Here is a 70,335-nt window from a genome sequence, read left to right as displayed (position 1 = left end):
AGGTCTGCAATCTTGAAATAGGTACCAATATGTTCCATTCACATCTTTTGCTTTTAAACTTCTTTAACAACGAGATACTTCAATTCCATATGTTTAATTACCACATTTGGAATACTTGACGTTTTCTAGATTACAAAAATAAATTTAAGGTAATAACGTTTAGGTTTAAATTTGGTTCAACAAATTGTCGAGTTTAAACTTAATCAGTTAATTAATCCTCTCTCACACAAGTTAATATACATCTATTAGTTATCGCATTACAATGTTTACAAAATAGTGCCAATTTATGTGCAGGCTGTGAATTAATAAATTAGGTTTGGAGAGTATATCACTACTAAATTGTGCTCCTAAAGCTTAAAACTGTTTATACTTATAGGGTGCGTTCACTTTGATGGATGGGAAAAAGAGGGATAACAAAATTTATGCCTTTAAATGTCTCTTTTTTTTTCCACATTTTACACAAAAGAAAAATTTACAATTTTTTCTTCCTTATTTTTACTTTAACGAGGAGTAAGCATAAATTTTTGTTATCCCTCTTTTTCTCATCCATCAAAGTGAACGCACCCATATACTATTAAGCAGCTTTTTAAAAATATTACTCCAAATGTGCTCTTGCATCACGGAAAACTAATTAAAAAGCCCACAAAATCGATACTACTACTAATAATACCTTTAAAAATTCTGTAAATTCCAAATTGTTGTTCCAACACAAACTAAATTTGAACAAAGGTACAAGACACTGAAACTACTGAAAGGCGAAATTGTGAATATTTCAATTTTGTGTTGCAGCCAAACGATATTCTATCTCCTATTACATTATCTAAGTACATTTTATGATGTCAAAAAGTAAAACGTGTATAAGAATTTGGAAGTGGAACACAACATAGAATTTACGAAGGGAAAGAACAACTCCAACAGGTAATAACAACAATCATTTAATGAATGAATTGAACGACACTGTCATTTATACCTGAATAAAATGTTAATCTTATACAGCTTAATCCATCCACCAAAACGAAACATGGCAATCCACCATAAAGCTACAGATACAAATTCATAAAGCAGACGGGTAAAATCAATGGTGACAGTTGAGTAACAGCTCAACCAAACTGCTGAGAGAAATAACTGCTTTTAGCATCTGACCTAAGTACGTTCGAGTCTTGTAAGAATATCAGGGTTTACAAGTGTCTAATAGGAAAATCGAAACATAGAGGCGTCATTCCTGTTGAAATTACCCTATAAATCGATGTCATTCAGCTATGAACCATTTCCCTTTCAAATGTACCTGAATGGATGTTTCAAGATTCTCACACAAATTGAAGAGGTCACTTGTAGCGGGGAATTATATCCTTATCCATCTGCATGCATGCAAACGGGAGCTGCTTTAGTGAACGAAATTGAAGTGATTGAGTTATTTTGTGATATTTAAATATTAATCTTAGCCTACATTTTTAGCTAGTTCTGCGGCCTTCGCATCATCAAAACCAAATCCAGCCAGTATCTTATAACCTGCTGACTCTTTTTGTGACCAAATTCCAAGAAGTATATGTGCTGTTGTTATTTCACCACTTTCACCTGCATTGCAACTAATTTTAGTTAAAAAAAATGCACCATGGCCAATGTATGTGGCAAAAGCAAAAGTTAACTATAAGTACTATATTTCTGATGTTATAGTGTTTGCCTGTAACCAAAAATTTATAATCATTGCACAGAAGAGATTAGGGTTTTTACAAAGAAAGAGTGAGGGTAAGGATGGAAGCAGCATATCTTTAACATTAATATTATCAGGATAATGAATCCTTAAAACAAGCCAATCCCAATTATACAGACATGTGTTTAATTGAATGCAGAAAACAGAAGAGGAGTAGGGGAGAAGAGAGAACAACAGTGTGAAAGAGTTGCATACAAGTTGCTAGATCTTCAAAGCAACATACACAAATCAACAGTATTATCTTTCAACTAATAGCTACAAGTCTACACCAGGCTTCTATGACATCTAGACCAACCCCTATTTAATTCCATGTGTTACCTGAGGGTTCATTTCCAGAAATTAGTTACACTAAAATAAGCTATCATAAATTTGAGTCAAGATTGTTGAATCAGCAGCTCTGGATCAAGAGAGTTGGGTGCTTACCACATTATTTTATTATGAAAACAAGAAAGATCTAAGCTAGTTGGGTATGCATTCTAACAGAATAAACCTCTAATAAGTCTATCTCGTAGAGGTAGAGGTATTTAAATTAGACTAGTGATCAATTTCTACATTTTGTTGTAAATCTAACTGAAAGTAGGACAACCTCCATCGTTCAAATAGTGCCTTTTGAGCCATGCAGCGCCCCGTATTACAGGCTTCCACTAATATTTACTGAGATAACCTCCAAATTCTTCATCAAATTTTGCAGATCTCAGAAGAATTTGGATATCTGGTCCATTTGCTCTTTTTGGAAGTGTGAGCAGTCAATTTACCACCGAGATTTACAACCCTTTTACTCAGAAACTTTCAAAGATCATTAGATTTCTTTTGTTTTCTTATGTTATCCTCTTCTTGTGTTGTGGGAGGATTTCTTTTCTTGCCAGAAAACTGTATGCACTAAGATACTCTTGCAGTTCTATGCATACAATTTTTGCAATTTCTTCTTCTGAAGAAAAAACAGTTCCTTTTCTTTCTCTTTTTGGGTTCCTAGGAAGACAAAAACCAAGAATCCTGTAGCCATGGCTTCTCAAAGCACAACAAAATACAAAATTATATATTTCCTTTTTTAAAGAGGAGAAAATAAATATGAATAAATTGTGAGACAAGAATGCACAGCAGAGAAATAATAGTATAGATTGATTGTAACAATGTTATAATTAAAAAGAAAGTATGAACAGGACAGCATTACGAAAGAAGATTATATTCAATTGTAGTATATGTATCACATTTTGACAAGCACATATAGTTCACTACACGTTCAGGGGCCGTTTGGTAGGTTAGATTAGACTGGATTGTCTTTTTATCTTGTGTCTTCCGGCTGTTTGGTAGCCAAGTTTAATTGCCAATGGGGCCCGTAGTTGAGGCAAAGGTCCGCCGCAAATCGCTGTTCACGCGCGGTAGTGTGACCCGCAAAATTGGGGCAGTTTATACCAATCTTGATGCTAAAGTGCTCTAATGATAAATTGGGATTTCAATTTTACCCTTTCAAATTCAAAAACACCATTTTCTTCTGTCCTTTCTTTGCCGAATCTTCAACGTAGCGGCTCCGCGGGAAAGAAGCAACCCAGATGCAGCAAGTCAATGATCCGCCGCCACCGCCCGCCATGGAGGAGGCGGAGCCGCCGGAGTGCCCGGTATGTCTGCAACCTTACGATGCTGTGACGACCATCCTGCGCGTCCTGAGCTGCGGCCACATTGCGGCCTGCCTGAAGCTCCGAAGCCTGCCTTAAGCTGGAGATGGAGCTTGACAGAGGTGAATTCACGTCGAAGCAGCAGATGCTGGATGACAAGAAATTCCCGAAAATGCATCTTGATCTGCAGCGCCTCTTGCAGGTGATCGTGCACAGGGAGCAAGTGTTCCCTCGGGTGAAGGAGAAGTGCTCGTCAAAGGACTGGTTCACGTACGAGGACATCATTGCGTTGGAGGAGCTGATTGCGCTCATGAGGAGTCTCAAGGAGAACGTGAGGTTCATAGCCAACCGCATCTCAGCGTTGCAGACGGGGCTCGACAGCTGGCAATCGGAGCAGATAAACAGGAAGCTCTACTACCTGTCCTTCCTGTCCATCATATTCCTGCCTCTCTCAATAGTAACTGGAGTGTTTGGGATGAACGTGGGCAGGGTGCCATGGACGGGGGAAGATGATCCCGAGTTGAAGGATGGATTCCACAACATATATATCTACTATCTTTCTTTCTTTTGTCCTTTGTGAATTTGGTTAAGGGTAAACATGTAAATTCATTAGTTATTCCAATCCCTAGCAGTTGCTACCAAACGGGCGAAATTTCTTATCTCTCCAACTAACCTAGCTATCAAACACACATCTATACTACCTACCAAGCCTTACCTGCAATGGGCCCTCTTGTTTTAATCTAACAAGCCTTATCTTGCCTTGGCTACCAATCACACCCTCAATGTTGATTATTATGCTAGGAACCATTCTGATTGATTAAATAAGGACTCGGATGAACTAGTGGTTAATGGTTATTGTTGTTAACGGTACTTGAAGTTAGAGGATGCTCAGTTGACAATTTGGTATTGCTCATGTTCCATCTAATTAACGATCAAAGTGAGCTTGCACCACAAACCCTTTCCCAGGCTTCAAACATATTCACTAATAGAAGGCCAAATAATCAAATACTCCATCACAACACTATGTTACAAAGAAACAAAGCTATGGGCCAAATAACTGATAACAATAAATGATTATGCAAGCCACCACGTAGGGTCTTTTCCACTTAAACACATTAAGGTGTTGATTGGTAGATAGGTTTAAGATGAGAGAACCGGAGTTAAATCATAGATGCTTGGTAAATCTCACAAGTATTTTGAATCCTCACTGTTAGGGAATGCTCCATTTGTTATTCCCCTCAAAAAGACAAGCAACCTCCAAATTTTTAACATGTTAGGAAACACAAGTATTTAATAGTAGATTAATTTAGAAAGATAAGAGAAGCTATATATTAATATCTTCTACTCAAGTTTCTGAGGAAAAAGTAGCTCTACATAAATGTGGTGAAAAACAATATAACAATGAAATTGAGAAATAGATATTGGACTGAAATGATGAGATAAGGATATGAAATAAATCCACTATTCAAAGTTAAACTTAAAAATGATAAAGTGCGTGAAAAAAATAGGTAGTACCTGACTTTAGCTTCTCTTCAACTGCCCAGTCAAGAGCCTTCCGAGCTGGTTCAGTCAACGGAGGATGCTCAGGACTGAAAAAATACATGTCTGATTTCCCTATCAAGCTCACAATCTCATCTCGCACCTTAAAAAGTGTAATACCATTCTCCCTCAAAAATTTTGCTGCCAAACTGGTTCCTACAGGATCAACAATTCAGATTCATGATCTATAATCAGCAGATATGCTATTTCGGCTCCAAACTGAAAAGGTCTTTGTTGAGTGAGCCATTTTAAGGATTCAAACAGTTACCAACTTTATAAACAAAATAAGATTATTTTCTATAGCTGCATTACTGAGAAAATTACCTAGGAGCAAACCATATTGTATCAATGAAATCCATATTTGAGTACAAATATAGGCTCTAAAGAACTGGACAAGAGCGGCAATAGGTTTATTTCATTTCATCCTACACATTAGCAGACCAACCTTCAACCAAAATGCCCATGAGTAAAGCCTCCGTTCCAGTATTCGGATATTTGAGCTTTCGCGCCTCCAATTCCCCCATAGCAAATGATTTAATCGACCTTGCTGACCATCTGCAATCACCATTGTTGGAGCACAGCAGCAGAATCACAAGAATGCCCACAGCAACATTAAAGTATATTTCGCACAAATTTATTGTTGCAACAAGAAAAGGGAATGAAAGAAAAAGAAACATAACATAACAAAAATCTTACTTGGCCTTCTTATCAGAACCAAGCCCCTCTGTCTTTCTGCAAAACCGAAAGTAACACATCAAATTTATTAAAGCACGAATTGATTTTCATACAATAAACTGAATATTACGTGTTGGGCAGACTGAGGGAGATGGTGGCGACAGCGTAACTACGTCGTTTCGAAGCAACAAGCCTGAGATTTGACAGCTGAGTCGAGAGCTTGGCGCCCAAAAAAGCATTGGGTGTATTGAAATTCAACAACTGTTCAAAGGGTTTTGTGCGAGATTGAGCTACAGCTGAAGAAATGGGCGTAATCGAGAACACTGACAGCCCTTGAGTGGCCATTAATTAACTTGGCGATTTTTCTTCAGAATTTTGGTACTGGAAATTTCTTCTGGGCTCGTAAAATTTCTCTCAGATTACGATATTGTTTCTTTCTTTCTTCTTGTTAAAATTTAAATATGGATAGAAATCTACAGTTAGAAAGGTTGCTCCTCGCCAAGAATGATATTGAGTGGAGCGGGTCGCCAAGAAAGGTTTCGGACCGGATCAGGTCCGTTTTCTAATGGGCCGTTTGCATCCATGTTATGGGCCCCATAGGACGCCGCCGTTCGTAGCCTCTCGTTCATTTTTTCCTAATGTACTTTTATTTATAATTCTCGTTTTACTCAATATAACCCTTTTCTATAATAATAGCAATAATTTATAAAGTGTTAATAGGGAAAAATGCCCCTTCTTATAAAAACTTTTAAAATTGCCCACTTTCATAAAATGAAAGTGGGCAATTTTACAAGTTTTTATAAGGATGTGGGCATTTTTACAAATGTCCCCTTTTCAAGAAGTTGGTGTTGTTCATCCCTTGTTGCTGGAAATTGCCAACCATGCGACCGACTGTTGCCGCCATTGTATTTGTTGACAAGGTGACATAGGCCACCAATTTGTGTAGCGGTTGCACTACGACAGCGGTGGTCGGGATGGAGTCGTGGGCATAGAAGTTGTAGTTGTTTTAGTTTTCAGGGAGAAAAATTGGATTGTTTGGTTGTGGTGGTGGGATGATAGAAGCTTTGTTGAAGAATTGGTTGTCTCTTGCATGAGTGTGGAGTGAGGATGAGATGTGATGTGTGCATGATTGGTGGAGGAAGCCATTTTAGGAGATAGTGTAGTGATTCTTTGAAAATTCAACTACGCCAACTCATCTTTTTCTCTGATTCATCGCTTGAATCCCACGAATTCTGTTGTTTGCTGTCACAATTGTATGGCCACCTTTACTATTTCTGGCAGTTTTAGTAGAATTGTAATTTTTGCTACAGAACTCTGGTTGAGCAGATTCTGGTGTTCATGGAAAGCTCTTTAGACACGGATGTTAATAAACGAATAATTTATAGTAATAAAATATGAGAGAGAAAAATAACTTTGTATGTGGATACATTTGTCCAACCGGTATGACTTATGAGAGAGAAATAAAGAAGAGATAATTATGTGTGGAGTACAATGACATTTAGTGTAAATAATGAGTTATATGATAATATTTGTTATGTATTGAATTTCCATTTTAGCAAATGACTAGACGTCCAAATAAAGAAACATGATCTATTAAATTGAGATAGAAAGGATCGTTTTATTTTGTAGAAAATGAAGAGAAAACAAGAAGAAATTTAAAGAGAAATTTTTGTTATCTCTCAAATTTCTTGTAATAAATTTATCAATCAAAGATAACACAACATTATAGGAAAATGTTTTACCAATCAAATTATTTTTGTGTCGTTTATAATTAATCATAAATAAAAGTTTATCAGTTACAAGTAGATGATTTTATTGGTTAGTTAAGTAGCTATTAATTATTAGTTGGTTCACAATTTAATCACAATTATGTTATACTATTCATTTAAGTGCTAGAAAGCTTGTTCCATAACAAAAAGGAAAGGTTAGGATTAGATCATACTTATTGTTAACGCCAGGTGTCATTCATCATTAGTCCAATAATTCATCATGACATGAGTCCAATTGCCAGATTTTAGTTCGTGCCGACGTGCTGTTGCATTAAAATTAAAAAATAATCAACTTATTTTGCCTCTAAATTCACTTCAGCAAAGAGGGCGGATCCAATCCCTAAAATCTATATCAATTGTCAACGAATCAACCTTTCAAGATCCAAAATCTCTTACCATTAATGTGTATCAATTGATCTTTTACACGCCCCAAATCGTGCCTCCACTTTCCACAGCTCCAAGTTCCGTCATCGGCTGGAAATATACAGTAGCTAACTTAATTCTGTATTTTGTGCAGAAGTTGCAAGAATATTGAGGCTGCAATTCGATTTTACGTGACATTTTGTTTATTCTTGGTTTGTGAGGTGAGAAATGTGTTGGAGATGTATTTTTCAAAAAAATTCTATCATTTTACGAAGATTTTGATGGAATGGTGGTCAATGCTATGTGAGTTTGGGTGATGGGTTCAGAATTTTGTTTTTTTGACTGAGTTGTAGTATGATATTTTTGTCAAATCTTGATTTTTCTTGTTGATGTGGCTATGTTTGTGCTCAATGCCGGTTATGTGACTCGCTGATCGGTTATTCTAAATTTTGCTTTCGCGTTTTGCAGCTGATGTGATTGGCTTCAATCTGTCAAGAAGTTTTGGAGGATGATTTGCTGTAGCTTACATGTTTTCATGTGCTCTATCTAATTGAAATTTGACCTGCATTTGCAAATTGTTGTAACATCAGATTTTTGAGTAGCTACTGGAAGTCTGGAACGCAAGGTCGATGCTTGGATATTCTAGAATTGTGTTTGCTTGAAGAAGACAGAAATGAAATCTGTTTCGTTTAAAGAATGGCAAAAAACTTCATATCCGAAGGCCCTTCTATCAATTATTGCTTCAGTTGGAGGGCTTGCCTTATTCTTACTGCTTGCATCAACTCTGTTGGTCTCACAACCCATTGGCTCTACGATCCGTGGGTATTTCTATGGTGTTAATGGCCCGAGAAAGCTTGATTCAGAATCCTCCCTCAATCTTTCGGCTGCTGAGTCCGATCACATTGTCCAGCCATTTGTTGAAGGAGACAAATCAAATGTAACTGCTTTTGCAGATCATCAGAGTGAAGTTAATGATGGTTCCAAACTTGATGAATCTGGTGAAGGTGATAGCAAGGGAACTTTGATTGAAAGAGCTAAGAATGAAACATCTGAGTCAGGACAAGTAGAATCTGAGAATTTGGAGGATAAGCGTGACAGTATGAATACATTGTTGCCTGATAAATCATTTGAGGGAAGTGCATCAGTCGCCTCAGGTGATAAACCAACAGTATTAACAGAGAGTGTGGACTCTTCTGCTGCTGTCACCAACTTAAGCCAACCTAATGTTGCTGAAGCAGGTACTGCTCTCCTTCTGAAATGTTTCAACATCTCTCTGACTTCTTATACTCTTTCTGTTCATTTTGTCTTCTCATCTGTCCCCTTGCCTTCTTAATCCTAAGTTGGATTTAATCACTTTGTTCCTTTAGGGGGCGTTTACTTTTCAACATTGATAAGATAGATGATTTGAGTATTTTTATCCCCATTACTAGGATTTCTCCAATCCTACCTTTTCAATGAGATATGAATCAAGCAAAATCAGCTCAAATGATATGAGTTATCAAGGTCTTTGAGATATCCTAAAGTTCCAATCAATCTTAGTAAACATGGGAATACCCTATACTATTTTTGTCTATCTAGGCTAATCCTCAAAAGTAAACACCCTCTTACAGTATGGTGAATCTGGTGATAAGTTTTGCTTCTGGGATTTTAGATGCCTTTTTCTCATTTTTGAATTGCGTGTCGGATAGCTTTTATCATGTTGATAGTTCCTCAAACAATTCAGTTCCTTGATGTCATTGAATATTGTGATGTATCGTTTAGAGGTGAAACACACGTGAGTTTAATTACTCTGAACATTGATATTCAGACATTGATCTTCCTACTCATAAGTTGGATGTTGCTGCTGTATTTCTGGATCTCTTTTTGTTGCTAATATTTCAATTACCATTGCTTTGTATTGGCAAAGGGGACCTGTTTTTACTGTCCAAATTTAGGAATCTATTTGATCTTTAAAGCAAGTTAATTAATATGACATATGGAATTATAACAGCATATAGAGGTATGAGTTTGTGCTAGATTGGACACCAGTAATGTAAATTAGATAATATGCTGGCACCATCATATTCATAGTGCTATAGTAAAAACTCATTATGTATGTTAAGCTGAACTAATCCCATTTCAGCAGTTGGTTCTTCTCCTGGCGATACTTATGTTGCAGAGTGTGATCTTTATCATGGGAAATGGATTCATGACGCAGCTGGACCATTATATAGAAATGACTCCTGTCCCATAATCACTCAAATGCAGAACTGCCAGGGAAATGGAAGACCAGATAAAGATTATGAGAACTGGAGATGGAAACCATCCCAGTGTGACCTTCCTAGGTTTGATGCAAGGAAGTTCCTTGAGCTAATGAGAGGAAAAACATTAGCTTTTATTGGTGATTCAGTTGCAAGAAATCAGATGGAGTCAATGCTGTGTATCCTGTGGCAGGTGAAAGGAACACTTTCTTGCATTTAATTTGCTCGTATATTCAGATTATTATTACTTTGTTCCTTTATTAGTTTTACCCTTTCCTATTCAATTATATTTCTATGAGACTAGAATGGTGAATTATTTTGCTGGTTCATGGGGATCACATTTTCTGATCCTTTTAGTGTTTGTATGGAGGAAATGTTGTGCATTTAATGAATTTTGTCGATATTATATGTACATTTTCATCATAATATCATAAATATCTCCTAATTTTACAATAAAATGACAAATTCCTTCCTGAAGTTTATGAAAGAGAGAACAGCATGAAATTGTGAAGATTATTAGTGCAAACATGAACCACTTGACCAAAAATACCAACTCAAGATTTATTTACCATTAATATAAACACACAAGTAGATACGAGTACTGAAGAAACTGTTGTAAGTTTTGGCTAGGTTGACATAAAATTGTTATGAGAGGATAACCAGAACTGAAGGAGTAATAGGACAAACTTATACTAAGACCACGTATTTAACATGCACATTTGTACTCATGAAAAAATTATAACATAGAATTGTGAAAGAATCAAGTTGACATATTTTTTCAAGTAAGTTGTATGTTACCCTATGCCCTGATCAAAGCAACTATACCGCTAAAGGTTCAAAGGTGTCTAGGATGGTGAGGTGTAAATTGATTGTGACACTCCTATTATTACTTCCTACAGTCCTCCCCTTCAATTTTTATCTAGCTCTTTGATCTTTTTTCTAGCTAGCTGTTGTTGAGGGCTTGAGTGTTTGGAAATTTTATTCAGTTACCTAGATTGCCATATAAAGACTATATTTTTGTTTCTGTATTTCATTCAGATACCTATATTGCCGTATCAAGGATGTTCCAATTTTTTTCTTCTACTTAGATAAAGCAGTTCCTAGTACATTCGTTACTAATATTCTTCATCCATGATACACAAAACCACCCAAACATTTCAAAGAAACCAAAATCAATTTTTCATCGTATATTCATACGCAGATGGGCTGATTTCTGATTTAGAGGTAATGATATGGGCAATTTATCTGTTATATTCATGAAAGCATCAGACTTAGTATGATCTATTTGCATAAACAGTGACCCGTGATTGATTTGCTAACTCCTTGCTATGTCAATCATCCTTGCCTTTTAGCATCATATATTGAATTAACCTGCTGTTTTTGTGCTCTCACAGGTTGAGGCCCCTAAAAACAGAGGTAATAAGAAAATGCAACGGTATTATTTCAGATCTACGTCTACAATGATTGTTCGCATATGGTCCTCATGGCTTGTTCATCAGACATCAGAACCATTTGATTATGCTCCTGCTGGTGTGACTAAGCTCCATCTTGATGCGCCTGATGAGGGCTTCATGGAATATATCACAGAGTTTGATGTGATTGTCCTCTCATCTGGCCATTGGTTTGCGAAGCAGTCAGTATACATATTGAACAATGAGATTGTAGGGGGGCAATTATGGTGGCCAGATAAGTCCCGACCAAAGAAAATTGACAATATTGAGGCTTTTGGAATATCTGTGGAAACAATTCTTACTACCATGGGCACACACCCAAATTACACTGGTATAACCATTGTCCGCAGCTTTTCTCCAGATCATTATGAGGGTGGAGCATGGAACACTGGAGGATCGTGTACTGGGAAAGAAAGGCCCCTGGAAGGTAAATTTGTTGAAAATGGTTTTACCAATATAATGCATGAGAAACAAGTCAACGGATTCAATCGTGCAGTGGAGAAAAAGACAAACAAATCGAAAATAAAATTGATGGACATAACAGAAGTCTTTTCATATCGCCATGATGGGCATCCAGGTCCATATCGAAGCCCAGATCCAAATAAGATAACTAAGCGAGGGCCAGATGGTAAGCCCCCACCACAGGATTGCTTGCACTGGTGCATGCCAGGTCCAGTAGATACGTGGAACGAGCTGGTATTTGAAATTATAAGACGAGAATCCTTTGACGGACAGTAATTTTTTCTTGAATTAACTCATCTTTGATTCTGTTATATTATTTTTTACACGGCAGAAGTGTTTTTGTCCCTTAGGCCATAGAATACTACTTTATATTAGAAAATTTTCTGTAACTTAATGGATGAAATTAGCCCTATCACGTTCATCTTTGTACTCTTCTTATCGAGGAATATTAACTTAACAGACCCTTTCTGTAATTGTAAGTTATCTTTTGCTTCTTTTTTTCTCTGTTCTTATAACTCATGCAATATTTAGTAGATATGGTGTGACCTATTTCCTCTATGCAAGGGAAAGACGTGGATAGAATTTTAGATGGGTGTTACGTCTAGGAGCTTATGTTTGGGAGCTATAATCCTGTGACACAGTGAAGCGTTCAAAACCCCGATGAGCAGGGAAATCTTGTCTGATGGGATCGGGTATGTCTTCTCTAACAAGTATATTCTACGTGATTTCATTCTCCTGTTTGTGAAGGTTTATGAGTTGCTGATATTATGGTTGTCTGCAGAAAGTGGCGTGATTGAGAAAAATATTTGTTATATGCTTCATTTGAAATATAAATTGATTACTCTTGTTGATTTTGTTGAGCCTTTTATGCTTTGGCAGTTATGGATTTTCAGTTCTTGATGTGGTTGATGTGTTTATGACCATAAACTTGAACCAACAGCTTCTTCTTTCCTTCAGCAGTTTCTGAGCAGCTGCTGTTGTGTTGATCACTTTTTGTTCAATTGATTTTTAAAATAGAGTTGTTTAATATTTGGACTCTTGTAAAGAAAGACTTGTGGATGGATTGACAGTAGATATTTTGATGGTTGTTTGAACTTAACTGCTATGAATTAAAAACGCAGCATTCTTTCGTTTTGATATAATTCTTCTGGGACTTATTTGAATTCCGTAATATAAAACCTTTATAAATAAATAGTCTTGAATCTAAGAATTTTATTAATTCAGTGAGATAATATATCAATAAATAATTTATTAATTTATAAAGTGTTTTTTTAAGAAATTACTAGTAGTATAATTTTAGATCAAGTTATAATGTGTAAAAATAAACTGTAGATAATGTTTAAAGGTGTGAAAATTTAACAATTTTTTTTTGATAAATTTACAATATTAAATAAAGAAATTAAAAGGTCGCTCCATAGGGACTTGAACCCAAGACCTTTGACCTTAGACATTAACCCCTTACCGCTTGCATTATTAATTCGACTACAATGAAATCACGACTACTTCAATCACGAGGCAGCTGTCTCTACTCTCTAGGTACCTCAACACATCGGTCGGGTATCTATATTTTTAGCGGAAAAATGAAATTTTATTGCAGAATACATTATTTAAAACTTAAAACTAAAATTAAAGTTTCTCTAATGAGAATTGATCTTCAGTACAATAATTGTGAAGTGATTATTTATTTTTCTTATATATATATATATATATATATATATATATATATATATTGATAAATTAACAGTATTAAATAAATTATTATTTATTTTTTTATACTTTTTTTTTATAAATTAACAATATTAAATAAAGAAATTTAAAGACCGCACTATAGAGAACTCGAACCCAAACATTTGGCCTTAGGCATTAAATATTTACCGCTTGACCACGACATGCACACATTTTTTTCTTATACTTTTTTATATAAAGTATGATTATCTAAGAAATGTGTAAAAATTTTCATAAAATTTTAAGCCAAGTCGTCAACATCCAAGAGTTTAGTTCATTAACTTTAATTTGGGTACTTTCTACATGTTTTTATGAATGTGGCATTTTTACATATGCAGTATCAAATGTGGGCATTTTACCCATTAACACATGTTTCAATATATTTATATTAAATAGATTCGTGTATATTTAATCAAACAAATTCATGTATCTATAAATTCATTGTAAATAATATTTTCATACATCTACAAATTCAATGTAGCGAATTAATACATTCATGATCTATTAAATGCAATTAGAAAAGTTAGAGATAAATCCAGGGCCTGTATCTCACAGGGCCCTAAGCAAAAATTAAAAAATAGGCCTTTATAATTTTTTTTTATATCGACGAAACAACAATAATATATTAACATAAACTTTCTCAACCAATTATTCAAAAGAGAAGAAAAGATAAGTTACTAAGAATTCAACATTAACGGTATGATCTAAGTGAAGAAAAGAACTTTCATAAGACAAAGCTATGTAAATAAATACTTTATAATATGGTTCACCATAGCAGCAGTATTGAATGCAATCTGTCCTCACAATATCTAACCAAAACACAATTTCTTGTATATCTAGCAAGGATAAAAAGGACAGAAATATTAGGATTTTATAAAAAATAAATAATTATGAAATATTGATAGAACATACAATAAAAATTAGTTCAAAATAGAGATAAGTTTCTTACTTTATCTAAATACAACACGTATTATAGTTTTAGAGGCAAATATATTTATCAAGTTTGTAATCTGACTGATCAACCAAATTTCTTTCAATTGATAACATAGCCAAACCATTCAACCTGTCTTGCGACATAGTTGATCGTAGATTCACTTTTTGATTCATTTTTTTTAGGAATGTCTTTTCAGTTACTGCATATATTTTTGGAATACTATTTGTTAAACAAAAATAATTTATATATATATATATATATATATATATAGGGTTAGGTTCAATGAAAAAGACCTAAATGTAAGAAAGAAGAGAGAAGTAATCTCATCCGTTGATCTTATCTAATCTAACGGACATGATTTATTCACGCCATGTTCAACGGATTTTTTCGTTGAACATTCGTGAACATATACAATATTTTTGGGGGTTCTGGGTTTCGACCCCCCATATGTTCAACGAAAAAATCCGTTGTACATGACGTGAATAAATCATATCCGTTAGATTAGATAAGATCAACGGATTAGATTATTTCTCTCTTCTTTCTTACATTTAGGCCTTCTTCATTGAACTTTAGCCTATATATATATATATATATATATATATATATATATATATATATATATATATAGGGTTGGGCTAGGGTGAAAACACCCCTTAGTGTTTAAAATAGAAATGAATATTAACCATAGATCTAATTAATCTTGCGGTCCAGATTATATTGTGAATATTTGATCGGTTCAAGATATAAGATACTGTGATTCATACATGAAATGACCGATAAGGATATTTTTGTCCAAAAAAAATCCGGCTGATTATCTTCATCAACCTCCCTCCGAAAATAGCGCCCCATTTAATTGGAAATTAAATTACCGTATTATTTTTCTGCGAACTCAAAGGATATGATTTGATCTCACAAATCTTTGAACAATTAATAAAATTTTATTTCTAAGTGTATGAATTGGAAGTTGGAGGGTTTTAATTTGGAGATCTCTCGTTTCAGCATTTGCGGCGGGGATACAAGTTTCTTGGGTTTGCGCAGAAAGGGGGGGATTCATACTAAGGTTCTAGGATTTTTTTTTACTACTCTCTCCTTTCTTCATTGCCTGTGGCGAGGGCAAATCATACTAAGATTCATACGATTTTCTTGGCTTTGCGCAGGGAGACGACAATTCGTATAGAAGTATCGAAGATCTAAAAAACCCCAGGATCTTACATATTTAATGGCGATTACCAAATCAAAGAGAGCTGGTATGTATATGTTGATGGTTTGGTTCATTTTTTATGAGCATTTTTTTTCCGATGCGACCTGGATATGAACACTTGAATGTGTTTTGATGTGAAATCAAAGTAAACAATTTTTTGTTTTAATGTGAATTCTAGTGTGCTTTGCGTCGGGGATTGGAGCAAACCTATAAACCCTCCCCCTCTTGTCTATGTATGAATCACGCTTATGTGTTGGTTGAACCATATGTGAATTCTAGTTGGATGAATTTTTTTATTAAATGGGTAAATTATTTGATGTATGAACCACATTGTGCGAGTATGATTCATTCTGTATTGTCGTATGAATCGTGGCCCTCTTTTGTTTTGTTTCATCCTGTTTTAAAAAGAGGATTCATTATGTACAATTTTTGTGACTAGACTACTGTATGAATCAGTGAGTATAATGGATGAATAGAATGACAGTGTATTATGAACTGGCATATTAGTAATGTTTTTATGGTGTCATTCTTGTTAATTTACTGTTCCTATTTGCCAATTTGTAGGCAAGAGACCGGCTAAGGACAAGGGCAAGGGTATTGCCGTTGATGATGGAATCGAAGATGGCGGTTGGATAAATTCTGCAGTCGACGGTAAGGGGTGGAATTTTTTGGGTAACACACATATATCTTGAAATAACAATTCTTGTTCATTTGATGGTTAGGTGTGTATGAACAATTTTTTTTTAAATAGTTGAAGCTGAATAGAATATAAATTTATTAGTAATGTTTGGAGTGGGTGATTAAGTATGAGCTAGCTAATTTCTACGTATTGTTGCCCTACTTAATATGAACCGAAGATGAAACTTTAGAATATAGTTAAAGAACGTGTAATTTCAGCTCACTAGATAATACTACTGATGTGTTCTAATTAATTTTCTGATTATTATTTCAGAGTTTGTAGCTAGGAACAGGCGCGAAGGTATTGTCATTCGGGAGCCGAGTGAAGCAGACATGTAGAAGAAGGTGGATGTATCTATTTTTAAAATATGCGACTATTAAGCATATAAAGTTATACATTGTATGAAATTCGATATATTACTTTATGCAATACGTTCGAAGCATAGGAACGATCCATTGCTCAGAGAGTTGATGCGTGCTTATTTAACAGGATGTGTTTTTAAAAAAAAAATATTAAGGCGACTATTAGAGTTCGTATTAAAAGGAGTGTAAATAGTTTACTATGATTTATGAATAACGGTTCATAGATCAGAAAATTGAGTATTAAGTGGGCTTCTAAATAGTTTGCTATGATTTGTAATTGTTTTGAAGTACATTAAATGGCGTGTGTATAATCTGAAATTGTTTTTATGTATATATGTGGTTAGTTGTGATTCGCTTTTAACTTTTCTAAATATTTTTTAATGAATTAGGTTTACCGAACAAGCGCAAGAACGTGGATGTGGCAAAACAAATTTTCGTGTCTCCTGTTGCGTTGGTGAAGAAATCAAGATACGAGAATTGCCAAGAAACATGTGTGAACTACAACCAAGTTGATGTGAAACGGACAGAGAAATACCCGTCTATGTTCACAAGGACAACACCTTGTATCTTAGCAAAAGCAATCAAAGAGTTCAATACTCTCCAGCAGCAAGCAGTGATGGATTTGGGATTCGATCATCTCCTTGATCTTCCGATTATGGATCTACCAGGGAAGCTTAACTATTGGGTGATTGATAATTCTAGCATTCTAAATTATGGAGATGGTTGTTTCGCCGAGCAAGACTCCTATGTGCAGAGATCGCATGTCGATCAGGAGATGCCACAAACTGTATCAGAAAACTGTGCAGAGATCGAATGTCGAATTTTGATTTGCGAACTTGTTTTCGTTAGATCCTCATGCGACTTCGGTTTAAAACCTTCTCTTGTACAAATAAAGTATTGATACAATATTGTTCATGTTTGCCTCTTTTAACAGACCCCCTGCAAGTTCCAAAGCCCGCAGCATATCCATAATTCTCATAGAAATCATATGCTTCGTCCAATGTTTGGAACACTTGACCTACATAGGGTTTCTTAATGTCTTCACAAACTGGTAAGTGGCAATGAGAATCAGCAGTTGCATCATTATGAATTTCATCCTCTGTAAAATGCAGAGAATACAGATTAGGAGAAAATGACATGTATATGCATTGAACAATTCTGGACTTGCAGTGGGCACGAATCAGTAGGTCATGTATATGAACCATGTGTATTATCTATACGAATTAGATTTTAAAGATTCAGGATTCATATCGGGCATGGATACGGATACCATATGAATCAAAGTACAATTTTTAAACCACAGGGCAATGCCTGAAACGTGAGACAATACATATTCTCATTGTTTAAACCCAAAAAACTTATGAATTAGTAAAGGTTTCTCTTATGAATCACATAATCAAATTATAGGCAAATTATATCTTGCACGAATTCATGTAAACTGTTAAATTCATGCATTTTAGATCGTCATGAACAAAAGCATTGGCATGCATGAATCGAATGTCTGAATCGTTGCAATTCGAACTAAAGTGTTATATAGTTCATAAAATCAATGTATTGTATAATCGCATCTCTTATATATCGAGCAGCACAAAAATTATTTTTTGATAATAACATGGATAGCTTCAAACTGTTAAGAGTGACGTACCAAGCGACTCCATGTAAATCTTCAAGCAACGAAAAGAACAAATGGACTTCAGCTTTATTGCGTCTTAGAGAGATAAAAATTATGTGCGCAGAAAATTTCATAAGACCTTAAGAGATAATATACAGGCTTAATTTAGGGATTAATTTAGTGAGAGAAGATATGCTTTAGATATGGAAATCATAGGGAAATAAAAAACGTATCAAAGTAACTGATTAGAAAAAGTTAAATGACATGATTAACCTCTTTTACTTAGAGCGTGTATAATTACGCTGAATTGAGCATAATTGATGCATTAAATCTGACCGTGAGATCTATTCAAATCAAAGGTTGAGATGTGTTCCTATTTTAAACAAAAAATCATGTTTTTATTTTAGCCCAACTCTATATATATATATATATATATATATATATATATATATAGGCAAATGTTCAATTGAGAAGGCCTATATGTAATTGAGAAAAGAGAAGAAATCTCATCCCTTGGATTTCCTTGATCTTGTGGCTGTTAACGTTGCTGTACTTTTTGCCTTCTTTTCAAAGTTAAGGTTAGATTAGTAATTGCATTATATTAGTAACCGTATGTTACCTTTTTTTAAGTTGATTGATATCATTTTATTTTTGGTAGATCTCTTTGAGATTCATATCTATCATACTTTCTTTTCCTCTTTTGTGTTAGTAAATCTTTTTTTTATGTAATATTAGTAAATCTTGAACGTTTTTTTTTTATTTCTCTTTCATACTTTTTTTCATGCTCAAATAATTCATATTAAGTTCTTTTATACTTTTTTTTTAATCCTCAACTAATTTATATTCAGATATGTATTTTTATTTTACGATTAATATATTCTTTTAATTCGTTATTTCTTTTTTTTTTCATACGGATTTACTTTTTGTGTCACGGTAACACACTCAATATTTTGTATGAACAAATAGTTATATCCTTTGAAATTTAATGAACAAATCTCATTTTCTAGATGAACATAACTCAATTTTTTCAATGAATAGTTTATTAATTGTGATGAACATATTTTACTGATTTGATGAATATATTTTTCTAATTTGAACGTAATTTGTTGAACAAATAGTTATATCATTTGAACTTTTCTAGATTTTTCCGGATTGATGAAATTATATTTTTATTTAAGTATAATGAATTTTTAATAAGTTTTGTATGAACAAATAGTTATATCCTTTGAACTTTAATGAACAAATCTCATTTTCTAGACGAACATTACTCAATTTTTTCAATGAATAGTTTATTAATTGTGATGAACATATTTTATTGATTTGATGAACATATTTTACTAATTTGAACGTAATTTGTTGAACAAATAGTTATATCATTTGAACTTTAATTGCTAGAGTTTCCTTAATTGATGAAATTATATTTTCGTTTAGTATAATGAATTTTTAATACGTTTTGTATGTATAAATAGTTATATCCTTTGAGCTTTAATGAATAAATCTCATTTTCTAGATGAACATAACTCAATTTTTTCAATGAATAGTTTATTAATTATGATTTTTTAATATGTTCACTAGAATTATATAATGATCATTATCGGATTTTTATTGAACGTGTATCACAAAGTAACGAACAACTCCCTTTGTTCGTTATATTTTTTAAAGAATTATATAATGATCGTTATTTGATTTTTATTGAACTGTATCACAAAATTTAACGAACTTAATTAATGAACATATTATAAATGTGGTTAATTGGTGTCTTCATTTGTCCTCGAACCTGAACCCTAGAGTTTGAATGTAAGTTTCAATTTTTGTTGATGGGTTCGAAGACCTATGTGCATCAAATGAGCAATTAATGAGATATTCTCGGTAAATCAGTTCCAATTCATTGGGATTTCCCATATTAATTAATTCAGCAACTTACAATATTACCCTTATGTTAATTTTCATTTAATAATTGATGATGTAATTCATTAATTAAATGTGGACGAATTAATCATCAGCGCAGTTTATTTTTGTAGATCTAAGGGTCAATATTACTTCTTAATTCTTACTCTAAGGGGGCTTTTCTATTGAAGCTAACCCTATATATATATATATATATATATATATATATATATATATATATATATATATATATATATATATGGTTGCATTATACAGAAACACAATATTAGATGGAGAATGGAGTCGCAATCTGGTTCGTCAGATCAATCTTGATCAAAGGCTGAGATTAGAAGTTAATATAATTAAAATTGGTAAGATTCATAATATCCCTTAATTTACTCTCTTCTCTCTCCTCTCTCCTCTCACGTCACCCCTCACCTCTCTCCTCTCTCTCTCTCGTCCCCTCTCTCCTCTCCTCTCTCTCTCTCTTAAAATCAAAATACATAATTAAGTTCATGACAAGTTCAACACATGTTCAGAAGTTCAACAAATTCAGAAGTTCAAGACAAGTTCAACAACACAAGTTCAGAAGTTCAACAAATTCAGAAGTTCAGAAGTTCAAGACAAGTTCAACACAAGTTCGAACCCCTAAAGTGACGTTCTGTGTGTGTGTGTGTGTGTTCTGTGTGAGAGACGAGAGAGAGAGAGGGAAAAAGGGAAGGGATAGAGAGAGAAATGAGATAGGAGAGAGGAGAGAGGAGAGAGGGAAAAAGTGACGGAAGAGAGAGAGAGGAGAGAGGAGAGAGGGATGTGAGTAATTTAAGGGATACTAATATTAGCTTTTAATCTCAGCCCTTGATTAAAATCGATCTAACGAACGAGATTATGACTCTAGACTTTGCAAATATTTATGTTCTTGTTGAACTCTTCCCTATATATATATATATATATATATATATATATACTATATATATGTATAAATATCTATAAATTGGGCCCCCAAAAATTTGGGGCCCTATGCGGCAGCATGTTGAGCATGCCCTCAGGTACGGGCCTGGATAAATCCACCTAATATAAGTTTCAAGAAAAATCATATAATAAATTCATATTTTAACAAATTGTCATAATATTCATAATTATACTACCCATATTCCATTACTAGTGACATGTATTTGGCCTATCACTTTCAACCAATTCATACAACTAAAGTTATCACAGCTCAAATAAACGACAACAATTAACCCTTGAATAAGTATTGTGCCTATTGCTTTCAACCAATTCATACATCTTCCTTAATTTTTGTGCTAAACCCTTCAGATGCCTCCACATTTTAAGATTTTTACTCATATCATCGCACACGTATCACTGTATTCACATCCTCCTACATTCACCTCCAACAATATCTCTTCAAATTCAGATTTTTGCTGACCTAATTCTGAATCCATTTTTTATCTACTTTCAATTCACTTAATATTTATTCACATTTAATTTAAAATTCACATTTATTCTTTATAATTCAATACTCTCTCCGTTCCTCAAATACCTTCCTTTATTTCTATTTTAGTCTGTCCCTAAAACATATTCCTAACCTATTTTTATAAGTATATAATTTCACTAAGCATTACCCTTACAATTTTCAGTTTTTGTGGGATCCATTCTCCACTCATGAAATACACAATTCCTCAAAAAAAAAAGAAATACACAATTAACTTTTATTAAAATTCGTGTCACCCTTCTTTAAGAAGATGTTTGAGGAACAAAGGGAGTATAAATTAATTATTTTATTGTTGATAATTACCTACTTCATTTCAAATGCATTAAGGCTCAGTCGAAGAAAGTTCAATACATCAGGGACTAAAGTATAAATATGAAGTCACGGGAGGAGTTAGTTGCCAAGATGGAGTTAGTTAATTCAGATATGATCTTGGCCGTGTGTTTTGATCTACGGTTGAAGATAGATCTTGAGCTGGATTAGATATAAAGGTCCTTTTGCAGCTTCAGTTCTTCTTCTTTCTTCTTTCTTCTTCTTCAGTTTTTGGTATATTTTCTCAGTTTGTGAATCTCTAAGTTTGATTAGAGCTCTGTGTATTTCGAAATACACAGAGCTCTAATCAAACTTAGGGATTCACAAACTGAGAAAATACACCAAAGTTAGTTCATCTTAATAAAAGTTGATTTTCCCTTGGCCCGTGGATGTAGATCCGAAAGGATCGAACCACGTAACTGTTGTCTTCATGTTTTATCTTTGCATTCATATCTCAATCTTCTTGATGTGTGTTGAGTTCTTGGTGTTGCTTGCGAAATTGCGAAATCTGTGCAACATTTATAAATATTAATATAACAGTAGTAGCAAATAAGAAATTAAAGCAAAATGTACAACACAGAAGCAATTTAAATTTAAGAAATCAAATACAACAAATTGGCAACCGAAACAATAATACTCCAAAAGAAAAAGAATGGATATAAACAAAAAATGAAAAAAGAAAAAAAATCACTTTCTCCCATTTATGCGTGCGTCAGAGGTGTGAACAATACCTCTCCTCCCATTTTGTATGTACTATCATGGATTAATCATAATATACTATTAATTGAAAAATGCAATTAAATGTTAAAAAAAAAACATAAAAAGTGAGATAGAGAACCCCAAATGTTCAAGATTAGTCGATCGATCATTGGATCTCTATATTATATATCAAAAAAAAAAAAAGTTTGAATTCCACTAATTCTTTTAGATTAAGCCTCTCACATATGATTTTTCAAGTGTGATTTATTTATTCTATGTATGATTCGCAAATTATTACACACAAATAAGATTTATTTATTACATAACTCACAAAACAGAACAGAAAAAGGAAAAAGAAAAAAAAAAAAGAATCGTAAAACTTGTATTGCCGTCTAACATTTAATCAAAAGACATCTAACAAAGATAGAGCAGATGATTTCGATTAAATCTTGTGTGTAAAACTACAAAATTAGAGAAGCCACACTCAATATTGAGTCCAAGTTTCCCTTAAAAAAGAATAAGAAAATATCGAATCCAAGTTGAGGACGTGGTCCCCTCACTGAAGAATTAAATTATTAACAATTCAAATTCAACTGGCATAAACAAGAACCATCCCCCTTGACTTCACATTTCTATATGACAAAAAATTTCATTAATTCCACAATATAACATGAGCATCATCACTTAGGCTTCAAAAAAATGGTGCCCCGCACGTAACTCCGCGTTCCTCAATATCACAAAATAAATAAGAAAATCAGCAACTCGCAAAGTATATATACACAGCAGCTTCACCCATATTTATAACAAATAAAAAAAACCAATTAAGCATGGCGAGCGTCAACCCCTACGGCAAGCTGAACGAGGCCGAGCAAGAAAGGCTGGTGGCGCGTATGAAAACGCGCAGACGCATCACCATCATCGCCGTATCCAGCATAGTCCTCGTGGCGGTCGTGGTGGCCGCCGCCGTCGGAGCCACTCAAACCCGAGACAACAACAAATCCGGCAGCGGCAGCGGCGTCTCCTCCTCCCTCAAGGCCTCCTGCGCCGCCACGCTGTACCCGGACTCCTGCTACACCAGCCTCGCCCCTCTCGTGAAATCGCGCAACGTCGGCCCTCAAGATCTCTGCAAGCTCTCCCTCCAAGTATCCATCGACGAGCTCTCCAAGGCCTCCAACCATTTCCTCCAGGACGTGGTGAAGAAGCTCAACATCACCGACGGAAGGGCGCTCGCGGCGATCGACAGCTGCCGCGAGCTCTGCTTTCTGGCGCTGGATCATCTCAACGACTCCATCTCCGTCGGCGGCGCCACGGTGTTCGAGGCCGTCCACGACCTCAGGACGTGGCTGAGCTCGGCGGGGACGTATCAGCAGACGTGCATAGACGGGCTGAGCGAGGCCGACGCGGCGCTCAGTAGCCTCGCGGAGGACCATTTCAGGAACTCGACGGAGTACACCAGCAACAGCCTGGCGTTCGTCAGCGCCATCGAGGAGTCCGTGGGCGCGCTGGGCAGCGTCGGGAGGCGGCGCTTGATGAGCTCCTCCCAGTGGCTGTCGTTTGGGGAGCGGAGGCTGCTGCAGACGGCGAGCGCCAAGATAAAGGCGGACGCGGTGGTGGCCAAGGACGGGAGCGGGAAGTACAAGACCATAGCGGCGGCGCTGAAGAAGGTGCCGGAGAAGAGTGAGAAGAGGTTTGTTATATACGTGAAGAAGGGGATTTATGTTGAGAATGTGAAGATTGAGAAGAAGATGTGGAATGTGATGATGGTTGGCGATGGCAAGGATGCCACTGTCGTCTCAGGCAGCCTCAACTTTGTTGATGGAACTCCCACATTTCAAACCGCCACATTTGGTAATCAACATCTCTTTGTTCTACATATCTATACCTATTTTAACATATGAATTCATATAGAATAACAACTTTAGTGAGAAATAAAAATAATGAAAAACTTAATATAAACTTACTAATTATATATACTCCCTCCGTCCCAAACGAAATGTCATATTTCCTTTTTTGGCAATACACACTCTCTCTATACTTAATATTTAAATAATTTCCACCAACCCACTTTATCTACTTTATACACATTTCTTAATCTTCGTGCCGAAAAGAAATAGGACATTTCGTTTGGGACGGATGGAGTATTTGTAATGCACAATTAAATAGGCGTATTTCAGTTAATGTGGTGCATTTTTACCCCACATCAAGATTTGAATGACTATTCGTGCATTACAAACAATTCATTCGTATATTTATATTAGTTATTCTCATTTCACACGATCAATTTAAATAAATATTAACCATTTTATTTGAATATTTGACGTTCAACATTTATTCTCATTTTTCACCATATTTAGTCATTCTCACTGGATGTATATGTACATATAGCTGTGGCCGGGCAAGGATTCATTGCTCGAGACATGGGGTTCGTAAACACGGCCGGGGCAATCAAGCACCAAGCCGTAGCCCTAATGTCGACAGCCGATCGCTCCGTCTTCTACCGTTGCAAAATGGATGGTTATCAAGACACACTGTACCCGCACTCGAACCGCCAATTCTACCGCGAGTGCGACATCTACGGCACCGTAGACTTCATATTTGGAAACTCTGCAGTTGTGATCCAAAACTGCAGCATTATGCCGAAGAAGCCCATGCAAGGCCAACAAAACACCATCACTGCCCAAGGCAAGATCGATCCCAACCAAAACACCGGCATATCCATCCAAAACTGCGACATTAGGCCGGCGGCCAACCTCAGCGGGGTGAGCAACTTCTTAGGGCGGCCGTGGAAGAATTACTCCACGACCGTCTACTTACAAAATAAGATGGATGGGTTCATCCACCCAACGGGGTGGCTACCTTGGGTTGGCACGACGGCGCCGGACACCATCTTCTACGGCGAGTACCAAAACTGGGGGGCCGGAGCCGCCACCAAGAATAGGGTTAAGTGGAAGGGTTTGAAGCTCAATCTTGATGCCAAGCACGTTAAGACCTTTACGCTTGACAAATTCATCAATCGGGATAAATGGATTTCACCAACAGGTGTTACCTACAAGTCTGGACTCTGAATTCATCATGGATATTATTTTTCATTTTAATTGCTCACTATATATATTGTTACAAATGGATTTCTTTTCTTCAATTTTCTTCATAATTCTTGATTGATTTTATCCCTCCATCGCTTCTTTTATTCATTGTACGTATGTGTTTCTATCAACCTGAATAGAAACCAAAGTGGGAATTCCATTATATATATGTCTCGGTGCTCATATGTTTCTATATATTGTCATTTAATTAATTTGCTTTTCACGGCTCATTTTAATTTGAATAATATATGATGAATTATTTGGTTCAATGCATTAAAAATTCTTTGAGACTTCATTTTAGTTTTATTAGTATTTCCCTACATTTCTAGTTAAACTTTGTGTGTGTGTGTGTGGGGGGGGGGGGGGGGGGGTTGACACGAGAGTAAAAACGTAGAAGACAAATGCTCTTCAATGAAACATAAAATTTATTGAAAACTTAATACTATCAAACTCTAACGAATAAAAAAAAAATCAAAAAATGCTATTGAAATACCTAAAAACAAACCCTAACTTGGAAAGGAGGCTGCGTTTACTTTGATGCAGAGACGGATCCACGTTTCCAAATACGGGGGCACGTGCCCCCACAACTTTAATTGTTTTAGTTAATTATATATGTGCCCCAAACCCAATCTTACCAATCCTAAATTAATCGTGTGCCCCCTTAACATTTTTTTTATATTAATATTGTCAAATTCAAACCCCCAAACCCCAAAATTAATGCAAACTCTGAAAAGTGAAGAATTTAGCAATGCTCTGTCTCCCCTCCTTCCATCATCATCATCGTCAGCAAATTAAGTTTGATTGATTCTATCTCAAGTTTCAATAGGTATCATAAAATAATTCATTTTGTAAATTTGTAATATCAATTAATTTGATTGTTTTTTTTAGAATTCTATCTATTTCAATTTTAATTTATAAAATTACAAATTTTGATTTAGGTTTATATAGAAATATTTTATAAAAGAGCATTAGAAATTCGTAGATTTTAATTGTAATAGACGTGAATGATTATGTAGTAATTTTTTTGAACATATTTTGAACTCAATACCTCTCATAAAGGAGAGTCTTTGGGTATCTCAACTTCGTCACTTGAACTAGACCCCATTAATCTTTTAAATGTGTTTTTTATATATAACTATTTTGTGCCCCCGTAACAAAAAAATTCTGGATCCGTCCCTGCTTTGATGGATAAATTTATCCATGGAAAATGATGGATAACACAAATTTATGCCTTTAAATGTCTCATTCCTTTTTCCAATATTTGACACAAAAGAGATGCTCACAATTTTTCCTTCCTTATTTTCACTTCAAATATGGATAATATTATCCCTCCATTTTTGGTATGATAAAATTATCCATCATTGACGTGAAAATAAGGAAGTAAAAACGGTGAGCATCTCTTTTGTGTCAAATGTTGGAAAATGAATGAGACATTTAAAGACATAAATTTTTATTATCCATCCTTTTTCATTGATAAATTTATCCATCAAAGTAAACGCAGAATATTAATTAACTAAAACAGCGGTCGAAACAGATATAGTAGTATGAAACAAATCAACAATAGAATTTGGACCTAAAAGCTTATAAGTTAGAATTCTTCTTTTGTCTCGCCGTTTATTTTTATTAACGTAACCAATTGAACAAAAAATGGATCACGATGGAAGTAAAATCTTGGTATATGGTTATGTAATTATGTTTCAGAAAACATGAACTTGACTAACAAATTCAATTTTTATAATAGTCAATAAATAAACGATCGAACTACTGTATTTTGTTTGTAAGGATTATAGAAATTCGGATTCCAATTTCCAACCACGGTTTTTTGGAAGCGAAAACGAGAAATGACATTTTTAATTAGATCTTAATCGATATATGATCGATTTGGAATAGTTTGGTCAAATAATAAATATTATTGTATACTGTAATTCTCATTTATATATATTATCTATCTTACTTAGAAGATGGGATACAAAAAACATACATATATAAATAATAGATACGCGACCCTTACTTTATTAAAAGCTTTAATTTTATAATGCAGAATTTTTTTAATATAGGCAAAGCCATATAGTAAAAAGAAATTATATTCATATAGATAAAAATGTGAAAATAATAACAATTTTGACCAAAATACCTTTGTAGTATGTAACAATGTAAAATATATTATTACACACTTTTTTGATTTACATCGCGAAAAGTGCATGGCATACTTTTTCATAATTACACATTGTTATGAGATTTTCGCAAAATTGTGAAAATCGTGTAACATTACACACTTTTTCGCAAAAGTGAAATATTTGCTTTGTAGCAGCAATTCTCATTGGAATGTCGAGAATCGAGTGAGAGAATGAAACCCTAAAGATTAGGGGTGAGCATTCGGATTTCGGATCGGATTTTTACCTAATCCGATCCGATCCGAAAATCCAAAGTTTCCCTAAAATTCAATTTGATCCAAAAATTCGAATCCAAAAATTTTCGGATATAATCTGATCCGAACCGAAAAATCCGAAATATTAAAAGAAATCCGAAATGTGAATTTTTTTCGAAAATCGAATAAATCCGAACAATCTGAAAAGCATCTCAACCTAGACAATTAGATAATTACAATCGAATTAAGATCCTAATTAACAAATCATTAATTATCATAAATCAATATGAGCGTATAGGGTTAGAATTTAGAAATATTTAACTATTTAAAAACTAATAATTATATATATTTATATATAAAATTACAAACTTATTTATATTATAAATATAATTCGGATTTCAATTTTTTTTCAGATTTTAAAAGTGTCAATTCGATCCGATCCGAAAATCCAAAAATCCGAAAAATCCGAATCAAATTTTAAATTTCAATTTGATTCGCATCGGATATTCGGATATTTTGCTCACCCACAGATTGAGGATTTCATATTGGAAGAGAGAAATTGTGCGAGGTGAAAGTAAGATGAGGTGGAGATCGAGGATAGCAGCATCAGACGACATCGACAACACAAAATGGGGAGGTGGCAACGACATGTAAATAGGAATGGAGGAATCGAGAAAGAGAGAAAAAACCAATGGAGATCGATGACAACAACGACATCAGTGGTGGCAAAGGACAACGGCAACGACGCAAAAATTGGGAGGGGAAGAATCGAGAGAGAGAGGGGCAATGGAGATCGAGGAAGCGGCGTTAATGGTAGCAAAGGACGACAACACAAAAATGGGAAAGGGAAGAATAGAAAGAAAGAGAGAGAGAGAGAGAGAGAGAGAGAGAGAGAGAGAGAGAGAGAGAGAGATGCGAGGAGAGAAAAAGGGCGAACAAACCTTAAGCGGTGACGACATATAGTCGACAATGGATGATGGCGGTGGTTAGGGTTTAGGGGAGAAGGGGCACGACTTTGGGAGGGTTAACTTTTGGTAGTGTTTCTCTGAAAAAAAAAATTAAAAGTAATTAAGGGTATATATATTTATACGTTTACACAAAAAAGACTAGTATTTTCAGTTTTTTATCTTCATGAATAAGGCAGTACCCGAAGGTACCCTACCCGCAAAATGCGGGTACCAGCGGGACAAAATCATCCGAAACCCCCACCCTCACCTGTCTCGCCTACATGCTACGGGTACCCGAATACCCGCAGCGGGTATGAGGGTACCCTCATTTCCTGCAAGTTCTTGATTGTTTTTAATTTTGCGATTTTTTTGTCCCGCTGAAGGGTATTTTGTCCCGTCGAAGGGTATTCTTGTCCCACAATGTGCGTGTACCCTCTTTACCCGCGAATATTTTCAACAAAAGTCCCGTTTAATTCCCGAATCCCGACTGTCTCTTTGTAGTGAGTAGTGAATTGACTAGGGCTTAGGGAGTTATTTTCATATTTCCTAAAAATTAATTAATAATTATAAAAATTATTTATTTAATTAAAAATTACATGTGGGTACCCCGAGGGTACCCGATACCTGCAATTTTTGGGAAAATAATACCCGCACTCGACCATCTTCCTTGATTTTACGGTTATCGGGTACCCGATACCCGCGCGGCGCAGGTATCGGGCGGGTGAGGGTATACCTGATACCCGCAACCCGAATTTACACCCCTATTCATGAATATTATTTCTTTTACTTAGTGTGAATGAATAGATTGACCCATTAACTATTTTATTTAATTATGGTTTCTTAAAAACACTGAGGGGATGTTTATTTTGCATGATTGAGTATTTTTATTTTTAAGAGTAAAATTTCTCTATCTGACACCTTCAATAGAAAATAAATCAAGCAAAACTAGTTTAAATGATAGAAATAATCAAAAACATTGGAATATTCTAAATAGACAAATAACTCATCCTTATAAGTAAACGCCTCTAAGAGCATCCACAATGGGCTTACTTGATAGCCTACTTGATAGTGGGGGACCACATTGAGTAAGTAGTGCTGCATTGGGGTTACTTGATAGCCTACTTGATTTTTTTAGTTTTAATTTTTATGCTTTTCATTTAAATTAATTTTACTCAAATTTAAATAACACATTTTTCTAATAATTAAAAACTCCATTAAATTAAAAATCCTAAAAATTACAGCCAATTTTTTTTCAAAATTCGAAATTTTCATTTTTTTTTAATTCAGGCGCGTGCAAAGCACTCGCCAATTTTCTCTCTCGCTCGTGTATACTCGAAGACTCGAGCAAGCCTCGAGTAAGCCCTCCTCGCAACGCCTTACTTGAGTGCAACGCTCTACTCGAGTAAGCGCTCGAGTAGGAGCGTTGCGGGTGCTCTAAGAAACTATTTGAAACTTGATGTGGTTTTGACATCTAAATCTTTGCCTAAATTTGTTATTTTTAGCCCACTTAATTTAGTCATATTTTGACAATTAACTCCAGTTTTAGGAAAATCATAAATTTGGTCAAAACTAAGCGACTTAATCAAATTTTAATTAATACTAATACAAAATCTAAACAATTAATCTAGTTAATTCCTATTTTGTTTAGAATTTAACATTTACCTAAAGTACTCTTTCGTTCAATTTTCATCGAATTTATAAATTGACCAAATACTAAAAACATAACTAGATTAATACTCCTAAATAATTATCAAATTTGCTTTGAGGTTTTATTTGACAACAAACGTTCGTTGGACAACGGCGAGCCCGATTGTCGGATCACACGCAGGTTCAACACGTGTCGCATGATGAACCCACCTGTCACTTACCATTGGTCACAGACGATAATTCAATGCCCGATAGGGAGTAGTATTTAATTCACATCAATTGTTTTGTCTTTCCTTAATTTCGAAATTTGAAAACTTTGTGCTCTGTCCTCGCCCCCTCAGCATGATTTAAAATCCCTCTTATCATTTCCTCACACATTCAACGGTCGAATTTTTCAAAGACACCCAATTCTACATTTTCTCTCTCTAAAACTCTTCACTCCCAGAATTTGAAACTCCTCTCCATCTTCTCAAGATAAAGTCCTAGAATCTTCACCAGTGTTGCTGAATTGTTGCGATAGAAAAAAATCTCAATCGATTTTGGGCTAATTTTTTAGGTACGCTCTCAGATCTAACTTAAACTTCTTTACATCTCCTTTTTATGCTTCTGTTGCTTGCTTAACTAAAATTTGGTGGTGGAATTTGTTGTTCTTTGGATGAACTTAGTTTCTGAGGTGTTATGATGAACTGAGCTGGTCAGTTCATTTCGGAAAACTGTTGCTTGGTTAATTATATGCTACTCCACTTTGTTATCACTCGTAATGAACGTCGATATTGGAGGCATGAGAATCCTAGATTGATAGCTCAATCGTTTCATAAACATTGGCATAAAATAAGTATTTGATTTGAAATTTGGTAGCAGGAGAAGTTTGTTTATAGTTTGTCAGAACCGCTGTGTATCCTTAACTGAATTATTCTCTTTCCTTTTGCTATGTGTTAGCTGCGTTGGAGTTAACTACTCAAATGGAATAGTGAAGTAGAATAATTTCATTTTGCTAGTGTTTTATTGGTTGGCTACTATCTGCAGGTGTTGTTCGATTAAAATGTCAGCAGGTGAAAACAAGATGCTTACACTAATGGAAACAACATGCGGTACTCTTCTAAATGAATTGCAGGTAGATAAACTTATGGTACTAACTGATTACAGTTTTTGTCCACTTCTTTTTCCCTCTATTCTTTGCCCTATTATTTTCTTGTTCGCAGAAATGAATTGTTATTGACGTTCATATGCCATCTTCCTTATAACTGTCAGATAATATGGGACGAGGTTGGGGAATCTGATGCTGAAAAAGACAGAATGTTGCTTGAGCTCGAACGAGAATGTTTAGAGGTGTACAGGAGAAAAGTAGATCAGGCAAACAAGTGTAGGGCTCAACTGAGGCAAGCAATTGCTGATGCTGAGGCCGAGCTTGCTGCCATCTGCTCTTCAATAGGTGAGCCTCCAGTACACATAAGACAGGTAAGCTATAGACGTGTTTGTTTTCTATTACTATATAAATAGTGCTGTGTTTCTTATTTAATGTGCCAACTCAAACTTGATCATGCATACAAGTATAATCAGTGTTCACTGGTGATAATTGTTTAATCCATATGAAAGTTTTAAGAACTGGAAGTCCTTTATTGGCTCAAAAGCTTATTACATTTGCAGCAACTATGTTGTGATAGGGAGGACTTATAATGCTGAAAACTCATAAGACCAATGGGGGCCAAATATGATTTCAATTTGACCTTAATGGATGATCTTTCTTCATGTAGTCTGATCAAAGCACTGGAAGCTTGAAGGCTGAGCTCAGAGCAATCCTTCCACAGATAGAAGAGATGAGAAAGAGGAAATCTGACAGGAAAAGCCAGTTTATAGAGGTGAATGGTGAGATACAGAGTATTAAGAATGAAATATATGGTGGAGGTTATGCTTCGAAGGATGCGGCAGTGAATGAAACTGATTTGTCTTTGAGAAAGCTTGAAGAATTGCACATTGAACTGCAGGCTCTCCAAAATGAAAAGGTAGACTTGTAAAACTATCATATATTTTGAATGATTTTTTCACGTTTCTTTGACATTCTCCCCGGATGCAATGAGAATGTCTGAAGCAGGTTCTAGAACACCTAAATCTTATTTACTCTAGCTACTCAGTGCTTGGTTTGGATTTCTCAGATATGAAAATCATATATTTATATTTATCTTCTCATGGTTCTGTGACACCCTGGTTTGCTTGCAGTGTGAACGTCTGAAGCATGTTCATGAGCACCTGAATTATTTGTACTTGGGCTGCTCAGTCCTTGGTTTGGATTTTAAGCAAACGGTCAGTGAGATTCATCCAAATCTAGGGGAACCTGAAGGTTCAAAAGACATCAGTAATGGTACCATTGACCAATTGAGGATCGCTATACAAAGAATGCAGGAGGTTAAAGTACAGAGAATGCAGCAGGTATAGCCTGATCTACTAGGATTTTCTTTAGTACCATTCCCCTTTAAGTTAGAGCGAGTTGTTAACTGCAAAATGCTATTCAGTTACAAGATCTAGCATCTTCATTACTGGAGCTTTGGAACTTGATGGATACACCAATAGAAGAGCAACAGGTTTTTCAGAAAGTTACCTGTAACATAGCTGCTTCAGAAGATGAAATAACAGAGCCTGGCATGCTTTCTGCCGACTTTATTAATTATGTGAGTCAATGATTTTTGTTTTAGAGATATGTCCGTTTAGATTATGTGTTAAATCTTGCTTGAGTTTGAAAGTTTGAATATTCAAACATGCAAACTGGTTCTAAAATGCACAAAACATTTATCTGTCAGGTCAAGGCTGAAGTTTCTCGGTTGGAGGAGCTGAAAGTAAGCAAAATGAAGGAGCTCGTCTTCAAAAAGAAGGGAGAGCTTGAAGATATTTGTAGGAAAACACATTTAATTCCAGAATCAGATAGTCCAGTTGATTTGGCTATAGAAGCTGTTGAATCTGGTAACTATATGTCTTAAACTATCAATAATTTCTTTCAATTCTTCATTCTCATTTTCTGTTTGTTTTTTTTCCTGATTGATGACAGGAGCCGTTGATGCCTCTTGTGTGCTTGAACAAATTGAGCTTCAGATATCTAAAGTCAGAGAAGAGGCTCTAAACAGAAAAGACATACTTGAAAAGGTTGAGAAGTGGATGGCTGCATGCGATGAGGAGAGCTGGCTTGAGGAGTATAATAGGGTTAGACTCGTACACAATTTCTTATTGATTACTTCTTGAGTTCTATTGAGCAGTTTCTTAGAATGGCTCCCGTTTTTTTGTAGGATGACAATCGCTATAGTGCTGTGAGAGGTGCCCATCTAATTCTGAAACGTGCCGAAAAAGCTCGGGTTCTGGTCAACAAACTTCCTGGTATGGTCTGAAATTTGTTGGGAGTCTAATTACTTTGAAATATATATGCATATATCAAACTTTGACATTTCTTTGTTCGTTGGAATAGCAATGGTGGAGACATTGGCTTCAAAGACTACCGCATGGGAAAAAGAGAACGGAGTCCATTTTACCTACGATGGCGTAAGTGCTAGCATATCAATATGTAGTTCATTTGTTTTTTTAAGCTTTGAGATTAAGCAAGTGTGATCTTGATTCTTGTCTGCTATTTCTAGGTTCGCCTGCTTTCTATGCTTGAAGACTACATGACTTTGCGGCAAGAGAAAGAATTAGAGCGCAAAAGGCAGAGGGTATAGACCTTTTCAATCTTTAATAAGTCAAATTATGATTGTTCTCTTTCTCTAGCTCTTGTTACATCTCTGTATATGTACTATTTATTATAATATCAGGACCAGAAGAAACTTCAGGGCCAGTTACTTACTGAGCAGGAGGCTCTTTATGGTTCCAAACCAAGTCCTATGAAGAACCAGAGTGCAAAGAAAGGCCCTAGATTGTCCTGTGGTGGTGCTGCAACTGGTAGAAGACTGTCTCTTGGTGGAAATATGCTACAGACACCTAAGCCTGATATGCCTCCTCCAGCCAAGGCTACTCCTGTTACTCGCAATGCCAAAAAGAGTGAACGTATAACTCACGACTCTCTTAAGGATGATGGATTTCAAACTCTCTCTTCTGGTAATTTTTTTCAATTTCCTGGATATATATGTTTATTTGAAGTTTCCTAATTCTTCTTATACCTTGTTAAGTGCTTCTAATTTCTTATCGAGTTTCTTGTGAATTGATTTCAGGGAGGAGAGGTTTGGACTTGGCTGGGCTCCCTGTAAACAAGCACTCTCTCAACTTGCTAAATGGTCGAGAAACAGAGTCACCCATGACGCGAAAGCCTTTCTCTCCCCTTTCTTCCACGGATTCATCAAGGTCGAACGCCACAAATATTTTGGGTGACCTGAACTGGAAACATAATGAAATGTTGCCAAAGATGCTCACAAGTAACAATAGCACACCATTCAGCACTCCTCAGAAGATGATTTCGGCGGCCGAGGTAGAGAACAGAATTCCTCAAGGGATGGCAACCCCAGTACCATCGACACCTTCAACATTGCCTATCCCAATGCATCTGGCGATAACGCCAATGCAGAAGCCCGTAACATCCGCAGCATTGCAGATGGCCATCACACCGGCCAAGTCGGTCGACGAGGAGATAGAGTACTCGTTCGAGGAGAAGAGAGCGGGATTCGTGCTGCCTAGATCACATCTAGTGAACTTGATGCAAGTATAGTAAGCTTGAGTTTTGGCCAAGTACCACCTACACCTACCATTCTGTATTCATTTATATCTTGCCATGATAAAATTCAATTCTACTGTCTTGTACATAGTCCACGAACAAGTAGACATGGACTAGAGGATCTTGAATCGTTCATAGCGAGAACTTTCCAAACTTTGATGGAAAATGGTTTATTGAATCCAAGTAGATTCATTATGCCTTTTCCATTTCATTCAAGCTGTAAGAATCATTCCTGATTGCCTTTGTCTGGTTTCTTTAGTAATGTTTTTGTCTTGATGCTTTCCTAGAATATTTAATTCACAATATCTCTTGAGGTTTGTGACAGATTTACATTTGACTAAGCAGTTGACTCAGATCGCAAATGAGATTCTTTTAGGAAATAGAAATCAGTATTAGTCAATTAGATTGGATGTCTTTTTTTCTTTTTCTTTTTTTTTCCCCTCCTTTCAGATGCTAATTAATCTTGTAAGACAACGATATTCTCTTGATTTATTTTTGAGATAGTTACAGATATGATTATAATTTGTTCATGAAGGAAACTTGCTTCTAAAAATAGTAATCGGTGTTAACTAAGCTTGGGAGATAACGTGCTCCACTTGATTTGTTTTTCAGATGAATTCACGTGTTTACAATATTGTCATGCTCGATATAGGAAACTTGCTTCCAGAAAAAGAAAAGAAAAATCAAAGTAAACAAGCAAGTTTGGCATAAATTCTAAAATCAGAGAGCACTTGATTTTGTTACAAGTATTATGATTGTGTATTGAGTTGGGTAAAAAAATATAGATTTTCAGATGAAATTTTAGGTGTAATCGAGAAAGTCAAAACGGATGATGTGTGGCAACTTCCCGAAAATGAATTCTGAACAACTTCTATTAATTTATCTCCCTTTCTTTTGTTATCACATTTTTTATTAGTTGAGAAGTGGATTTTGGTGAAAAACACGAAACAGGAGGCTGGGAAGTTATTTGGCGTATTAAAGCAGAAACATACAGTGGCATTAACAGTAAATTATCCCTAAATTCAAGGGTAGGTATTTCCTAATAAATTGGTCGACTTTTATTTACCTAAAAAGACAAAGAACAGGTCAGAGTTGAAAAGTTGGAATGGCTCCAACGTTAACTTTACAGCTTTAAATAATTAAACCCCATTTTTAAATTCAAAATATTTATCATTTTCCCAAAAATTACCTTTATTTTATATTCAAATTCATTAACTTTGTTATTTTTTAAATGCCACTTATTAAATTTCCAAGACGGACCTGAAACCATTTTCTCAACCATAATTAATACTTTGAATTTTGCAATTTAAATATTGCTTGCTACCTAATTAATTTTCAATATAGTAAAATTGATTCCTTTTTATTTCTTAATTTTCTCCTACTTTATTTTCTTCATCTACTTTTTCTTGCAAAAACCCTAATTTTTTCAGTGTCAATTTTTTCTTTTTTCCTGACATCAAAATTTTATTTTCCATTTCATCTCTGTAACTCTGTTTTTGCTCTGCAATGGCTTGGGTTATGCATTCATAATCTTAGAAAAGTCACAGTAAAACAGATTCTTCTTGCAGCAGAGCTCTGCTGTACTGTGTTGATCTCTGAATTAAAGATAACCTAATTGTTGTTTCTAGAGTTGCAGAGTACCTCAGCAGATTTTACGCATGCGTCATGTTTTGGTTTGTACAATTCTTCAAGTCTCTGCCTCTTGAAAGAATCTCGTGTTTGAATGTGATTTTTTCTGTTGGTCGAAGTGTTTGAGCTGCTAAAGATTTTACCTTTATTAATCTAGTGATTAGGGTTTAAGCATTTTGGAATTGTTTTTCAAGGGTTTAAGTTTGGTTAGTATATGAATGGAGGAAAAAGAAGGCATAAATGGTTCAGGGGTCACTGTAAGAGGTGATGAAGCCCCTCAGAGCTACAGGGTGGAGCCAAGAGTTGAAAATTCAGGCAACTTTGGTGGATCAGCCACTCCGCCGGCGCCGGCTCCGCCGCCAAGTGCGGCGGCATCCACGGCGGATGGTAAGAAGAAGAGGGGAAGGCCAAGAAAGTACGCGGCAGATGGCTCTATTGTGGCATTGTCGCCTATGCCGATATCGGCCTCGATTCCGCTCACCGGAGATTATCCGGCTTGGAAGCAGAGCGGAGGCCGGCCAGCTGACTCTTTCAAGAAGAAGCATAAGCTGGATTTTGCAAATGCAGGTAGCATTGCTTACCTTTTTATTGGTGACTGATATTGTTGGTTGTTACAAGTGTGAGTAGTTAGATCTAGTGGTGTTTGCTTTTTCCACATTTTTTTTGGGAGGTTAAAGTTGAATAGCATATTTAAAGAATCCAAATTTTGAATTGGGACCCCTTTGAGGATGTGGATTGTGGCAGTTTTGGTTGATGCTCTGAGCAAAATGCAATGGAATATTGTTGAGAATCATCCTTGTTTACCGGTGTTGTCTTTTTATATCTGATGTGACAAGACAGAGGATCTGTCTTTTACTCAATAATTGCTGTGTGCGCAAATGGAAAGAAATAATAAATGATAATGATGAGGAGATGATGTAACATGTGTGAATCTTACCTGAGATTCAGGTAATCCATATATGCTGTCTTAGAAGAGGTGGGATTATTGCAAGCGAGGAAAGAAGCCTAACTACGAAACAAATCTCAATATGATCCATTCCTTATTGTATGCAATGGTGTCGTGCTTGTGTATTTTCTAAGTTGGGACCTACTGCAAATTGAGCTAATAATGAAGAAGGGTGCAATGTTCTTACTCCTTTGGGACTTCCCTTGATTGCTGATATCACTGCAAACTACTCTGATGCATGATCAACTGGGAATTCTGTTGGATTTCAAAAATTGGGCTCATCGGCTAGTGAGGATTTGAACCATATTAATCACCCATAAAATTTTTGTACACTTTACTTAAGTAAATTCTTTGATTTATTGTAGGGAGTACTATGACATACCCAGTTGGTGGAAGTTTTACTCCTCACATGATAACTGTTAACTCTGGCGAGGTACTTCTAATTGTTCCCATGTTTATTATTTTATTTTATTTTATTTTATTTTTCTTTTGAATGTTTGCAGTACTAATTGTTGATGTTGAACATATAACTCCTGCTAAATTGATGAAATTCTGTAACTTAGGGTTCCATATAGCATTCATGTTAATCAGTTAATGGCATTGTCCTTTCTGGTGCACAGAAGTAGCTAACTGAGTTATAAGAACTGTAGAAAAGGGGTACACCGACAACTAAATTTAGCTTGATAAATTAGCTGAAAATTCTAAGGAATATACTGATATATATTTTTGCTCACATGTAATATATGTATCTTATCTCTAACTAATTCAGAGCACATGTCCTCTTTTGGTCTGTGTCTGTTCCCAACTTTCCATATATGTTGTGACTATTATTCTTCATCAAACATAAACTTATGTTTTTTACTATTTTAGTTTAACAGTGGCCATCTAAAGGTTTTTGGACAGCTGACATATCCTCTTTGGTCTATGGCACTATAAATGTTGGATCCCGTCCGCTGTTTCATCATTTAAATTCAGTACTATTTAGAACATCTTATAAAGGATTGAGTGTTTCTATATACTCCCAATGAGCATAACTACAAATATTGGAGTATGTCGAGTTATACTCATCCCTGTATTAGATGTTTTAAGAGTTGATATCCTTTATCAAACGTCTTTTCTGTGACTGCCCTGTGCCTATGAAGAAAACTTTAAACATTTATATTATGCTATTACTATTTTGTTAAATAGAGTTGAGTAACTGAATCATATAAGATACTCCCTCCGTCCACTAATTGTTGTCCTAGGGGAAGTGTTATTTACACTTCCCCTAGGACAACAATTAGTGGACGGAGGGAGTACAACTTAATGTTGGATGCTCAGACTGACTGCAAGTTATGCCATTCTGTCTTTGATACATTGCCTAGTTGAAAGAATCTAACCTTTTGTTTTTTCTATCGTGTCAGGATATCATGATGAAGATAATATCCTTTTCTCAACAAGTATCCCGAGCAATTTGCCTTCTGGCTGCCAATGGTGCTATCTCAAATGTCACCCTACGTCAACCAAATTCTTCTGGTGGTACTTTAACTTATGAGGTGAGAGGGTTTTACCTTCCTTATTAGATAGATAGGTAGATAAAGATACAGGGTTTTCATCTGATTCAGCTTCAAAAGTATAGGTGACGTGATGCAGTTTGAAGGATGGCCTTTTTAAATAATCCATTTGGTGTTTTGATATCATTTCCATGAATGTGTGGAAGGGTATATATATAAGAGGGGCTCAACCCTTTGCCTTTGACCATGGTTTTGGGTTAAGTTAGGACTCCCTAACTTATTTGCCTAATATTTGGTTGTATACTTCTGAGTTGTGAGGATCCCTAAATTATACTTTTGTGCTTTCTCTACAGGGTCGTTTTGAAATTCTCTCTCTGACGGGATCATTTATGCCTAGTGATAACGGAGTGACAAAAAGCAGATCAGGTGGGATGAGCGTCTCTCTGGCGGGCCCTGATGGCCGCGTATTGGGTGGAGGTCTAGCCGGCATGCTCGTCGCAGCAGGCCCTGTTCAGGTAAATGAAATTTCGTGAACATGCAACACTGTCTAGCTATAATTCGTTGTGCAAACACGTGCTTTTGCTTACTATTTGAATTAAAGTCAAGAACTGGCATTGTTTTCTGAAACTCTTTAAGTTCCAACAGATTGTGATTGGCAGCTTTCTTCCCGGTGGATCCCAACCAGAGCAAAAACCTAAGAAACCGAAATACGAGCAAACAATATCCTTCGGTGCCATCCCCGCTAACCCTGTTCCTGAAGCACCCTACGGCGGTCCAAAGCCGAATCTGACAACGTCCGTGTCCTTCCACGGTGACAATTTGGCATCAGTGAACTCCATACATGGTTCCAAGATGGCAGACCCTAGTCATAACGTTTCTTTTCCCGGAGACGATTCTAGAGAGCAAAGCCATGACTTGACATGCTGATCGCGTATGCGTTTTACTGTATTTGTATCTTAGGTTTTTAATGTGGTGTAGAAGTTTTAGGCTCACCTCTTCTGACCCCTGTTACAAAGTGGATTCAAGTAGAGCATGATTTGTCCGTTAAATTTTTCATAGGAACTAGGATTAGAAGGTTCTGTGGGTAGGGATTGATTGCCTTTGTTGTCTGTGGTGTGTAACTTGGTTGTATTATTGTTATTATTAAACTGGAATCATTACTTCTAGTTGAAGTTTCAAGACTTGAATTCTCCTTCTCACGTTTGTTCCAAGAGATTTTAACTCTCCCTTTTTCATATGGGAGATACTAAATGCATTATTATGTCTACGATAAAATGTTTAGCTTTATGATAAGCATGCGCGATAAGCTTTAATTGCTGAAATTGTTAAGAATTGGAACATTTGATTGTGTGGCAAGGAAAGTAGAAATTTGTGTGTGTGGTCCTCGAAAACTTTTTCTTTTAGGTCCTACCTTCATCATTTTGCTGCACATGCTTAGAATACCAAATTTTCGAATAATCATCGTATAAAAATATGAGTCCATATGCTTTAGTATGCACGCGCAACTAAATTTTGTATTCTCTGATGATGCTAAGTTAAATGACTATGAAATTAATCCTTTTCATTATGAATAAGAGCATAAAGTTGATTGACTCCTCTGTGAAATTAATCCTTTTCATTATAAATAAGAACATATCCATCGTTGCTCCAGCGGTGGGTTGAAGCCCCGCCGCTAGAGCCGCCTGTTGGCGAACCCACAAAGCTCGAGGCGAGTTCTAAATTTAGCGACGGGCACAAAGGCGATTTTGCAAGGCGGGCACGCGCCATCTATATATTATACTAAAGCAAAGTAGTCTGCATGAAAAATCCCTCCAAAACATTACTTTTCCCGCTCAAAATTAGGTACTTCCATGCAAATATTTTTTTTCTTTATTATTTCAATTACTTTCCGCATACACATTGAGTACATGTTCAGTTATTCCATAAAACTTTTCCCAAATCCGATGCAGAAATTTTTCAACTACCCAAATTAATGTTTTAACACTTTTGATCTTTTCAATTTTTTTCTTTCTCCACATACCATATTCTCTCTCTCCTACTCCGCGATAAATCAGAAATTAAAAGAAAATGTTGGTGTTAAATTTTCCTTCCCTCTTTCTTTGCTTTTTTGGTGTTATGTAATGTGGGTTTGGTTTTATTTCTAGGAAGATGTTTGAAGCAAATAAATTCCCACTTTTTCATAAATCAGGTAAAAAAAGCATCATAAATAACTTCCCATTCTATCTGTTTGCTTTTTTGGTGTTGTGTGATGTGGGTGCTGCTATGAAGATTTTTTATGCGAATAAATCAATTTCTCTTTAAATTGTATTATCTCTCTCTAGAAACACCCATCTGCAAATCGACGGAAGAGAGATAGAAATGAAAATAGACTTAGTTGCATTTCTTTATTTTAGAGAGAAAGAGCAGTAAATTGATGATAGGATGAGAGAGGTGATGAAGGATCGATAGTGTTTCTTAATGTTACTTTGTTCTTGTGGAAGTTTGCCGACTTTTATGCTAATTGAAATTTGTCTATATATTCATTGGGTAAATCTAGATAGAAGTAACTTCTTTTTTTCTCCCTTCTTATGTGATTAAGAATATTTAATTGCGATTTCTTGGGGAAATCTGGATAGAATTAATGTTTTTTGTTCTCCCTTCTTACGTGACACTATATTAAAATTGATAGTTTTAATATTTATTATTATTACTCACAATACATTTAAATATTTAACTATATTTAAATTTTAAATTAATTTACTAATTTCCATAAACCAAAAATATAGAACTAAAAGAAAAAATATGTTGCCCGTGCGAAAGCACGGGGCAACACTAGTGAGTTACATTAAAGCAGTCTATAAAGTGAAGTGAGTTTTCGGATTATCTTCCTCCCCCGAAATCGCTTTGCCCTAATTTCTCTATCCATTTCCTCGAAAACTAAGCATGGCAGCCGAAGCTCAAATTGGAGCCGGGTACGTTGAAGCGTATTGTCAAACCCATAGGGAATATTTAGCTATTGTGGAGGCCAAAGCCAATACAACTGCAGAATTAACCCAATTGAAGGCGGCGACATCTGACGCCGACATCAGAATGACAGATTTGGAAATGCGAAGAAAAGAGTGCGATAAAAGGAAGCGTGACCTTCAGAAGAAGATTGCGAGAACTGGAGTCGCGCTTGTAAGGAATGCGAACGATATTCCGATTCTTCTTCAGGGCCGGTCCTGAGAAAAATGAGGCCCTGAGCGAAATTATAAAAATGGGCCCTCAATATATTGAAAAATAAAATTTTCCATTACTTATAAAAAATGACTTTATCTAGCATTTTTAGTTGTATGTTATCTAAAATCTCTTAATCTATTTTTCTATACATAACTAGTATTACTCCCGTGCGATGCACGGTAAAAAAATTTATATTTTTTAGAATATTATATTTAGAAAATAAAATTCTATAAGTTACTTATATTATTATATAAAGTAGCTCTAATAAAGATAATAGCATTAAAATGAAGATAAAACCATCTTATAATTGGAGGATATAAAATGAATGATCAAGATCTTGACAAAACCTTTTTAACTAACGATTATTATTATTATCTATTTAAAAAATTTCCACCCAAATATCTAGATATTTTTCTTTCAAATTTTCTATTAGTTTTGAAAGGATTTTTGGAACTTTTAATTACTTTTTACTTATTTGCATTTCATAATATATATTTTTTTGAGGCGTTAATTGACTGTAAATTCACAAACTATTAGTTAATTTTGCTATTTTTTTCAACTATATAAAGTTAGGGTTAATTGCATCAAAATACCTGACATTTTCCCAAAATTTGGTTTTTTGACAAACTTTTTAATTGTAGCAAAAAATTTAGCTACGTTTCAATTTATTGCAATGTCCGTCCCGCGTATATTTTCGGCAAATTCATTCATTTTCGGCTAATTTATTTTAGCTACGTTTCAATTTATTGCAATGGATTTGAGACGACAATGTTTCATTACCCGACACGACATGCCACCTAAGCTTTACGGAGGTCCACCTGAGCATGGATTTGGCCGGAAATATACGCGGAACGGACATTGCAATAAATTGAAACGTAGCTAAAAATTTTGTCAAAAAACCAAATTTTGGAAAAAGGTCAGGTATTTTGATGCGATTAACCCATAAAGTTATAATATAAATACATAAACTTTAGCTCATTCTGAAATTTGCCTTGAATTTTAATTTCGTTCATACATGACAAAATTAAAGATGATATAATATATACACATTATATTAAAATAACTTATACAAAATTTCTACTGAAATATACACAGTACTAATAGCATATATATATATTATTTAATGAATATATAGTTTAATTTTAAAATTTCTATTTTGATAAAATTAACAAATACAACCTAGCAAAGATGAAATTTAAAATTTGTCATGATCAAGAATCATGACATTTTAAAATTTGTTTATTTTATTCTATTTTTTTTATATTTTTACTATATAGTATTATGTTTATATTTAAATTTTTTATTATAACAATTTCATGCAGTTACTAAGATTAAACTTATATTTTTTCATTTTAGAACTCTTTAGCTTAAAATATAAATTTGTAGATAAATAATTATATATATATATATAACTTCAAAATAGAATTTCTAATATGATTTACATTTATTAAATTTTTAGTACGTTTTTGTATTATTATTATTATTATTATTATTATTATTATTATTATTATTATTATTATTATTATTATTATTATTATTATTATTATTATTATTATTATCTAGAGTAGATTGATAAAAAAATAGAAAGAAAAATTTATTTTTAAAAATAGTAAGGTGATTTTTGGTAGGAAAACTAACTTACTATTTTTGAAAGTGATTGAGCTTTTATATATGTATATAGATATTGTCAAATCATTCAATCTCTCTATGATCTCAAATACGTTTTCAACAATTTTAAATTTAAGAAGCTCATTTTAGAACAATAAGTCAGTAACTGACATTGTCAACATAATTTTATATTTCGATTTGAACTTTGAAGTTTTAATATAATATAAATTTGATAATAAGTTATATTGCCTAATATTTTTTTAGTATATATAAAGTCTATAATTAATGAGATATATTTAAAATTTTGGGGCCTCAAAATTATGTTACAAAATTATCATCAAATTAATTAGAAATTGATTTTAAATTGAACTTTGATTTTTTGACAATAAATTATGTTATCTAATATTTTTTAGTATACATAAAGCCTATAATTAATAAGATATATTAAAAAAATTGGGCCCTCAATTTTTTGGGGCCCTGGGCCGTCGCCCATGCCCGCCCGCCCTCAGGGCCGGCCCTGTTCTTCTTGCTCTAAGAAATATTGGTGGCCTGCAAATTGTTCTTCAGGGTGAAACGCCGGAAATTAGGCAACAGATGGAGAACGATGGTCTTGCGCCAGTGTGAAGGTATTTCTTTGTCTTTTCTTGTATGTATATGACATTTAATTTTGTCCTTCAAGATTCTGTTTTCATCAATTTACCTGAGGCCCTGAACTATTTTGGGTCATACGGTTGAATTTGATCATAGTTTGAGGAGTTTGTAAATTTGTGTGCATTCTTAATTGTATTATTGGTGAATCATTTGCTATTATTTGGTAGTTTAAAAATTTAACATTAGTTTGGTTTGCGAGGAATTCTGTTTTTATACTCATATAATTCTTTGTTGAATTTTTAGGAGGACAAGAATGTGGCTCACCTTGATGCATATGGCTTTATTGATAGTGCAGGTTATCCAATGATCGTGGACTGTCTCTGCAGTTTTAATAGATAGGAGGAGTATGATTTTTTTTTTTTTTTTTTGATTGTGACTCTGTAGTTTTTGATTGTGACTCTGTATGATTCTCGTCCATGTGAATACAATCCCAAATTGATTTAAGCTAATCCGTCATTAAGCATCTTCTGACGATGCATTCTTACTAGTAATAATCATCCATATTTATGTATCATGAAATTAGTCATTCTGTTTTTTTAAAGATGTCTCAAAAATTCGGTTCGATTTATCAATTGGAATTTATTGAAATCATTCGCAGTAGGGGATGTTTCACAATTAAAAATACATTTTAGTTCTATATAAATGCACAATGATTTTTAGATAACTAGAACGATTTTATACAATGTAATTTTTTATCGCGAATGTTTCATCTTCAATGAATCTAGTCTTGTCTAACCTCAAATAAGATAAAGAGAAATGCTATGAAGTGATCGTATTTAACTATTTTTTAAATTATTATTGCGATTTAATTTAAACCGTGATATTATTATATTATACTACTATAATTTTATTTTTAATACTATTAATTAAAAAAAATCTTTTTATGAATTTATAAAATTATGATTAGTTGCACCCCACTGGATCGCCACTGTTAAAACATTACTTTAGTGGAATAATTTTATTTAATGTTTGTGAAAATAATGGGTGGAGTAACTAATAAGAGTAAAATAGAATGATTGTATATCTTTTACATAACATTAAATGTATTTTGTTAATGTGAATGAAAATTGAAGGTGGACTAATTTTGAATATACTAAAAGAAATAGGGGCTGTGTTACAAAATGCAGCGATTAGTTGATGCAGAAACAGAGATAGAAGAAGAATTATAGTGATAGTGATAGATGTATGTTATGTTATTGGAGTAAAGTAGCAGAATATGAATATCTATTCATCTTTTCTGCCTCCCAATGTCTGTTGGTTTTCTCGATGAATTCTTCCACTCTTTTTCTCAACTCATCTTCTTCTTCTTCTTCTTCCTCATCATCATCTTCTTCTTCTTCTTCTTCTTCTTCTTCTTCTTCTTCTTGGCTGTTAACCATATCTATGCTCACACACGATTCTTTCTCCTCACGCATCGCAATCGATTCCATTGGGCGATCATCATCAACAATGCTAGGCGTTTCATCAGAATGAGAGCTTGTTTTTGAGCTGCCAACTACAAGAATGGCGATTATCACATTGCAGAAGCAGAAAACTGCAAGGGAATTCGAAGCAGCCACGCTGATCAACTCAATCATCGAAACCAGCATCTTTTTTTTTTTCTTTTTCGTAATGGAAAAATCAAGAATGATTGAATAGAGAAGGTGAGGATTATTGTGATGTTTTTGTTGGGAGAGAGAGAGAACGGTTTTGGCGTTTATAAAGGCTTCTCATTTGAAGAAAAAAGTGTTGAGGAAGCTGCTTTTTCAGCAAAAGGTGTGGTGTTAAAGCTTTCGAATTTTATTTAATTTATTCAACAAATTAGTAATGAATGTTCCCCTCTAACTAAATTTGATGGCTCGAATAATTGTTTAATAGATTAATCAAAGTGTGCGCAACAAACCACATGCCCATTTCTCAGTTCCTATGCAGAATTTAATATTTTTAGTTTTATTTTTATTCTTATTTTTATTCTTATTTTTGACCTTATAGCTTTCATCGTGTCAAGTAAATCCAAGAAAGTGGAGTCTTGGATCTAGATGTGAACGCCGTTGACGCATCATTAAGATAATTCATTAAATTTGAAACAAGCTAATGTGTAATAGGAAATCACAAGATTATTAATTTATTATCCGTAGTTCAACATTTTTTTTCTCTACTTTCTATATCGAAAATTAGATTTTAACACTGAAGTTTATGGGTTAATTATTTAATTTTAAACCTGAATGATATTTTTAATGTTAGGTTATTTGTTGATTGGTCCAACTGATTTTTTATATTAGGATAGTACAGTTGACATTTGGGAGTCAATGAAATAATAAAATAAGGTGAAATCATAATGAACCAACTCATTATATGGATGCGCAATTTTTTTTTAAATACAAAATATATATCATATCATAAAAATAAATATATTACATCATACTCAAACCAATTATACGAAATATTCAATTAAATAGAACCCACATGACGCCAATGAAATTTCAATTAATAACCTCTTGCAAGAAAGAGATTTTAGTGCATCAATTTTACCATTTCAACTAAACTTCAAATTGATGGCATCTTTCGATGCATCATCGCCAAACACATGAAAACTGGCATAAATTAGCAGTGGTCATGGGTTCAACCAATGAAAAGAAGGGTTAAGTATCAGATTGTCCCCTATCGATGGTGTCCCTATGACTTTTAGCCCCCTAAAGTCAGGGGGGAGAGCTGCCCACTACCTTAACGTGGCTTTTTGGCACCAATTTCCCCTCCAGCCTTTCGATGGAGGCAGCTCTCCCCCTGACTTTAGGGGGCTAAACGCGAGGGGACCCCTATCGATAGGTGGGAAATTGGTGTCAAAAAGCCACGTTGAGGTAGTAGGCAGCTCTCCCCCTGACTTTAGGGGGCTAAAAGCCATAGGGAGTCAGGGACGCCATCGATAGGGGGCAATTTGATACTTAACCATGAAAAGAATAATATGATTATTGCCCGACACATAAATTGCTATATTATTTTAATTTGAAATATTTAATCAAGTAGAATATTTAATCAAGTGCTTATGAAGTTTTACGAAAATTCTTGATAAACCTTTCGATTTTGAAAAAACAGATAACTGTATAACTTCTAATTAATGCAAAAGATATGAATGAGAAATAAATATGAGATATTTTACTTAGGGCTGGGAATCGGGTCGGGTTCGGGTACCCTACCCGAAAAAATCGGGTACCCAAACCCGAAAATCCCCTAAACCCTATACCCGACCCCGACCCCGAAATTGAAATCGGGTACCCTAATACCCGACTCGGGTACCCGAGTCGGGTATTCGGGTACCCTAAATTACCCGATCTGTAGCAACTTTCAAATGATTTGTACAGAAACAGTGCAGAAGAAGAGGAAGAAGAAGATCTGTAGCAACTTTCAAATGATCTGTAGCAACTTTCAAATGATTTGAATCAAATCTGTACAGAATTTCATTTTTTTTGCTCAATTCTCAAACCAAGATAAAAAAAAGCATATCTGTTTATTTAAAAAAAAAAAGAGGAAGAAGAAGAAGCAGCAGCGCCTGTTGGAGCTCGGAGGCGGTGCGGCTGCTGCGGGGCGAAGTCGTAGGCGGCGGCGGAACGACGGGAACGACTGGCGAGGGTCGCAGACTGGGGAGGCGGAACGGCTGCAGGGGCGAGGGGCTGGGATGACTGGCGCCGACGCCGGGCTGGCGAGGGGCGAGGGGTGACGGCGAGTGGGGCGGTCGGGGCTGGACTCTGGAGTGAGAGCCGAGAGGCGAGAGGTTAGGGCTGAGAGTTTGGGAATTGATTTGGGTTACTTAGGGCTGGGATTGGGGATTACTTGGGGCTGGGGGTTACTTTGAAATGGGAACGGGCCGAACGGCAGTGGGCTGGGATTGGGAGCAATTTAAAATATATTAATTAAAAAATCGGGTAATTCGGGTATACTCGATACCCGATCTTTTCACGCCTTAAATACCCGACTCCGACCCCGACCCCGATCCCAAATTTTTCGGGTATAGGGTACCCGATACCCGATTTTTTCGGGTCGGGTATCGGGTACCCGATTACCCGATCCCGAAATTCCCAGCCCTAATTTTACTCATAGAGAGCTTTCAATAAGATCCCTTAAAAAATCAATTCTTGATATTGATTAAGACTTTTTTTTAGTGGACCTTTGACCTCAAATATCAAATACTTAACCAATGAACCAATACAACAACTTTTATGGTTTATTTAGTGTTATGCTTCCTTCATTCATGAAAGAACTTATTAGGAGGGAGTGACACGGATTTAAAAAAAATTATTAGGAGTATTGAAAGTGAAGAAAAGATTGTTTAGTGTATTGGGAATAGTAAAAATATATTTTAATTAGTATTGAGAGTAGTGGAAAAGTGAAAAGTAAAAATAAATGAGATGTTTATAAGTGATAGAATATAAATAAAAAATAGATACTGATAAGTTATTTTAAAATTGCTACTTATGTCCGGAATTCCTATTCTTGTTTGACGCATAATAATGATCTTTCTAAAAAAATTTGATTAGTTTTGACTTCATCTACATGTCCGGAATTCCTACTCTCGTACTTTATCTACATTTTCTTAATTTGTGTTTTTTTTTTGGAATGTTATTATTGATACTGAGGGAATTTTGAAGACCACCACAATATTGACTACTGAGGGAATTTTGAAGACCACCACAATATTGACTTAGAGGGTGTTTGGCTAAGCTTATTTTAAAAAGCTTATAAGATGTTCAAGAGCTTATAAGTTATAATTTCTTAAGAGCTTATAAGTTGTCAAAGTGTTTGAATAATTGAGATTATAAGCTAGAGAGAGAATTTTTGTTAGAGAGAGAGAATTTTTGTTGCTAGAGAGAGAAAATATGTTTTTAAAGAGAGAAAATCGAAGAGAAATGAACTTAAATGATTTATGATGAAAATAATAAATTACATTTGAAAAATGATTGTTGCATATAAGATTATAAAAAAATAAGTTGGGGTAGAATAACTTATTTTTTGGAGAGCTTATAAGCTCTTGAAACTTATTTTTAGAGCTTATAAACTGTTTAAGAACTTATTTTTCCAAACACTTTGAAGGAGCTTATAAGCTCAGCCAAACACCCTCTTAGTGTTGTGTAGATTTTCAAAATAATTCATTCTCGGTACATGGAATGCAACAGCATGCTGCTTATAACCCTAAATCCAAAAGATATATAAAGATTCGCATCGCAAGAGCGTTTCAAATAAGTTTTGACCTCCCAAATGCTGCCACTCTTGCGCAGCAGCCAATACAAAACTGGGATACATAACATTACATAACATAACATAACATAACATAACATAACATAACATAGGTCAACAACAAAATTTAATCAATATGGGGAACAAAAGTTGTAGTGATAAGGTAGAGTTTACTTAGTTGGCATCTACCAACTCCACATCAAACACTAGCCATGAATTGGGAGGTATTGCTGGAGGACATCCTTTGGCACCATAGCTGCATATCACAACACCAAAGGAATGATTATAAATTCAGCTATTAACAAGAAGTTTATAGAAATCTAATTTGCAGCACACAGTCACCAAACCTTCCATTTCATTACAAGTCAATAAAAAAGTAGGACTAAGATACCATACCCCATAGCTGGAGGGATCGTAAGTCTTCGTTTGTCCCCTACGCGCATGCCTGCTCATTCAAATAAATTTAGTTCATTACATAATTGAAACAGGAAAACAGTTTCATAAATTTGTGCATTCATTTAACGTAGTAGTAATTACCATTTACACCAACATCCCATCCCTTAATAACTTGGCCAATACCTGCACCGTGATGAACATTGTTAACACAGAAAAAGGTAGATAACAAAGTTTAGTATACATTACAAATTTTCTTAAGAGATAGTGTACCTAGGCGAAACTTAAAGGGTGCTGTTCCAACGTTTGAGTCAAAAATCTTGCCATTCTTCTTCAGCTTGCCAATGTAATGGACACCAACCTGCACATATAAAACAGATCAGAATGTCATGAAACACGGAATAATTGGCAATCGCAATGAACAGCATGTGCATATATTTTAGGTGCAGAGTTATTTTCATACAGCAGAAAAAAGGTGCCAATTCACCTTTTTCCCTGGAGAAGCTCTTTTTCCATCAGGTCTACCCATTACCAACTCCTCTATTACCAGACCATTCGGGAATGTCCTCACTTGTAGTGATTTAGATGCGTCTCCTTTCTCTTGTTTCTCCAAGTTAGATTCATTTTTATCTGCTACTTTTTTCTCCGCACTCGGGGTTGGTGTATTTTCTTGCAGTTTATTCTGTTTCTTCTTTTTCTTGTCTTTCTTCCTATAACAATTATAACAGAGATACCATCAAGATTCAAGACCAAGTAAATACATCAAAATAAAAATATGATATAAATATTTACATCAAAGAATGAAAGATGAATTGCTCAGTAAAAAGCACACAAGTCTTTCATCTCAGGAACTCAAAACACAAGTTCAGCAGCTAATTATAGGATCGATGAAGGAATTCAGAAGAGAATCGATAGCTGCATGACAATTAATGCAGCAGTATCAATCTAAAAATAGCTAAAGTTGGAAACTATGTGTCAACTGATGCATGTCCCTATTGTTTAGTGTAAATTCAAGAATCTAATAACGAATGCAATTTCGATAAACTTAAAACGTACTTGACTTTAGACAAATAATATGCACCTATATCTCAAACAATGAATGCAATGTTTCTCTGAAACATCAAGAGTTAACAAGGAGAATCTCACTTTTCAGAAGATGGCTTGAGATCATTTCCAGCTTCAGCAACTGGAGACTCTTTCATACCATCAGAATCTGGTTTTTCATTTTCCAGAGAGCTGTCTAATTTCTGTACTACCTTTTTCTTCTTGTTCTTCTTTTGTTTAACTTCATTTGTGGTGGTGTCAGGTTGGGCAGAAGAACTGTGTGGTTCAATGTCACTGCAGATATGCAAAAGAAATGTGGGAATTTGAATCATCAACCAATTTTTCAGCCACATACAGCAAAAGTAGATCAACATAAAAAGCTGTCAAATATGTCCTAAAAGGAAAACCATCTCAATCCTAAACAGTAGCAGTACATTAACACTAGTTTAGCTAATGCAGTAGCTTGAAATTTAGTCAACCTTGCAGGTTGTTCATCTTGGTTCACAGCACCACTCTTTCTTTTCAAGTTTCTCCCAGAAGCAGCATCAGTTTTTTCACTCTTGTTCTGGGATTTCTTGCCACTACTTTCTTGTTTAGTTTTCTCTAGGTTTGCTTCAGATTTTTTATCATGCGCAGGTACAGGAAAACCATCTTCATCTTCACTTTCAAGGACGGGAACACTAGTTCCAGCCTTGGGAACAATCTGGCTATTGGAGTTTTCATTCCCATCAGTTTTCTTCTTCTTCACTCGTTTAGACATACCATTCTCATTGGTAGGCTTTCCATCGTCCACTATCTCTTCAATTTTCACTATCATGATTAACAGAACACAGAAGAAAAATCAGTAAACTGAGGCAATTTTTTTAGAAAGATCATTATTATGCGTCAAACAAGAATAGGAATTCCGGACATAAGTAGCAATTTTGAAACATATGTATTCTGCCATCAGAGTCAAAACTTCTCCATGTAAAGGTTCAACCTCGGGTGAACATTTGAGATCAAATAGAATGAAAGACTGAGTAGTGTACGGAGCTCCTTCACCCTAGAGTATGTAACAGGCAAAATGTTATATGGCCCTTGAAATTCTAATGCAAGATGCAAATAACAGATGTAGCATTTAACATTTCTTTGAATATAGACTTTTCTACTTCTCGGCCATCTTGTTTCACAAGCACAAGTGGACCAACTTGGTCCGACACCCCCATGCACTTTAACCCTACAACCAGGGGCGGAGCAAGGGGAGCTGTGCTGAGCTCAAGCACCACCCCCTAGAGAAAGAAAATGTTTTTTTCAGAAATGTTTTTGTATTAGCACCCTTATAGTCGAAATGTTTTCAATTTTAGCTCCCTTCGGGCTATATTTCTGACTCCACCCCTGCCTACAACAGACCCTGAAGACTGAAAAATCATGAAACCCAAAGCACAACCACGGCCTAGCTAAACTATTTTTGTCATGTGAAACTTCCTAGATCAGAATTGCAATTCAGCCGCTAGGTGCAGGTATATGTCAAATCATTATGAACAAATAACCATTCATTCTCAATTATCAGAGAACGTATGATCTCACCCAGAGCATACTTAATTTGAATATTCTATAAAAAAATACCTCCACTGTTGGGAACAGGTGAATGAGGGTACCCGCAGCAGAGGTCATCCTCGGACAAGTCCTCATCGTCTTCTTCATCTTCAGAATCATAGTCAGCATCTTCCTCATCTTCAGAACCAATCCCCATTGCATCATCCTCATACAGACCGCTTCACAAGTTAAAGAATACAGAAAAAACACAAATAAAAACAAAAAGAAATGAAATCAAATAATGCAATGCAACTTCCTTTTTCTCGCACAACCAGTTAGCCTGTTTCATTCGGAGCAAGAAAAGGGACAAAACTGATACTATACCACCAAACACAGAGAGTTTAATTAATTTGGCCACAACGGTGAAAGGATACCATCCATAATCATCTTCATCATCCTCGTCATCAGATTCATCACCATAAAAGAAACCAGAGAGATGCACACTCTGAGGGCCAATGATAGAGAAGGTGACTTTTTCGTCTTCCTCGAACTCAAGGTTTAATGGGCATGTCTCGAGTCTATCAGGCAACAAGGAGCACAGGTATATCGGCTTTTTATCTCCCACTTCACACTGTAATATGCTCTTCTTAGTCGATGACCCCGAACCTAATGTCGCCTGAAAACAAATCAAGCAAAAATTCAAACCGGATAATCATCTTGCACCATGAAAATTTTCAACTTATTAATACAAATGGAACTCAACCCATTCCAATACTTAAATACATTTTCTGCAAAAACAAATTCATTGGTAAAACTACTGTAAACTTTCAAACTCGACAAACCTGAGTTACATGAAGCCTTCCTTTCTCCTCGTCAGACAAAATGTACGGTTTGCCTGGTTTTACTTCAATCCCTGATCATTTTTATAAAATAAAAAAAATCAAGGAAACAAATATGTGAAGGTGAGTAGATTGTATATATAAAGCTGAGAATAGATTCTCACAAGTTGAACGATGAAATTGAAAAAAAAAAATGAATTCAGTAAGCGTTTACCCCAGAAAGCCATTGCTGTGGCTCAATTCAAATGCCGGTTGCGGTATTGTGTAAAACCTCAAGAGGGCAAAAAAGTGTGTTCACAGCGCTCTTAAACCCTAACACGGAATTTCTTTTTTCTTTTTTTTTTCTGTTGAAAAGCAATAAAATGAATGTGGGGCCGTAGACACCAGCAGATAAAGTAATAATTTCTCTTTTGGATTAATAATTAGGGGCGTTTACTTTAGTCTCCGTAGATAAAAAAAAATGAGGCAAAATGGAAAGTACCCCTTTTCAAAGACAAAAATAAAAATGTACCCACCCTTTACCAAACATATAAAATCTACCCATTTAAGATAATAATACCCATATGCACATTCTGGTGTATTGCTCGCCAACAAACAAACGAGCACGTCGAGTGCGTCGAGCAATATACACTTCAACCTTTGAACAAATGATTCTCTAAAATTCATTATAATCATTTATGTTTTTAAACAGTAAACAGGCCCAACATGCTTCCGTAAACACTTCGAAATAATTCTTAAATTAAACCAACATTATACCTTCGTCGACTGGTCTTCTTCAGGAGTCGGTCTTGTTGCGTTTTACGGCTCGTCTGCCCCCCCCGGCACGCACCAACCACACACTCGCAAGAGATGGTTGCAACCCTTCTCCTTCACTAAGTGCCGACTAAATAATATGTTGGAAAAATAAAGAAAATATTTTTACTCAACCCGGAATAGTTGGACAAAAACAAAGCGTTTATAGATGAATTATATAATAATTAATTTTATTTCATAAAAACTCCCCAAGGGAGGAGACAAACTTGTTTTAGCTACTCATAGTAGCCAATACTTGTGTACATAAAATAAAAAGAAGCTAAAACTAAAACGAAAAACTTTGAAAACAAAATTAAAATTACAAAGATAATTTCTAGAGAGAGGAAGTGGTGTGTGAAAATGGGTGTGAATTTTCTGATGATCTTCTTCTCTCCAGCACTTCGGTTTATATAGAGGTTTGATCCCCTCTATAATTGCTTGGTTGTTGGCCTTGGATTCCATCTTCGTGGCCAGCTTGCTTGAATATGACATCCACCTTCTTTTGTCGGCCTTGATTGCCGACACTTGTTAGTGGCATCACATGGTGCTGGACCCTTGCTTTATCGCCTTGTGATAATGCTGGTAGGGGCCGGCTGCTTTTCTTTCCACTCACTTTTGTCCTGGAGCGTTTTGGTGAGTGGTCCTCCTGTTCTTCCACCCACTTTTGTCGTTTCTTTTGTGGGTGCGATCCTTGCTGTGAATCACATGATTCACTGAGTTTTGTCGGCCACCTTACTTTTTTGGTGCCCGAGGTGTCCTTCCCTTTGGAGTCTGATGCTTGTCATGTTCATCAGACCGAAACCTCCTTTTATCCGGCTTTGGAAAGAATCCCTTGCCGAATTCTGGCTCCTTCTGCGATGAGCATTGGTCGCAGATTTTATCGTTCCAATGGCCTAGATGAGCCATATTGCAAAACTTGCGACGAGTCTCCTGGCTCCCCGCAATCCTGTTCTTCCAAATCATTTGCCGTTTCTTCTCGAAGGATTCTTCGGCAAAAGGAGTTGTTGTTCCTGTCATTGTATTAACTAGGAACGTTCCCAGATCCGAGCTTTGATAGAACTTGAATCTGGACTTCATTTTGTCCATCTCTGTGAGACAGACCCATAGACCCCATGCTCGTCTAGTGGAGATTTGATCCTCCGTGAAAATTGAGACGATTGCGGCCTGGAAGTCGGGAACTTTGATCCTGTTAAGGGCTCCCGTATCAGGTCTCCGAAGCTTAATGAAGTGGAAAGCTTCACGGATTCCTTTTCCGACTGGCTCTGGTGCTGCACTGAAACAGTACAATTCCAAAACATCTCCCCTTTTGAGGGACTCGTTGTTCTCCCATGTGTCGAACACCGTTTTCTGGATCCATTTTGGTAGACCCTTGATTTCGGTGAAGGCAGGGGCGGTGGTATAAACTGAGGCCAATGCCCCGAACTCATACCATTCCTTGACATCGTTTGGATTGGCTCCTGGAGTCGTCCAAACCCTTGGATATTTTCCGGCAACATCAACCCGACAATTTCCCGGATTAATGCCCTTCCTTATGAGAAGTTTCTCCCATCTGTCCTGGTACATCTGCCAAGAAAGAGAAATTTCAATAAAGTCAGTATCAACCTTAACTTGGCCTGTCATGGGCCTAAGATTGATCTCTCCCTCTTTTACCCCAGAGGTGGAGGGTTGACATGTTGATTCAGGGTGTGACCCCTTAACAACATCTTTTCCTCGAGAGTCTGGCTGTAAAACCATTGTCTCAGGACTTGTGCTAGGGGTACTTGAATCCCCTGCTACAGGTAATCCGCCCTGTACGGAAAGCATTGCTTTAGCCCGATTTTCACGGACAGCGCGCAAGAGCGGCTTGTTGGTTGCTTCCTGAAGATTGAACATCTTCATGAAGCAGACATCGATTTGGCTAGATACTTTGGTTTCGTCAGCCGCTTGTATCTTTCCTGCCTGTTTGGTATGTAGCACACACTTGTGCCACTCTTGTTGTAGCAGCTCTAAGCTTTCAAAGAGCTGCCCCTGTATCACCTCGATGGCCTCCACTTCAGGGAGCTCCATCCCTTGTAAGGAAATCTGCAAGAACATTCTGATCAGATTTCAAAACGACAATATCATAATCATAATATTGGCATTCTGCTTGCCATCTAATCAATCTAGCCTTTTCAGGTTTAGATTCAATCTTTTTAGTTAAGAAAGCTTTAACGTTAGTGTTATCTACTTTCAAAACAAATTTTTTAGCAAGTAAGAATAGCGGCCATTTTTTGAACGCCTTCCTGACTGCAAAAAACTCTTTCTCGTTTATGTGCCATCGCACAGCCTCGTCGTTGGAGAAAAGACCGCTACAGTATCTGCAAGGTTCTTCTCCATAAGGGGTGATCTTTGTGAGCACTGCTGCCCACCATGAATCACTCGCGTCGGTGTAGAGGACCAAGTCATCCTCGTCTTGTGGTATTGAAAGTTTCGGGAGATTTTTGCAAATCTCTTTCAACTTCTTCATACCCTCCCGATGCTCCTCTTTCCATATGAATGGAACATCTTTTTTCAGTAGTGGACTGAAAATCTTTCTGTGTTCTGCAAGGTTTTTGATAAACATCCCTGCAAAATTGACAACTCCGAGAAAGCTTTGGAGCTGTTTTTTCTCCTTGAGATCCTCCGGAAATCCCTGGACTTTTTCCACAATATGATCTTGTAGAATTATTCCAGATTCATCGATCTCAATCCCCAGAAACTCCATCTTCTGGGTGGCTATGACTGCCTTCTTTTCAGACAGCACTAGTCCTTCTTGTTGACAAACATCCGCAAAGATCTCCAGATGCCTGACATGTTCATGAATGTTTTTTGATGCAATGAGAATGTCATCAATATAAACAAACATAAACGAAGAATAATCTTTGAAGAGATTATCCATCTTCCTTTGGAATATCTGAGGCGCGTTGGCTAGCCCCATTGGCATGACATTCCAGACATAATGTCCTTGAGGAGTTGAGAAGGCTGTGAACTTCTTACTTCCTTCCTCCATGCGAATCTGGTAGAAACCTGATTTGCAATCGAACTTTGAGAATACCCTTGCACTTCTGATGCAGTTGATAAGGTGTTCTCTGCTTGGGATGAAATATCCATCGAACTCAAGAATGTCATTAATCCCTTTATAATTAATGACCAATCTTGGCTTTCCTCGCTTGATCTCCCCATGATTTCTCACCAGAAATCCAGGACTGCTGTAGGGTGATCTTCCTTCTTCGATCAGCTTTAAATCAAGATGTTCCTTGATTATACTCATCATATCCTGTTGATCTCGAGGGTTCATCAGGATAGGTCTGAACCTTACGAACTCATGCTCCTTTCCAGTTTTGACTTTCAAGGTTGCTCTGAGCTGGTTCTTGTCCCACCATGCCAAAGGATCCTCGTGGTAACACTTCTGGATTCTCCTTTTGACGTCGGCTATGGACACCTATTCTTCCTCCTTGATATCTTTGTGTGATATCAGAGAGACTTTGAGGATTTGAATTTCTTCCTCGGAGAGATCTGGGAATCCCTCTGTTCTGCATTTGAGCAAAACTTCTCCGAATCTCCGTTGATCCTTCATTTGTGGTCGCCGGAGTCTGCCATCATCACCACGCTTGCTGCGGAATTTAATTGGCATTGATCTATGAAAATGTAATACCCCGTTTCCCTGAGTTAAATTTAGAATTTATTTTCGAAATTTAGAAGTAAGATGATTCACGCCGGATATAAAGAAAATGAATTTATTTTAATTCCAACAAACGATTTGCAAATTTTTTTTCAGTCATTTAAATTCTTATGCATTTCATATTTATTTTAATTTAGTATTCAAGCATTTTCACGAGCTTTTAGTTAGCAAACTCTGAAGAATTATTACAATTTTCATAGTACAACCCGAAAGATTTTTTTTATTTTATTTTACTTTCCTTCACCTACTCTTCCACACCCACCTACTTTCTCCACCTTTCCTCCCACTTTCAGCTACTCCCACCATCTAAAGTAGAGATTCCTCCACCTTTCCTCCCACTTTCAGCTACTCCCACCCATCTAAAGTAGAGATCAATCACCACTTCATTTCTCTCCACTTCCTTTCTCTCCTCAAGTCACGCTGCTTTCAATCAAGATTCAAGGTAAGGGGGATTTTTATTTATTCATCCCTTTCATTATTTTCTAAAATCCATTCTTACACTATGTAAATGTTTATGCAGAATTGGCATACCTTCATCACCTTCCTCAAGGTTTTCCTAACTGAAATTCTCTCACTATTAATTCATCATCCTCACTTATTGTTACTACAAGACACGTTCAGAGCACCACCAACACACACGAGAATTCACAGAACCATGAATACGTTATGAGTTGTTCTTGAATTGAAATTACTGTACAGATAACTGAAGGAAGAATAATAATTTACAGATCTAGAGGCTTTAATAAGAAATTGTCATTAAACAATTTACAGTTTAGTAATACAAATCTGCCCTAATCCTACTTTTAATTGTGGTTAAATTTTTGTGCTAAGCCCATGTGTATGTGTGAGAGTGTCGAGGGCAGAAGTCAGCGGCCGGGGAGGCTCGCCGGTGATGGCGCAGCGGCGGCAGACCCGCCGTTGACTCTAACCTGTCGAATAAAAAAAGGGGGAGAGATATCCGTTTTTATTTGAAAATGAGAGATTAAAGAAAGAGGAAATGAAATTAAGGTTTATTTTTTTTTCCGGCGACAAAGGCGGCGGCGCACCGCGGTGGGGCGTCTGCTGTCCTGTTTCCGACGGCAGCGTGGCTTACGCCGAGGCCATGCACATGTGAGAGTGTGACAGAGAGTGAGAGGAGATGGAGACGGTGGCCATTCGGCCGGAGAGGAGGGGCAGGCGGCAGCGCACCACGGCGGGGCGTCTGCTGTCCTGTTTCCGTTAACAGAGAATAACGAGCGAGGGAAAAAGGTTTGAGAGAGATGGTCGGGGCTGAGATGGTGGTGAGCGGCTGGACAGCGGGGCTGTTTGGCGGAGGACGACGGCGGTGGTGGTGGCTACGAAAGCTGCTACTGCCCGGCCGAGGCAGGGGAGGGATACGGCGGTCGGCGGCGGCTCATCGCTGTTGTCCGTCCGGCGCAAGTAAAAGGGTTGGAGGCAGTGGTGGCCGGCGGCGCCTACCGTCGCCGGAGAAGGGAAGAAAAGAGAGGGGGAGTGTGTGCAGCGCAGCTGCTGCGTGTAATGTGTGTGTGCGTGTGATGTGTGTGTGGGTGTGATAAATGAAGATGGATTTAGGGTTGGGCCCAAAGAAGGGCTGTTTTTTTTAAGGAAGTGGGCCGATTTTAATTGAGTTTTGGGCCGAGGCTTGGGCTGTAGTCATTTATTTATTTACATGCTTGGGTTTAGTTTTATTCAAATATTGGGCCTTTGTTTTATTTATGTGGGCTGCGAAATTTTTGAACATGGCCCTTACATTTAATTATTTTGGACAGTCCATATTTTAATTAATTAGACTTCTTTGAGTTTGATTAATTATTTTCAAAGACTAGTTTTCATAATAATATCATATTATTATTATGTGCATATTTTAAGTAAGTACTTATTATATGCTAAGCATGACATGAAATTGCATTTATACTTGCAATAAAAGTATTTAATTGGTTTTAATTATAATTCCAATTATTAAAGAAAGATGAGTAAGAATATTGTTGGTGTTCTTAACTCAAGAGAAATATTTTCAAGTATTTATTTATTAAATTTTGAAAACCCGGCTAAGTGAATCATAGAATGTTAAGCACTACACCATGACTTAAGATTAGATACAAGGAGACCTATTGAGAATAGATTTCTTGTAGGCTTCGAGCATCAGAAGGATTAGCACTGCTATTCCGATTCAGAGATAAGGTTAAACGACAGGCTTTGCCTATACAGGTGGGCATTACTTTTACTATACGTATATAGAGATCCCCTGCGTGTCGTAGGCCTCTTATACGAATATATGCATGAGATGATTTTAACTGTTAATTTCAGTTTATTATTATGCCCAAATGATAAATGACTCTTATGAAATAAAAGTGAAATGTTTATGAAATGAAATGAAATGTTTATGAAATGATTGACTGCCAAAAATGTTTATGTTTTTATATGTATCCTATCTGTGTTGGTTCGCCAACTTTAAAGGAAATCCAATTGGGATCCTATGCTAGACAAAGGTCGCTAGCTAGGGTTAACGTGTACACTTATGGAGACCGCGAGTCGCTTGCGACCGGTCTTGGCGTCCGTGGTAAGGAGGCCTCCTTCCCGGCGCGTGATAGAAAGGAACAGATATGGATCATATGAAGGAAAATGATCGGCCGATCGACTTTATGAAAATGAAAGAAATATTTTAGTAAGCGCAGGTCATTTAAGAAAACCCCTGTGTGTTACTGTTATGGCAGTTCAATTTATATATGTATGCATGAATGTATTTTCGGCTATGCCCACTGAGTATTTTTATACTCAGCCCTGCATGTATTTCTAAATGTGCAGGTTGAGCAGTTGATGGAATGGAATGATGTTGAGCGGGTGTTCCTTTGACATTTCAAGAAATGTAACCTTGAGTATACATCTTCATATGTATATCTCACACGTTTTCCGCTGCAAAACACTTTGATTAGGATAGCTCTATGATATGAAGTTGTGATACGTGTTATTGGGTAACCACCTTAATCAGTTCTCAATTATGTGTATCCAAATAATCATATATGATCCTAGCATTTTATCTATGAGTGACATTTCCATATACTTTAATGTTAAGTAATTGTCCATTTCCATTTCTTATTGTTCACCCCAAGTCATAACCCCGGTTAACCCGTCATTGGGATAGTGGGCTGTGACAGAGTGGTATCAGAGCGGTTCGTTCGCTCTGGCCCTAGAAACCTTATTCTAAAGAGTCGAGTCTAGTTTGATTCTTTAGACTTACACGGGTTCATATGGCACCGCTCAACACTCCATTGCATCGTGCTCAATCATGGAAAGAAGGTAACTGCAGTTTTAACGTTTTAAAGATGTTAATGTTCTAAAATGCTTCATGAATATGTTTATGTGAAGAGCAGGTTATGATGAAATGTTGAATGTTTTGCCTTTCATGGCATATTTTCGCAATCTATGATGTTATGATCAGATGAATGATAGAAAAGTGACATATGTTTTCCCAGAGAACATAGATTGTTATAAGTTGCATGATCACAATTTTAAAAGAACATAGACTACTAGATTAGTAGTATATCTCTACAATCTAGATTCCTAAGGTGATAATGTAGAAGAATGAAAGAGAACTTAGAGCGTTTCAGCTCCCTTAAGAAAATGATGGTTCTTTTGAACTACAAAGAGGATTGAAAAGATATGTACGAGGTAAAGGAAAAGCACAGAATGACGATACGCGACGAATTCAAGGTAAACGTTGCATCAAAGGTTGAACCATAGTCTCTACGTTCAAATGTTCAAGTGCGACGGAATATCGAATCGACTTTTGCTACACGATAGATTTTAAGAATAGTGTGTTTTGCCTGTGTACGTATGTCTGTGTGTATATGTCTTAAAAGAGGTTTGGGGTTTGAGATCAATAGGATAGGGAACCTTAAGATAAGTTTAGTTGTCATGATGAACTTATGCTTTGTTATGTATAGTATGTTCATGGCTCTCCAAGTTCGGGACGATGTTTCCCGTGTGACTGGGAGGTGATGATGTTGGACCTGGCCAGTCCACATGATCCAAATCTCAGTAGACGTCTTTTGGGTTGAAAACCCATGTGTTTCAACTTTCGGTTGAAAAGCCAGATGGGTTCTTACTCGAGGTCATTTTGTTCGACCTAGTAGTTAATCATTTCATACCCTCTGGTCATTCTTTTGATTCTCTTGAACAATTTCTACAACACCTTGTTTTGATGTTGTGTTGAGTTTGAGCCTTGCAACTCGTGAGTTGTCATAATAAATCCCCTTGTTTGATATGACCAAGAAATGTTAGTCTACCGAAGTAGTATACTACCCAAACTATGACTTCATATAATTGTGTCTCATTGTAATTAGTTGAGATTAGTCTTTGTCCTATAAATGATATCGACCACTCATTATGATAGAAATTCAGAGTTCAAGCTAAGACCGTAATATAGTGTTCGAGTACGAGGACTTAAAGTTAATTGGTCTATGATAATTTTAAGATAGATTCATAAGAAAGTGTTATGCATGTGATAGGTAACAAGAAATGGGTTGATGACCATTTTGGTCTTTGGAAAATAGGATACTCCGTAGATGAGCCCTAGGAATGAGGTAGGAGTAATGAACCGCCGCAAAAGGACGAGGGAACTTATTCTCAAGTAAATCTCATGTATATAAATTGGAATTAGGAATCCAATTGATATGAGGAGAGACCCGAATCTATTCTAGATCGGAAAGTTAAAGTACTAAGGAATAAGTCGATACCCTTAGTAATAGTTCTTTGGAAGCACCATGATCAAGAAAAGGCGATGTGGGAACTCGATTCTAGCATGAAGGAGAAGTACCCAGAATTATTTTCTGTGGTACAAATTTCGTGACGAAATTTCTTTTAAGGGGGATAGTATGTCATACCCCGACTTTTAATCCCTGATTAAGGGCTTAATTATTAATAATTAGGATTCGGCATCCATTTATAATAAAAACTGGTTTGATTTATCTGATGTGATTTAATCATTATATATGTGTTTTAATGTGCTTAGTTAAAGGAAAATTTTTATAAATGTGGTGCATAAGTTTTAATTGGTGAGTTAAGTGTATTTATATGAGCCACATGAATTTTAAATTATGCATGAAGTCATGAATTTTATCTAAATTTGATAGTACATGTAACACCCCGTACTTTTCCCTATGTTGTGAGATAGTGCCTTAACACTATTGAGAGTACTGAGATGTCAGAGAGATTGACTGTCCTATTAAGAAAATAGGAATAATGAGTTGGAAATAGAGTCGAGAAAGAAAGAGTGAAAAACCTTGATAAAAAAAAATCGGTCGGAGAGACGTCTAGTTTGTCTGTGTTTGCCGACTGCTTTGACGTGATATTATGTGAAATTACGTGACTGATTGATTATGTGAGTTTTGTTACGTATGTCATTGTGAGCAAGTTATTATGATTTTTATTTGATGACTTTAGCGCTTGGAATTTTAATTAAGTTTTCAAAGCAAGTGCAGTTTATTTTTACCGAGAAATCAAAGAATGCCGGTTTATGAAAATTTTTCCAAACAAAATATTTTCAAATTATTTTTTTTTCTATAATGAAGAATATTATAATTAAGTGAGTGCACTAATATTAGTGCCATATTTATTTTAAATATTGATCACAAGAGTTTTGTGTTATAGCATTGCATTAATTAGTAATTAGTCTTTTATGATTTTATTAATGTAGCTTAACACATGATTTATTCTAGACTACACAACCTTACACACACATGATTATGTTAATCTAATAAGCATGTGATTAATTTCCTTAGCCTTACTTGAAGTGGATGTGTGGTATGAAGATGAAGGGAAGGGATTAGTGTATAGGGGGGACAAGTATTAAATGGTGAATAGTGTTTGGTCTCCAATCATCCTTCCTAAGCAAGACAAATTCACTTCATTTCCCTCATTTTCTTCACCATTCGGTCACTCTCAATTTCTCTCCCTCTCTTCCGATTTTGCTCCAAAAGATCACCATAGATGAATCACCAAAGCTTCCAAGTTCACATCAAGATCAATTCCTCCACCAAATCAACATAAACACCTTTCAATTCTTGAAGATTTCAAGAGGACCGTGGGGTTTGGTTTGAAGAGTGAGAAAGGAAAACTTTGATCTTTGTTTAATTTTGGGTAAGTGATTCTTATTTTTATAGATCTAGATTGTATGATGTTATATGTGAGTATATGATCATGATTGAGCAAGAAAATCACCCAACTTATTTCTATGAAATTTTCAAAAATTAGGGGCTTGAAACCCTACGAAATTTTGTTGTTTGTTTTTCTTGAATTGGCTTGAGTTATATGATGATTGGTGATTATTGAGTTAATATATATGAATATCTTGATGATTAGCCATGAGATATAGATTTTTCTATTAGGTTAGTTTACCTAAACTTGGGATGTTGAGATCCTATGGATCAATTGATGTATTGATGATGGATTTGAGTTTATGAGATGATCTAGATGATTAATAATGGATGAGATTGAAGCTTGAGGTTGAGAAGTGAAAAATGAAAAGTGTTAGTTTGAGGAAGAAGATGACATACATATGTATCTATATGTGATCTTGTTTTATGATGTTGATTTGTGCTAATTGGTAACCTATGATGTTAGATCTATGACTTGATCAATAGGTTATACATGATTAGTGATATTTTCAAAAGAGTTTAGTTTAATAAAAATTAGGACTTTTTGCCTATGCGTTATTTAAGTGATTTTGGCTTAAGATATATGTATTTGAGCATGATATTAGTGTGGTGCAGAAGTTGAATTGTAAGTTTTGTGTATAATTTCAAAAAGTCTCTCTGCTCGAAAAAGTCATGCTCTGAACAGTTACTGATCCACCCTTTATCGGGGGTTCGCCGGACCGGCGTTAGATCAGAAATCATCGCCAGAATATAACTCGTTCATCCTCGCCGTGCGCCGCGCCCGCGCCTTCCCCGCGGGGCCGAGCGCTTCGCCGATCGCCGCGGAGAACGACGGTCCCCGAGCTCCGACTGAGATCCTTAGATTCGAAAAAGGACGCCGCTGTTTCGCATCACCCGAGCAACAACACAGCTCTAGAGCTCAGCACGAGCAATCCTCTTGAGCTGCTTCAGCCACCGCCTTCTTCAGCAGTGTAGCAGAAGGGTCCGGCTCACTCACCGAGCAACACCACAAGCTCCAGTCAGCAGGGTCAGCTTCTGCACTGCGTCCCTTGCAGCAGATGCACCAGCAGCTTCAGACTGCCTGCAGGACGGCGTCTCTCTACGACACATCGATCTGAACGGCAAGTTTTGCTCTTGATGAGAGGTTAGTGAATCTTAGTTCTCGATTGAGTGTTTTCTTCGGAATCAGTTCGAGCACCTTTGAAAGGCAGATTTTTGCACGGTGGTGATTCTTTTTCTTCTTTACATACGATTTGTTTCTTTGATTTTCCGTCATTTGCTTATATCGCCAACTCCATAATCAATTCACAAGGAAAAAATAGCATATTAGATTGGGGCTGGTTTTGGAGCGAATGTTTCCACTGTGCACATAAAGTGTTCGACGATTTGTGTCAGAGAAGTCCATGGATTCAGATTTTCCTCCGATCTCAAACAACTTTGTCAGGCCTTTGCCTGCTTCTTCCGGTAAGAACCAAACTCGGCCCTCGGATGTTCCCTCGAGTTCCACTCTCAAACCCGCTTCTGAGAACAACAAGAGTCATTCCGAGGCTCTTGTCAACTCGACGCGGCATGGAATATCTAGCCATAGCGCTGAGACGAAAAGGAACAAACTCTCTTTTGCGCGAACGGTCCAGCGATCAAATCCCAAACCAGCAGATGTTTTCGCCCAGGACTTCAACGCTCTTCACCCGGTTAACATTGGCAACAAATCTATTCTTCGGATTCCAGAAGCCCTGTATCAAAGTAAACTCAAGGAGTTTGAGTTCGCTGTTCACGCCAGGCTTTTGCTGAATAAGGGAGACGCCCCCAGATTTGCTTCTGACATTAAACAAGAACTCATGGCTTTATGGAAAACCTCGGATGCGATCCGTGTGGTGCCACTTGGGAAAGGTTTCTTTTCGATTATTTTCGCGAATGAATCTGAGCTTGCTACGGCAAAATATAGGGTTACTTGGAAATTGAGCAAAGGTATTATTCGAATCAGGGAATGGGTTCCGGATTTTGACCCATACAAAGAATCATCTGCTCTCTCCCAAGTCTGGCTGAGAATCTATTATCTTCCTCACGAATACTGGCATCCGGAAGTGATAATCGGCATCGCCAGATATGTCGGTCTTCCTATTAAACTTGATGGTTTTGCGTATTCTGGGCAAGTGGGTCACTTTGCTCGTGTTCTTGTCGACATGGATGTCTCTAAGCCTATTCCCGAAACTCTCACGGTGGATAAGGGGACGCGCTCGTTCGAGGTTGAATTCGTTTATGAAAATTTGCCGCATTTTTGTGGCTTTTGCAATCTTGCAGGTCATAACATTGCTCAATGCCGCCGCAAGAAACAGCAGGACAACAACACTTACATCACGAATCCTACAAGCTCGGATCAACCTTCTCTCAAAACAAAAACTATGGGGAAAGAATGGAGGGAAAATAAAGAGATTCCTATAGGTAATTCTTTCGATGCTCTATCTCAAGAGCCTTCTGGAGATGCGGACGTCAACCAGGAGCCTGTAATTGAGAATGAGAGGACTACCATTATCAGCGCTTCGGAACATTTTAATCACACTACCACTGAGCAGTTTCGTCAGACAGATGTGGCACAGAATTTACCCCAGCGTAAAGAAGGTTTGTCCGGACCTGATTTGCTTGCAGCTGCGTGCAGACCCGTTCCTGATTCGAACACCGTACCACATATAATACCCGAAGATGAAATTAATAACAAGAGCACTGAGACAGATACTTTTGCTGATAAGGAGGTGGCCTTGGGAAACATGATGAAAGTGCAGATTTTAGAAACAACATTTACTCAAAATCAAAGGGAAGATAATGCTAGTGAAAGGCCAGAACAAGAGACTACCTGTCGAACAGATGGTGCCATTAGTCGTACTACAAATGACATGATTGAAGCCGTGCCAATCAAACGAGGGCGGGGTAGACCGCCCAAGCAAACTGTCGAACAGTTGGTGCGAACGGCTACTCCGACTATCAAAGATCGTCTACGACAAAACCAGGCCGCTCCTATTGGGGAGCAGGTAGGACAACTTCAGGGGACCACCACGGAATTTAACTCTTTGGTTAAGGAAGCGGTGGATAAAGGCGTCCAAATTTCAGAGTTCCTTATCTATCAAACTTCTTCTGATGCTGGTAAAAGTATGGACACCGCTTCTTCACGCAAATGGGGTGATTTAGTGGATGATGATTATGATTCTCAGGAGGAGGACGAAAATATCGACCTTTCTCAATGAATATTCTCTCTTGGAATATTCGTGGTATGACGGATACAGCACGTCATTTGCTTCACGATTACTGTCATGTTCATCATCCTATTATTCTCGGCATTATTGAACCTAAGACTAACTTTCTTCATATTCCGACCTCCTTCTGGAAATCTATCAATTTGACTCCTTTCCATCAAAATGATCGCACCCCTCATGCTTCCAACATCTGGATTCTCATCGCCACCGGGGTTACCTGCTCGTTGATTATGTCCACGGAGCAGATGGTTATTTTTGACATCTTGTTTTCTAGCTATTCTTTCAGAGTGGCTATTGTTCACGGGAGTTGTAATTATATCACTCGCAGGATTCTTTGGGATGATATCTCTTCTTGTATGGTCCCTCAAATGGTGATTCTTGGAGACTTTAACGCTGTGCTTGGAGCTCATGAGCGGCGTGGACGCCGGCTTCCCAGTCGTGTTTCCACTAGAGATTTTCAAGCTTTCATTGATCGTCATACTCTCATTCAAGCTCCCACCTCTGGGCCTTTTTTTACTTGGACGGACAGGCGTAAATTTCCTATGACTACTGAGTCTGTGCTGGACCGCACTCTTTTCTCCGAGGATTTTGCTGCGCAATGGCACTCTTCTGAGAGCCTGGTTTTGCCTCGTCTAGGCTCTGACCATGCTCCTATTTTGCTTAAATGTTCCACTCCTACTAATACCTCTGGCGCTCGTCCTTTTCGTTTCCTGAACATGTGGAGTTCTCACTCTGATTTTATCCCAATGGTTCAACGTTCTTGGGCCCCTGTTGTTGATTCGAACTGCCCCATGGTGCGTATGATGCACAAGTTGAAACGTTTGAGGAAGGACCTTAAAATTTGGAATAAATCCACTTTTGGAAACTTCAACACTTCGCTTGAGGAGCTCTATAATAAGCTCTCTTCTCTTCAGGCACACATCGATAATGCTGGCTATTCTGAGGCGCTCTTTGATCAAGAAGTTGAGCTTGAAGCCTCTATCTCGGTCATGCTCTCTCGGAAAGAGGACCTGCTTCGCCAGAAAAGTAGAATTCGATGGCTCCAGGATGGAGATCGAAATACTCAGTTTTATCATAACATGGTGAAAATGAAGCGCGCTAGCCATACCATCAAGCATCTTGAGATTAACGACGTCCTGGTTGAAAATCATTACACTTTGGCATCTCATGTGGAAAACTTTTATAAATTTCTTTTTGCGGCGGATTCAAATCCTGGGGCCGATCTTTCGTGGATTACTAATTATATCACCAGTAGCCTCACTTTGGACCAGAAGTCGGCTTTGGTTACTTGTCCGACTTCCACGGAGATCAAAGCGGTGGTCTTTGCTATGAACAAAGATAGCGCTCCCGGCCCGGATGGCTTTGGAGGTACTTTTTATCGTTCCGCCTGGGACATTATTGAGCATGATTTCACTTCCGCCATCAGAAGATTCTTCACTCATCATTATCTCCCTTCGGGTCTCAATTCCAATACTCTCAGCCTTCTTCCCAAAAAAGTTGATGCCAAGGTTTTATCTGATTATCGGCCCATCGTTCTAGGCAATTTCTTTTTCAAAGTTATTGCCAAGATTCTGGCGATCCGACTAAATGCTGTTGCTGCCACCATCGTCTCCAACAATCAGTTTGGCTTTATTTTGGGACGTTCTATTCATGAATGTATCACTCTTGCCTCGGAAGGGGCGAACTGCATGGAGAGGTCTTTTCACGGAAAAAACATGGCTCTTAAAGTCGACATTCATAAGGCCTTTGATACGCTTAGATGGGATTTTCTTCTGTTCGTACTCCAAGAGTTCGGCTTCCCCAATATTTTCTGCTCTTGGATCAAAACTATTCTCAGCTCGGCTCGCATCTCTATTCGGTTCAATGGTGCTCTCTATGGCTATTTCGAATGCGGCAGGGGGGTAAGACAAGGAGATCCCTTGTCTTCCATTCTTTTTGCCTTGGCGGAAGATGTTATTAGCCGTATTTTTCTGGATGCTGCTAATCGGGGTTTAATCGCCGGCATGCGTTTCTCGAGATCTTTGAGTTTCCCTTCTCATTTGCTTTACGCTGACGATATCCTCCTGTTCTGTCAGGCCTCAAAGCGCAACTGCATTATGATTGACTCAATTCTTCAGCTATATGCCACGGTCTCTGGTCAATACTGCAACAAGCAGAAGTCTACTCTTTACTTCGGGAAAGGGGTGTCTCCTGGGCGACGTTCTCGGCTTCAACGGACTTTGGACTTCAACATTGGGTCCATGCCTTTCACATACTTGGGAGTGCCTATTTTCTCGGGTCGACCTTCTTCGGCTAAGCTTCGACCTATCTATGATCGGATTCTAACCCATTTCCCTAGGTGGCAAGGTGGTCAACTCTCTATGGCGGGCAGGCTCTGCTTAGTTTCTTCTGTTATCAACAGTGCTGCGGTACATAGCATGCTTGTTTATAAATGGCCAGCGAAACTTCTGCATGCCCTTGACAGAGCTTGTAAAGCATTCAT

General features: G+C 36.5%; 7 protein-coding genes and 1 long non-coding RNA gene across 14 annotated transcripts; 5 read left to right on the top strand and 3 right to left on the bottom strand.

Annotated features, from left to right (window-relative positions):
- Nucleotides 1-934: 934 nt before the first annotated feature.
- On the bottom strand, nt 935-6,060 carry LOC131014447 (ATP-dependent Clp protease ATP-binding subunit CLPT1, chloroplastic-like). Its single transcript, XM_057942427.1, has 6 exons — nt 5,669-6,060; nt 5,560-5,595; nt 5,309-5,418; nt 4,840-5,019; nt 1,448-1,575; nt 935-1,358 (listed from the first exon to the last, which is right to left on the bottom strand). Exons 1-6 carry the CDS (start codon nt 5,881-5,883, stop codon nt 1,326-1,328), a joined length of 702 nt encoding a protein of 233 aa, XP_057798410.1. The 5' UTR covers nt 5,884-6,060; the 3' UTR covers nt 935-1,325.
- A 1,401-nt stretch (nt 6,061-7,461) lies between these two features.
- On the top strand, nt 7,462-12,317 carry LOC131014445 (protein trichome birefringence-like 18). 4 transcript variants are annotated; one of them, XM_057942426.1, is made up of 4 exons: nt 7,462-7,891; nt 8,139-8,908; nt 9,796-10,103; nt 11,305-12,317. In XM_057942426.1, exons 2-4 carry the CDS (start codon nt 8,344-8,346, stop codon nt 12,097-12,099), a joined length of 1,668 nt encoding a protein of 555 aa, XP_057798409.1. In that variant the 5' UTR covers nt 7,462-7,891; nt 8,139-8,343; the 3' UTR covers nt 12,100-12,317. The 4 variants fall into 4 exon arrangements, with proteins under 4 accessions (XP_057798409.1, XP_057798406.1, XP_057798407.1 ...); XM_057942423.1 differs by having other exon boundaries at nt 7,517-7,891; nt 9,793-10,103; XM_057942424.1 differs by having other exon boundaries at nt 7,529-7,891; nt 8,261-8,908; nt 9,793-10,103.
- An 11,171-nt stretch (nt 12,318-23,488) lies between these two features.
- On the top strand, nt 23,489-25,978 carry LOC131014444 (putative pectinesterase/pectinesterase inhibitor 24). The gene is made up of 2 exons (XM_057942422.1): nt 23,489-24,574; nt 25,112-25,978. Exons 1-2 carry the CDS (start codon nt 23,554-23,556, stop codon nt 25,789-25,791), a joined length of 1,701 nt encoding a protein of 566 aa, XP_057798405.1. The 5' UTR covers nt 23,489-23,553; the 3' UTR covers nt 25,792-25,978.
- A 5,089-nt stretch (nt 25,979-31,067) lies between these two features.
- On the top strand, nt 31,068-35,760 carry LOC131014443 (65-kDa microtubule-associated protein 3). Its single transcript, XM_057942421.1, has 13 exons — nt 31,068-31,327; nt 31,798-31,885; nt 32,023-32,229; nt 32,526-32,774; nt 32,989-33,198; nt 33,282-33,437; nt 33,567-33,726; nt 33,812-33,963; nt 34,047-34,134; nt 34,223-34,296; nt 34,389-34,463; nt 34,563-34,845; nt 34,959-35,760. The coding sequence occupies exons 2-13, from the start codon at nt 31,814-31,816 to the stop codon at nt 35,447-35,449; spliced, it is 2,217 nt and encodes a 738-aa protein (XP_057798404.1). The 5' UTR covers nt 31,068-31,327; nt 31,798-31,813; the 3' UTR covers nt 35,450-35,760.
- A 788-nt stretch (nt 35,761-36,548) lies between these two features.
- Nucleotides 36,549-40,710, top strand: LOC131014442 (AT-hook motif nuclear-localized protein 1). The gene is made up of 5 exons (XM_057942420.1): nt 36,549-37,651; nt 38,396-38,463; nt 39,434-39,565; nt 39,877-40,038; nt 40,169-40,710. Exons 1-5 carry the CDS (start codon nt 37,303-37,305, stop codon nt 40,448-40,450), a joined length of 993 nt encoding a protein of 330 aa, XP_057798403.1. The 5' UTR covers nt 36,549-37,302; the 3' UTR covers nt 40,451-40,710.
- A 5,329-nt stretch (nt 40,711-46,039) lies between these two features.
- Nucleotides 46,040-46,752, bottom strand: LOC131014441 (uncharacterized). The gene has a single exon (XM_057942419.1). The coding sequence runs from the start codon at nt 46,567-46,569 to the stop codon at nt 46,174-46,176; it is 396 nt and encodes a 131-aa protein (XP_057798402.1). The 5' UTR covers nt 46,570-46,752; the 3' UTR covers nt 46,040-46,173.
- A 3,383-nt stretch (nt 46,753-50,135) lies between these two features.
- Nucleotides 50,136-54,344, bottom strand: LOC131014440 (peptidyl-prolyl cis-trans isomerase FKBP53). Of its 4 annotated transcripts, none has more exons than XR_009098212.1 (12): nt 54,194-54,344; nt 53,983-54,053; nt 53,575-53,816; nt 53,231-53,379; nt 52,105-52,435; nt 51,728-51,919; nt 51,069-51,291; nt 50,855-50,942; nt 50,726-50,767; nt 50,585-50,633; nt 50,290-50,444; nt 50,136-50,259 (listed from the first exon to the last, which is right to left on the bottom strand). XR_009098212.1 is itself a non-coding variant. In XM_057942418.1 (11 exons), exons 1-11 carry the CDS (start codon nt 54,204-54,206, stop codon nt 50,363-50,365), a joined length of 1,482 nt encoding a protein of 493 aa, XP_057798401.1. In that variant the 5' UTR covers nt 54,207-54,344; the 3' UTR covers nt 50,136-50,362. The 4 variants fall into 4 exon arrangements, 1 of the variants encoding a protein (XP_057798401.1); XR_009098215.1 differs by having other exon boundaries at nt 50,295-50,444; XR_009098213.1 differs by having other exon boundaries at nt 50,300-50,444.
- A 6,048-nt stretch (nt 54,345-60,392) lies between these two features.
- LOC131014439 (uncharacterized) lies at nt 60,393-61,539 on the top strand. Its single transcript, XR_009098211.1, has 2 exons — nt 60,393-60,658; nt 61,256-61,539. It is a non-coding gene; the product is annotated as an uncharacterized LOC131014439 (long non-coding RNA).
- Nucleotides 61,540-70,335: the final 8,796 nt, after the last annotated feature.

The sequence above is a fragment of the Salvia miltiorrhiza genome, chromosome 3, assembly GCF_028751815.1.
Source record: "Salvia miltiorrhiza cultivar Shanhuang (shh) chromosome 3, IMPLAD_Smil_shh, whole genome shotgun sequence".
NCBI lineage: Eukaryota > Viridiplantae > Streptophyta > Magnoliopsida > Lamiales > Lamiaceae > Salvia > Salvia miltiorrhiza.
The sequence above is the reverse complement of the archived record's forward strand: the minus strand, read 5'-3'. Positions and strand labels throughout refer to the sequence as shown.

Coding starts and splice junctions, on each gene's coding strand:
- LOC131014447 (XM_057942427.1), bottom strand. CDS start 5,883: ATGGCCACTCAAGGGCTGTCAGTGTTCTCGATTACGCCCATTTCTTCA. Junction 5,020..5,308: donor CATGGGCATTTTGGTTGAAG/GTTGGTCTGCTA, acceptor TTGATCCTGTAG/GAACCAGTTTGGCAGCAAAA. Junction 1,359..1,447: donor CCGCAGAACTAGCTAAAAAT/GTAGGCTAAGAT, acceptor GCATGCATGCAG/ATGGATAAGGATATAATTCC.
- LOC131014445 (XM_057942423.1), top strand. CDS start 8,344: ATGAAATCTGTTTCGTTTAAAGAATGGCAAAAAACTTCATATCCGAAG. Junction 8,909..9,792: donor ACCTAATGTTGCTGAAGCAG/GTACTGCTCTCC, acceptor ATCCCATTTCAG/CAGTTGGTTCTTCTCCTGGC. Junction 10,104..11,304: donor TGCTGTGTATCCTGTGGCAG/GTGAAAGGAACA, acceptor GTGCTCTCACAG/GTTGAGGCCCCTAAAAACAG.
- LOC131014444 (XM_057942422.1), top strand. CDS start 23,554: ATGGCGAGCGTCAACCCCTACGGCAAGCTGAACGAGGCCGAGCAAGAA. Junction 24,575..25,111: donor ATTTCAAACCGCCACATTTG/GTAATCAACATC, acceptor ATGTACATATAG/CTGTGGCCGGGCAAGGATTC.
- LOC131014443 (XM_057942421.1), top strand. CDS start 31,814: ATGTCAGCAGGTGAAAACAAGATGCTTACACTAATGGAAACAACATGC. Junction 32,775..32,988: donor AGGCTCTCCAAAATGAAAAG/GTAGACTTGTAA, acceptor GTTTGCTTGCAG/TGTGAACGTCTGAAGCATGT. Junction 33,964..34,046: donor GGCTTGAGGAGTATAATAGG/GTTAGACTCGTA, acceptor GTTTTTTTGTAG/GATGACAATCGCTATAGTGC.
- LOC131014442 (XM_057942420.1), top strand. CDS start 37,303: ATGGAGGAAAAAGAAGGCATAAATGGTTCAGGGGTCACTGTAAGAGGT. Junction 37,652..38,395: donor GCTGGATTTTGCAAATGCAG/GTAGCATTGCTT, acceptor GATTTATTGTAG/GGAGTACTATGACATACCCA. Junction 39,566..39,876: donor GTGGTACTTTAACTTATGAG/GTGAGAGGGTTT, acceptor CTTTCTCTACAG/GGTCGTTTTGAAATTCTCTC.
- LOC131014441 (XM_057942419.1), bottom strand. CDS start 46,569: ATGCTGGTTTCGATGATTGAGTTGATCAGCGTGGCTGCTTCGAATTCC.
- LOC131014440 (XM_057942418.1), bottom strand. Junction 50,943..51,068: donor GAGCTTCTCCAGGGAAAAAG/GTGAATTGGCAC, acceptor TTATATGTGCAG/GTTGGTGTCCATTACATTGG. Junction 50,634..50,725: donor ATGGGATGTTGGTGTAAATG/GTAATTACTACT, acceptor TTGAATGAGCAG/GCATGCGCGTAGGGGACAAA.